Genomic DNA, 65,478 nt, shown 5'->3' on the forward strand with positions numbered 1-65,478 from the left:
GTCCTCGCTCAGTGGGTTAAGGACCCACTGTTGCCACAAGCTGTGTCATCGTTTGTCTATAGGGCTTTGATCCAGCACTGCTGTGGCTGTGGTGTCAGCCCTAGTTGCAGCTCCAGCTGGACTCCTGACCTGGGAACTTCCAAATGCTGCAGGTTTAGCCATTAAAAAAAAAAAATGAAAGAAGCAAAAGAAAAAAAATCCCAATGACTTTTATTGCAGAAATGGGAAAGTTAATTCTCAAATTCATATGGAACTTCAAGAGATGCTAAATTAGCCCCATGAATCTTAAAAAAACAAAGTGGAGTCACACGCCAATTTCACAACTTACAGCAAAGCAACAGAATCTAAACAGTGTGGTACTGGCACAAGAATAGATACAGAGATTAATAAACTTGAGAGTTCAGAAATAAACCTTCACATCTACCTATCTACATATCAATACTTCAAATGATTTTCAACAATGGGAAACACACACACACGCAGTTTTTTCACTAAAAATATTAAAAGAACTGGTATCCTCTTACAACGGAAAGGAGTTGGAGCCTGATTTCATACCACATATAAAAATTAACTCAAAATGGATCAAAGACCTACATATAAAGGCTAAAACGATAAAACCCTCATGACCTGAACCTGCAAGTGGTTTCACGGCTATGTCACCAAAATGACAAACAACCAAAGTTAAAAAAAAAAAATTAAATTAAAAAAAAGAGAAACTGGACTTCATCAAAATTAAACATTTTGGTGCAAAAATACTATGGAAAAAGGGACCAAAAAGGCAACACACGGACGGAATTGCAGAAAATATCTGCCAGCCACACAGACCAGCGCTAAATACAATCTAGACACACCTCCTTCCATTCAGCCAAGAGAACAGCTCACCTGAAAAGTGAGGAAACCACGCACCCGCGGTCAACTCAACGGCGACAAAGGAGGCACGACTATACCATGGAGAAGAGACAGTCCCTTCAATAAGCGGTGCTGGGCAAACAGGACAGCCAGCCGAGAGAAAATGAACTACGAAAGTAAACTCAAAGTGGATTAAAGACCTAAACATAAGGTCAGGTAGAGTCTAAAACTCCTCGAGGAAACAGGTAGAGCCCTCCGACGTCGACTGTAGCAAGGTCTTTGATTCACCTCCCAGAGGGATGAAAAGAAAAGCAAAACCAAACAAGCGGGACCCAATTAAACGTCAAATCTCCTGCACAGCAAATGGAACCACTCAAAAAAAAAAAAACAAACAAACAAAAAAAACAACTCTTTGCAAGTGAAGCAACTGACAAGAGATTAATCTCCAAAACGTACAAACATCTCACAAAGCTTTATGTCAAAAAACATCCAATCAAAATATGGGCAGATCTAAACTGACCTTTCTCCAAAGAAGGCAGGTGGCCAAAAAGTACATGAAAAGATGCTCAACACTGCTCCTCATTAGAGAAATGCAAACCAAAACTACAGTGAGCTATCACCTCACACCTGTCGGAGTGGCCATCAAGAAAAAGTCAGCAACAGAGAGTTCCCATCGTGGCACATCGGAAACGAATCCGACGAGGAACCACGAGGTTTCGTGTTTGATCCACGGCCTCGCTCAGGGGGTTAAGGATCCGGTGTTGCCGTGAGCTGTGGTGTGGTTTGCAGATGTGGCTCAGATCCTGCGTTGCTGTGGCTGTGGCGTAGGCCGGCAGCTGTAGCCCCAATCGGAACCCTAGCCTGGGAACCTCCAATGCTATGGGTGTGGCCCTAAAAAAAAAAAAAAAAGTCAACAATAAATGCTGGAGAGGCTGTGGAGAAAAGGGAACCCTCCTACACTGTTGGTGGAAATATAAACTGGTGCAACCACTATGGAAAACAGTAGGGATTTTCCTTAAACTAGATATAGAGCCACCATACGATCCAGCAAACCCACTCCTTGGGCATCTATCCAGAGAAAACCATAATCTGAAAAGACACAGCCCCCCGCCGCCCCCCGGGTTCACTGCAGCACTATTCACAATAGCCAAGACATGGCAGCAACCTCAATGTCCATCAGCAGAGGAGTGGATCAAGAAGATGTGGTCCATATACACAACGGACTATTACTCAGCCACGAAAAAGAATGAAATAAGTCCATTTGCAGCAACATGGCTAGACCTAGGGATTATCACATTAAGTGACGTCAGACAGAGAAAGATGAATATCATACAATGTCCCTTATAGGTGGAATCGAAAAAAATGACACAAAAGTACTTATTTATAAGACAGAAGCAAACTAGAGATTTCAAAACCAAAGGTGGGGTTACCAAAGGGGAAACCGTAGGGGGAGAGAGGAATTGCACAGATGAGACCCGCATATAAAATAGGTCACTAACAAGGACCTACTGCAGAGCAAGGGAGTTCGACGCAAGTTGGCTCATCACCTGAAGGGGAGGAGGAAGGGATGTATGGGGAACGGACTCACTTTGCCGTAAACCTGAAGCTAGTACGACGCTGAAAATCAACTCTACCCCACAAAATTTGAAACAATAAAATGAGCAAAAAGTTGAGTAGCTATTTTCCAAAGACGATGCACGAATGACCAACGAGCGCAAGAAAAGATGCCCCACGTCTCTAGTCATGAGGCCAGTGCCAGTCAAAACTGCAAGACACTGCTTCACGCCAGTGAGTCTGGCCGTGATTTTTACAACCCCAGACAACAGCAAGTGCTGGCGAGGATGCGGAAAGATTGGTACGTCGCCGGGGAGGATGCAAACGCAGTGCAGCTGCTGTGCTCTCAGCGGGCTAGTTCCACAAAGAGGTAAAGCACTCCTGTGAGGCCCAGCAATTCCACGCGCAGGTGTTACCCCAAAGACGCGCTCACGGCCAGACATGCAGAGCAGCCCCGGCCATGGCACTGGCTTCCAAGAAAAGCAAGCTTTATTGCTAAGTCCACTGACGGGGAGGAGGCCAGCCTCAAATCTCTCTGTTCGATCCAGGGTTTGGAGCAGAAATTAAAGTGTGAGGGAAATTTCTAACTTGGAAGCTGGCTGGCTAGTCTTCAGTCCGTATAAGCTGCTCAGGCTGCTGGAAGCCAGGTTTTCCCGGGTGAAGGAGCCACACTTGGTAAACGGCTCTGATGGCCACATCTCTATTCTTTGAGTTCTGCAGACAAAGTATTTTCAGTTCCAGGGTTACCCTGGAAGTGTGGGTTCCGTCTTGCCCATGTGCATTGCTGTTTCCATAAAATAACTCGATTTGGTTAAAATCAACAGCATATTTAAGGAGACAAAACCAAATTAGCTGATGCTACTTCAGTTCCCCCAGTTTATACATTCCTCAATCTTGAGAGAAACAGGGGAACAACTAGTCTAGCTGCTTTCTGATTAGGAGGGTGGATTTTTTCTTTCTTTCTTTTTTTTTTTTTGGTCTTTTGGGAGCTGAACCCACAGCATATGGAAGTTCCCAGGTGGAATCGGAGCTGTAGCTGCTGAACTACGCCACACCACATCAACGCAGGATCCTTAACCCACCACTGAGTGAGGCCAGGGATCGAACCTGGGTCCTCATGGATATGAGTTGGGTCATTATTGCTGAGCCACAGTGGGAAACTGGAGATGGATTTTTTCATGAGAAGAATAAATTTGAAATTGTGGGAGTCTCGTCTTAGTCTTGGGCAGTCATCAAGGAGTAGGGGAAAGCCTTTTTATTTGTTTACTTATTTTGCTTTTTAGGGCTGCACCCGTGGCATGTGGAGTTTCCCAGGCTAGGGCTCGAATCAGAGCTACAGGGCCGGCCCCCGCCACAGCCACGGCCATGCCAGATCTGAGCTGCATCTGCGACCTACCCCACAGCTCAAGGCAATGCGGGATCTTTAACCCACTGAGCAAGGCCAGGGATTGAACCCGCAACCTCATGGTTCCTAGTTGGATTTGTTTCTACTGTACCACAACAGGAACTCCGGGGAAAGCCTTTTTAAATATAGGAAGTAAGAATGTGTAACCAGAAGAACTGCGCAGGGTCCGTCCCACGTAGGTTGCAGCTGATTCTCAGGGTACTGGTGTTTCCAAGTCTTGCCTGAAGCCAGTCCCTCGCGCGTATGCAGAGCAGGGGTCACCGGTGGGAAAGACTCATCAGCTGGAGGCATTGTACGTGTCGCAGACGCAGGAACACGCAGACTGTGCCTGTTTTCTGGGGTCTAATTAGAAGGCAAGGCTCAGGGCTTATTTCTGGCACAGACAGGCCATTCTATCTGACGCTTTGGATGGTCCTTGGCATCCGTGGATCGTGAAGTCTTGGAGTCACTGGTAGCTTGAGTCCCTCGACGTAGATGAGCAACACGCCTTCCGCTGAAGGCTCAGCTGGAAGCCAGCCCGCGCTGGTCGGCACTGACCGACCTCTGAGTCCCAAGAGTCCGCATGAGCGCCCCACCCGTCTGCTCTCTAGACCCCCTTTCTCAAGAGTGAGGCTTCCAAGGGGACAGGTCTACACTCGGAATGAGTGCTTGGGCCTTTTGGTTTGGGCCACCTGCTCTGTGGCCTGATCAGCCCAACTATTTGCTTTAGCCAGACAGCTACCGGCCTTGCAGGGGCCCAGGCAAGGTGCTTTGGCTACTTCCGGCCGAAGAACTGTCTGATGAGGCCTGTATCTGTTCTGCGTGTTTCGTGTCTTTCCTTCCTGATGTCGGTGGAGACCTCTGGTTCCACGTGGCCCCAGGAGCATGTGTCGCGGAGGAGGCACACAGAGTCACTAGAAACCGCAAGCTTTTTCTTCGCTCCCAAGCGCGGGGCTCTAAAGAGGGCTGAGCTCTGCCTCCTGGGCAGACACACCTGGAGGTGGCCTTCGCCTTCCAGGGCTTCGGAGGGGGTGGTTCCTGTTGCATGCGCAGCCTTGGGGGGCGGGGGGGTCCCTGGTCCATGACTGTTTCTGTATTCGGATGTTCTAAAGGCTCCTCGGTCAGGTCAAGTCTGCTGGAATAACAGACTCCAATTATCTGCAGGGTATGGGGCTCCCTAGGGCCTTCTGCCGTCCAGCCTAGTGGCTCACTGCCACTTCCTGCGGGAACCTCACACAGGAGCTGGCCACGAGGGCCGAGTTGGGGATCCAGATGTGACAAAGCCTCGGGACTCCTAAGAACCCCCACATTGCCGTGTGAGGTGGGTCCCGTGGCCGTAGCTAAAGGTCCGGCAGGAAATTTCTTTGCTTTTTTGATAACTCAAACCCTAGGTATGCTGCAGTGGGGTGAGACATCTGCACTCGCCCTTGGAGACTGTATAGCCTCAGTCGGCCAGAGAGTTTCAAGGGAGGATTTCACTTCATCTGAAACTTCCTTAGTTTCACCAGCAAATAGTCTATCACGGGGAGACCTCTTCATTCAGCTAGAGATCAGCCCTCGGGTGAGACGTCTCTGAAGATGGGGCCGCATTCGTCAATCCTGCGTGCAGACGCTCCAGCGGGGTTGTTTTATTCTAGTCTCTAGAGGGTTCCACGCAAAGGCATACAGTTCCTGGGACTCAGAACTCAGGGGTACGCTGGAAAAGGCATCTTTCAAGTCCACAACTGTAATAAAAATCCTGCAGGTAACGTGGCAAGCCACCACCAGAAGTACCGCCTCTACGGTTTAGCAGGTGGCTCTTAAAGTCTGCACAAAAGGATACTCTCTGGCTTTTTGCGCCGGCAGAACGGGAGGGGTGTGTGGGGACTGACAAAGTCGGAGTAACTGCAGCCAAACGCCCCGCCCGCCGAGCCCTGCCCACAGGGTGGGATTAATTGGCCTCAGGACAGGCGGTTAACGAGGCTCGCCTGCTTCCTTCACGAGCCTCCGAGCCTCCAGAGGAAAGGTGGTCCTTTCCACGGGGAGTCTCGGCACCGGGGCAGAATCTCACTGCCGCTGGGTCCGCCCTCTTGACGCTTCCCGTCGGCCTGACATCCTCTCCTACCTTTCGAGGCGTTTCTTGCGGGACATCCGGCCGGGGCTCAGATCCCCGTTGTAAGAGCACAGCTTGGGGCGCGGGCTCGAACCGGCACGACTTTAACGTCTATTTTTTTTCTGGTGAGAAAGTCGTTGAGGTCTGTAAAGCTTCTCCCCCAAGGGACTTGGACATTCGGGCGTCTTCAGAGATACAAACAGGTCTATTAAACACGGCTTTTCCAGGTATGCAGCTCAGAGACAGAAAGGGGGCCGGGCACACACACACAGCCCCGGGTTGCGCTTGGTCACATCCAGACCTGCGGGAACCTGTCTCAGTGGACGTCGGCCTGCCTGGGGGCAGAGCAGCCCTGGACCAAACTGAGGGCAGGGAAGCGCTCAGGCCCCAAGGAGGAGCCGAAAGCCCTAAGTCAAGGTCGTGGGGCTGTGACTCAGGTAAGACAGGCTTTCCCAAGGGCTGCAGAGGACAGCAGTCCTCTGTCCTCTGAGGCTGCATTTACATATCAGCTGCAAATTCTTATTTTGCGCCGTAACCTGAGAAAAGGCAGTCAAGGTCAAACGTGGCACCTGCTCGCTCTGGATCTGCGAAGGGTTGATGACCACAGGGCAGGGCAGAGCCACCGGCAGGTCAGCCGGGCGTTCCCCACGTGGGCGTCCGGCCTCGGAGGTGAGGCACGCTGACCCTGAACCCGGGCTCGGCTGTTGGCTGGCCAGGCTTCCCGCGCCGCAGAGCTCAAGAGAGTGGACTTCTTGGCCCCCAAGCCCAGAAAAGCCTCGAACAGTTACCTTTACCGCGTGCCTGCGTCTGCTCCCGAGCCGTTAGGAACCGCGCTGTAGGTCAGCCGGCCGTCTCATCCGAGATGAGACTGCGGATGCCGCCGTGCTGGCTGCACCTGGAAAACCCTCGTGCTCACGGGACTGAAGGAACATCACAGGCCTTGCCCGTGTGCGGCTCCGAGCCCACGTCGTCCCTTTGCAAGCAGCACCTGGGCGCCCCAGCCCCTCACCTCCTCTCCCTCTCAGAGCTGGGTCGGAGTGGTTAGCCGGCCCCCCGGGAAGGGATGTGCGGAGAGAGAGGTCGGGGGAGCAATGACCCCAAGTCAAAGGCTTGATCCTACCCAGGTTTCCAATTCAAGAGCCGAGAACGGTCTATGGATTGCAAACGTCTAGAAAATGGCCTTCCCTCACCGCCGTCAAAGAGAGGCACTTCAGACGCAAGAGACGCGAGCGAGGCCGTCTCCCAGTTCCCTTTCTGGAGGAAAAAGCGAGCCGAACAGCGGCGCTCCGCTTCTTGGCCGTAGGAATCCCCAGGAGCCGCGGAGGAGATGGATGGATGGGGCCTGGGAGACGGGCGGACGCGGCGGTGCCTGCGGGAATCCTGCAAACTCTCCACCCGAGACGGTTGCCAAGAGCTGGCTCCTACGAGGCAAGCGTGCCGCCCGGCTACCAGGGAATCCATGCCAGGGCTTCTGAGACCCGAGCCAGTTTGGCCAGAGGCTCCTGATGGTTCCCGGTGTCGAGGGCAGGCTCGTCTATGCAGAGCGGCCTGCGAGGGTCAAACTCCCCCGAGGAGAAGGAGGGGGTGACTCTATCACCCTGAGGAGATCAGAGGAGGAGGCCGAGCTGGGGGTTCAGGCGCACGCAGGCTGAGCTGCCCAGGCCCTCGCTTCCTTCCCGAGCGTGCTAGGGTTTCATCGCCCCGGTAGGTGGCCAAAACTTCCTGCCGCCCCAGCAGACACCAAAGACCAGCTCATCTCGGCGTCCGGGAAACTTCCACGTAGAAGACACTCCGCCCAAGACCTAACGCGTTGGCACCGCCACCGAGGCTTGTTCCTCCGCGGGAAGTTTCCTTTTCACGCACACGGACTTAAAAGCAGTTCCACGCTAGCCCCCTGCTAGTTGGGCTCGTACAGGAGAGGGTACAAGTCGAGACCCTTCCTGCTTTCTGCTTTCTGCTCCCTCATCTCTCCTTTACCGTCTCACCCCCACGAGGCCATCAGGCTGGTTTTAAGAACACACACCTGTATCAGGACCGCCCGGCCATTTCATTGGGAGCAGGTGGAAGCTCCCGACGCCTCTGTAAGGCAGGCTTTCCAGGCCGGGAGCCGTGTCTTCTATCTGCTGACTCAGAGAATCCTCATTAATAGCAGCCTTCGTAAAGCTTTGCTGCAGTCATCCGCGAACCAAGCCCTTGAGCCAGTCGCAACCGACAAGCAGTCAGACACAGACAAACGACAGATCCAAGGCCCGGGACGCCAACGCGGGGTCTGGCCGCTGATCTGATGCTTAGGTTTCCACCTTTCACAGCGTCTCCCCTCGGGGGGACGGCGACCCGCAGTCCCGGGCAGAGGCCGGCGAGCAGGCACAGACGGACTTGAACACGCTTCCTCGCCCCAAAGACCACCCATGTGATGGAGGAGCTGCTGCTTCTCGCCGAAGTGGAAGGAGCCTGGAGCACACGGTGGGGAGGCAGGAATCCCACGGCTGACCCTGGAGATGGATTAGGCTGAGGCGGCCCTTAGGGTCTGCAGTGGGGACACACATGCCACCAGGGGCTGCACTGCCCCGAGCAGGCTGTCCCAAGACCTCAGTCCCTCCGTGGTCACCAAAACGGTTGCTTTTTATTTTATGTATTTATTTTTACGGCCTCACACACAATACATGGAAGTTTCCCGGCCAGGGATTGAATCCGAGCTGCAGCTGCAGCAACGCCAGATCCTTTAACCCACTGCACCGGGCTGAGGATCAGACTTGCACTTCTGCAGCAACCTGAGCTGCTACAGTTAGATTCCTAACCCACTGTGCCACAGCAGCAGCTCCCCAAGTTTGTTACCGAGCAAGGGCTCCCTGCCCAACATGCACAGAAGCCAGGACTATAGCAGTGGCTTTTGAGAAAAGAAAGAGCTTTATCATGAGGTTGCCGAGCAGACAGACTTGAGGGCCTGGCCTTGGTCAAATCCATGGATAAGGAGGAACCTCGGATATAGAGGCCTGAGTGTACGTTACCTGTGGAGGAACCCCCATGCCGTGCAAGGGTCAGCTCTGTACCAGTGAAAAGAGATTGTCATGCTGGATAAGAGAAAAACTGAATGGTTGCTTTCTATAAAAACCAATCTTAGATGTAAATTGGTGCAGCCACTGTAGAGGACAGTATGGACAGTTCCTTTAAAAACTAAAAATAGACCTACGATATAATCCAGCAGTCCCACTCCGGGCATATATCTGGAAAAGATGAAAACTCTAAATTTGAAAAGATGCATGCCCCCTTCACGCACTGTTCACAATCGCCAAGTCATGGAAACGACCCAGTGTCCACTGACAGATGAAAGGATACAGAAGATGTAGTACACACATACAATGGAGTATTACTCAGCCGTGAAAAAGAATGAAATGCTGCCATTTGCAGCACCATGGATGGACCGAGAGATTATCATACTAAGTGAAATAAATCAGAGAAGGACAAGTATCACATGAGATCACTTAATGTAGAATCTTAAAAAAACAATACGGACGAACTTATTTACAAAAGAGAAATAGACTCACAGACATAGAAGACAAACTGAAGGTTCCTAAAGAAGGAAGCCAGGGAAGGCTAGGTCAAGAGCTTGGGGTTAACGGATACACAATATGCATATTGTATAACCGGCAAGGCTCTGTGGTAGAGCACAGGGAACGATGTAATAAAAGAACATGTGTGCGGCGTCCCTAGCGACCTAGCGGTTAAGGATTTGTAGGTGTCACTGTGCTGGCTCAGGTTCGAAACCTGGCCCGGGAACTTCTGCCTGCTGCTGGGCATGCCGAAAAGCAAAAGGAAAAAAAAAGCAAAAAGAAAAAGCATATGTAAAACGGAGTCACTCTGCTGTACACCTGAAACTAACACAACAGTGACAGATGAGCGATATTTTAATAATTCACAAAAGAAACCCACTTTAATATAAAGACATAGGCAGGCGAAAAGTCAAAGGAAGGAAAAAGATACTCTGTGTAAACAAAATCCAAGAGAAAAGGCTGCTGCCACATTGACATCAAAGTAGACGTCGGACAAGGGCTGTTTCCAGGATGCGGAAGATGCTGTGTGAGGACAAAGAAGTCACTTATCCAAGGAGACAGGGTGTGAAGTGCGTACGCCCTCAGGACAGAGCCTCCACACCCACGACCCAGAGCCGCCGGGGCAGAAAGAGGAGACACCGTCAGTCTCCAGGGACACCTCTCTCTCGGGAGGAGACAGTACCAGCAGAGAGAGAGGCCGCAAGGCCAGCGAAGACCTGAGAAGACTGTGATCCAGCTGGACCCAACTGGTATTTGGAAAGACTCCGCTTAACAGTAGCAGCATTCAGAGCGCCTGCTGTGGCTCAGCGGGTTAAGAAGCTGACGAGCATCCGCGAGGATGGGGGTTCAGACCCTGCCTTGCTCAGCGGGTTAAGGAGCTGGCATTGCCGTGAGCTGTGGTCTAGGCCGGCAGCTGCAGCTCCGATTCCACCCCTAGCCTGGGAACTTCCATAGGCTGTGGGTGTGGCCCTAAAAAGATAAAACAAATAAACAAACCCCCAAAAACAATAGCAGAATACATGTGCTTCTCAGGGACACACAAAAAGTTTAAATAATTGAATTATCCAAAGTATTTCTTATGTCAGAACAGAATTAAACTTGAAATCATTATCAGAAAGGTCACTGGGAAATCCATATATTTGAACATTGAGCCACAAACTTGTAAACAACCCATGAGTCAAAAAAAAAAAAACAAAAAACAAAACAAAAAAAACCCACAAGGGAAAGTGCAAAATATTTTTACTTGAATTAAAAAAGTAATCAGGAATTCCCGTCGTGGCGCAGTGGTTAACAAATCCGACGAGGAACCATGACGTTGCAGGTTCGGTCCCTGCCCTTGCTCAGTGGGTTAACGATCCGGTGTTGCCGTGAGCTGTGGTGTAGGTCGCAGACGCGGCTCAGATCCCGCGTTGCTGTGGCTACAGCTCCGATTCAGCCCCTAGCCAGGGAACCTCCATATGCCGCGGGAGCGGCCCAAGAAACGGCAAAAAGACCAAAAAAAAAAAAAAAGTAATCAATGATCTGAATTTCGACCTTAAGGAACTAGAAAAAAATGAAATTAAACCCAGAGTGACTCCAAGGAAAATAAAGATAACAGCAAAAATGAATGAAATCCAGAAAATGTTAGAGCAAAAAATCAATTAAGTCAAATGCTGTTTCAGCGGGCAAGAAAATCAATAAAATATCCAAGGGGAAGAAAAGACACAAATCACACACACCAGGAACGAAAGCGTGCGTATCACCACGAACCCTGCGGACTCTCAAAGGAGATAAAGGAAGAACAGTTCCAGGCGCTTAACTCAAAGGAGTCAGGTAAAACGTACGAATCCCTGAAAGACACAGGGGATGCTTCCAGCATCACTGAGCTGGCCTGTCGGTGCTGAGCGGAGGATGAGAAAACGGGGAAGCAGAGCTGCACCAGCACAGCTTCCTCTGCTAAGCCCGGCCTGCAGCAGAGTCCCCAGGGGCCCTGGGGACGCGAATGAACCCTGAGTCCAGACCAGCCACCCTAGGTGCAGAAGAGAGAGAAATAATTGTTTATTATTGCTGTGGTTTTGCGGGAGTTTTGTTTGCTACGTGTAAAAACAAAACAAAACAAAGGCTAAATAACATATTGAGCTGGGGCAAGTATGGGGCTTGGGTTTGCCAGGCAGAGGCAAGGAAAAAATGAAAGGGCATCTGGAAAGCAATGCATGGCAAAGGCCACCAGCGGTCACAGGACCCAGGCGGGTGGTGGGGCCGGGGCTCTCTCTCCAGCACCGTCCCCACGTCCTGTTGGCGCCCACAGTGCTGGCTGTAAGACATGTACATAATAGAGGGATCATTCCCCCAGATAGAAGTCCCCCCAAACCCTGCTCCCGGCCGCAGCCCCTGGTCTGAATCCTGTACTGGGACGCCCTTCCCGACCGCTGTCCCTGCAGCTCGCCCACGACTGCAGCCATCCGGCCGTGATGCGTGCTTTAAAGAGGTATCCTGTGCCATTTATCGCCCTGAGGGCTTGGGCTTTATCACTTAACCACTCGTCTCACAAGTCTGGCCACGGCCAAGAACACCTACCTCCTCGTTTTAAAAAATTGCTACAATGGATTCGTGATATGAATGCATCACAATTTTTTTCCACCCGAAAGGATGCTTAGTCACACGATGTGTCAGCTCTGAACCTCCTCGCGCAGGAATCCTCGCCTCCTCGCGCATGTGGCCATCGTTTGCGCGGGACGCGTTCCTGGAGGAGGGAGCGCTGCCCGAGGCAGGCAGAAGGGACTGCACGTAACTGCGCTGAATTGCTTCCCAAAGGCGCTGTGCAGAGGCGCGCTCCCAGCGCCAGGGCAGAGGAAACCCAGCGGTGCGCTTTTTGCTGATGCCGCTGTTATTATTTTTTGACATTGGCTGTTAAATATTTTAAAATCTTCCCCATCTGGCAGAAAAAAAAGTTATTTCACTGAGATGTTAATATGCATCTCCCAGGTTGACGGTGACATGAACACTTTTTTCCCGTTGTCTGCTGGCCATTTGGATTTCTTCTGCAGAGATCCTTGGCCCATTTTCCATGTATTTCTTGCCTTTTATTGATCCGTTGGTGCTATTTCTGTTCTGCATTTTGTCGGATTAACGCTGTTAGCGTGTATCTTGAAAATCCCCCACCTGTCCACCGCTTCTCTTTCGACTTTTCTTTCTTGGCATCTTTATCTACGCAGAACTTTTACCTTGTATGTCGTGGAATTTGTTGTCTTTTCATTTCTGGCTTGTTTCGTGTCTTGTTTGGGAAGGCAGAGCCGTTTATTGTTTACGAGGCATTTTCATTTCTGTTTTCCCAGACACGCTGGGCCCCAGGGACTTAGTGAAAGGCAAATTATCTCCACTGCAGAGATAAGAAAAAGGAAGGGCGGGGAGGGTGAGTGACTTATCTCGGGTCACACAGCTCCTCTGGGGGCTTGGAGCCGGAATTGGGATTCTCGTGGGCTGGGGCCAGGGCACCCCTCCCCGCTGCCTGCGTCCATTAGCCACTGCCACCCCCCACCCTCACAGCACTCCTGGCAGGTGGCCTGCATGCCTCTTGCTGGAAAGCTGTCTGTCGCCCCTGCTCCCCCACCAGGGACCAGATCTGCCCCCAGGGCATCCACCTGTCACACCCGGCTGGTGCCACCTGCAAGATCCCCAGGCAGCCCCATTCCCTGTGTCCCAACAAGCCTCCAGCCAGCTGGAAGCAGCCCCCGTGGCCACCAGAGGCAGCACAGCTGCTGGTCAATGCCCACTCCCTTCGCGGGGCTCCTGGGACCTGGTTCCCAACACGTCTGGTCCCTTGGCCTGCTGGGCTTGTCCACAGTGTGCGGGATCAGCAGTGTGAGGGGGCACCCTCAGATGCCATGAGGGGGCAGGATGGAGAGACTTTGAGGGCTTCCAAGGCCGTGGCTTTAGAGCTGGGCTTGGAGGAGTCGTCCCTGTCTTCAGGTCCCTGCCAGGCCAGCCGAGGTCCCGCCGCGTCCCAGGCTTCCGGACTCACCGTCCTCGCAGCTCTTTTGCTCCCTCCTCAGGCTGTGGAGGTGTGCGGGGCGCTCGCCGTGGGTCAGCAGCCAAGCCCTCTTTGCAGTTTTCTCACTGGATCCTCAGCACTGGAGGCAGGTGTGGCTGATCCCAAGGATCAGAGACCTTAAGTCAGTTTCCCCAAATCACGCAGCGGACGAGGCTGCTTCTGCTCCTGAGCCTGTGCCGTACCTGGCGGTTCTGATCCACCGACTTCAGATCGAGACGAAGGAGTCAGTAAAGACAGCTGGTCCCAAAGCTCCGCCGGCAGCAAAGGACCTGCCCCCACCCCCGGAATGTGGCGTTTGAGGCTTAACGTTTTCTACGTGATGCTCACGTACCGGGCGCCACGCCAGGCTCTGGGCATGTTTATGCCATCTAACCCTCTCCCCAGGAGGCGGCTTCTGTCCCCGATCCCCATTTTGCAGATGAGGAAACCAAAGCTCAGAGAGCTGAGGCCCTTGCCCCAGGTCCCAGAGGCAGCAGGTGACAGGCTGGCGGGGGAGCCCTTGCCAGGGACCCCCACGATGCACTAGGCGACCTGGTCTTCCTTGGCAGCAAGGGCATTGGCCTCCCACGGCTGAGACCCCAGGGCTGACCGCTGTCTGACGAGGCTGCCGTGAGGCTGCCGGAAGGGGGCCGACCAGGGAGCCTAGGCTGTCATCACTCCGTCTCGGGGAGAGGGGCTCTGAGAAGGGTTTGCCATCAGCCCAAACATGAGGAAATCCTGAAGCCACCGTCTGGCCCATCATGCTCCTGTACCCACGCCCCCGCCTGTGCTCGTCTCCCTGCCTGGCTCTGGGTCCCGGCATCTCTGGACCCCATACTGGGGACAGCATAGCCCTGCTCTCCTGACCACGCAACCCCAGCCCCAGCCCATGCCCTGGGGTCCAGGCAGTGTCCCCACCAGGGTGTGGAGGGGCCTGAGCCAGGGACCCAGCGTCAGGACCCTGGGTACCCGTTCTGATTGGAGCCCAGGCTGCATCTTCCTCTGGCGTTGCGGCTTAGATAACCTCTAGGGACCCGTTTAGGTAACTGTGGGGTATTTGTTCCAGCTCCGCAGAGCAGAAAGAGCCCACACTCTAGTGGGGCTTAAAGGAGCCCTGGCGACCTGCCCACAAGTGACCTTGGCTCCCCCTTGCTCTCTGCCTGCCTTCACGGTCCTGAAGCCAGAGCGCTCCGCTCCAGGACCTACCACGCTCTTGCTGCATGTGCTCCTGCCTCTGTGGACAGCGGCCACCCCGGGCTCCGTCCGCCTTGTCCCCGAGGTCACAGCCCCTCTCGGGGCTGGGGTGGCCTCAGTCAGGGAGGGTATGGACATCACATCCCCCCGCCCCAGCACCAGCCGCCTGCCTCGCTCCCCGTCACGTCTGTACACGCTCTGCCCTTGGTCCATGCTTGGCAGACGTGGGAGCTCAGGCGGTGCCGGGTGAGTGATTATAAATGAGTAAACGCATCAACAATGATCAGAGCCTGAGGGGGCCCTCGGCACGCAGAAGGCATCCGCTTGGTGCGCACGCCACGTGCCAGCCTGTTCCGGGCCCAGGAAGGAGAAGGTGCAGGACAGTTCCCTGCCTGCGGGGCCCTCCCTGTCCTAAGCGGTGGCGCTATAACGCGGGTGGCAAACCTGACATCGCTCTATGTGACGTATGACGTCTCATCACCCGAGGACCCCCGAGACCCAAGGGCTGCCCGCAACAGCGCAGTGAAGCGGTGGCATCAGAAGGGCTCTCCTGAGGCCCCCTGTCCGTTGGGCCCTTTCTTTCCGCCCGTCTCTAGGCTAAACCCCTGTACACGTCACCCCACTTGATCCTCACCAGCCTCGGGGAGCGGGAATTATTCCACGTTTCGCGTGAGGAAGGGTGGCCCAGACGCCACGTGCTCTGCCCAGGGTCACGCAGGAATAAGCGGCAGAGCTAGATTCGAACCTGAACTCAGTCACTCAGGCCCAGAGCCCGTGTGGTTAACCCCCTGCCTTCGGCGATGGCTGCAGCTCTCAGCAAAGTCCAGGGCAGAGGACACTGGCTGGTGTTTGGAGCCAGCCAGAGCCAGGCTGGGAATCACACTCCCCTCTCCAAGAGGTGTGGGCACAGCCAGGTCCCTGGCCTCTCAGTTTTTTTCATCTATACAACAGGGGAGGGATGCTGGCCAATCCCGGGTCGACAGCAATGCAGACGAAGGGCGTTCGGCTAATGTTTATCGAGCCTTTTCTCTGGGCATGGCCCTGGGGACAGTGCGGAGCATGGCAGGCACGGGCCCTCCCCTTTGAAGCGCACAGCCTCGGGGCCCCCGTCAGAGGTCCAGGCAGAGGACTGGGAAAAGAAACCCCTGTCACCTGAGTATCAGGAGGGCTTCTTGGAGGAGGTGGCATTGCATTGGGCTGGACGTTAGGGCAAGACTTTGCCTTTGGGTCATGGGGGTTAGGCGTCCTCAGTGGTAAGGACAGCACCAAACAGCGGACGTGGCAGGGTTTTCACGCGGCGGAGCAAACAGCTAACAAAGTGAAAAGGCAAACCTAGGAACTGGGAGAAAATATTTGCAAATGATACACTTTTCAGGGGTTAATATCCAGAATGTAAGCTCAACAGCAACAACCAAACATCCATCACAACAGGGACGGGGACCGGAATCGACGCTTCTGCAAAGAGCTGCCGACGGCCAACAGGCCTGTGGAGACGTGCCCGGCGTCGCCCGGTGTCGCCCGTGACAGAGGAGGTCGCATCGAAACCACACGGTGCCACCTCGCACCCTTCAAAGAGCTCCTGTCAAAGAGACAGGCGAGGACAAGCGCGGGCGGGATGTGGGCCAGGGGACCCCTGTTCACTGCCGGAGCTTGGACGGCTCGCGGCCCCAGGGGCTGCCGAGGGGGAGGCAGGGAGCGCGGAGCCAGGTGGGGCCAGGCCACGGGAGCCACGGAAGGCGTCTGAGCCAGGCCAGCCAGGATCACAGCTGGCTTCAGGAGGGTCAGTGACCAAGAGGAGACGCTTTCAGGCATGGAAGCTGCTGTCTTGTCGCTTCAGAAGGGGAACAAGGACGCTGAGAGCTCTGTGATTTTCCAGAAGCTTTGTTACTTCCCTGTGTCTCTGACTTTCTGGTTCCCAGTGGCGAAGACCCACGCACTCCGACCAGAGAGAGGCAGGAACCGCCCACGGCTGCTGGGAGGAGAGAGCCCAAGGGCAGGGGTGCTGGTGCCCAGGGCACCCCTGGGAGGGCGGGTGCGCAGCCCGAAGGGGGACCAGCGTGGAAGCAGGGACTGAGCAGGGGGAGGGGACCGCAGAGAGACAGTCTGGCATCTGTGACGTCCCCGAGCCCCTGCTGGGTCCTGAGAAGGGCCACCCCCTGCCCCAGGTCGGGGCCCCTTCATCAGACCCCGAGGCGCCCCCAGTGGATGGCATCCTGCCCGCAGGAGCCCGTCACGGCCCAGAGCAGCAGCAGCAGCTGCTCCAGGAGGAGCCCACGCTGGGGGCCCCAGAGCCACCCGCCACCAGGGTCCTCCTCGGCTCGTCTCCTAGGCTTATGTGAACGCCACGCAGCCCCTGACAGGGACCCGCTCTCAATGGGGAGGGACCTGGACAGAACCAGGGTCTCAAGGGGACACTGGCTTTTCTAGACGTGTGCTGCCTCCTCTGGCTGCGGGGGGCGGGGGCCAGCCTGCGCCGGCGCTGAGCTGCACCTCGAGGAAGCTCCTGCCTCGGCCAGACTTCTTCTTCTTCTTCTTCTTCTTTTTTGTCTTCTTAGGGCCGCACCCACGGCATTTGGAAATTCCCAGGCTAAGGGTTGAATCGGAACCCCAGCTGCCGGCCTCCACCTCACAGAACGCAGGGTCCGAGCCACGCCTGTGACCTGCACCACAGCTCATGGCAAAGCCGGATCCTCAACCCCCTGAGCGAGGCCAGGGATCGAACCTGCGTCCTCATGGACACTAGTTGGGTTCATTATCACTGAGCCGCAGCGGGAGCTCTGGGACTTCTGAGTCCTTCTTTTAGGCCCATCTGAAAGACCCTGCCCGGTGCCTCTGTCGCCTGTTTGTGGCCTTTCTCAACAAACAGAAGGGGCTCCAGATTTCCTCCAGGCGGCCAGAGAGAGCGCCCGACAAGAATTACGTTGTGGCTTCATCATTTGGACGTTTGCTTTTGGTCGCTTCCCAGAAGCACTGTGATTTGGGGTCTTTTTAGGGGAACCTTTGGACTCCGGAAACATTTTAAATGTTCGATTTCTTTTTACTCTTTACCACGGAAAAAGAGACACACACGTGCCGAGAGAAATACCCTCTTCGATAAGCAGCGGGTCCTGCTGTACAGCACGGGGAACGCTATCCCATCTCTTGGGACAGAGCATATGATGGAAGACAAGGGGAGAAAAAGAATGTCTACTTAAGTCTGGCTGGGTCACTAAGCTGTGCAGCAGAAACGGGCTCAACTCTGTAAATGACAATAAAAAAAACAAATATGCCCTTTGAACCATGCTCATTCCAGTGTAACTTCTAACTCTGCCGCACTAAATGTCTGTCAGTAAGGAAGTGGTTAAGTAATTGCAGGCACACGGTAAGCTTTAAATTAAGTGCAGCTCTTGGAGTTCCCGTCATGGCGCAGTGGTTAATGAATCCGACTAGGAACCATGAGGTTGCGGGTTTGACCCTGCCCTTGCTCAGTGGGTTAATGATCCGGTGTTGCCATGAGCTGTGGTGTGGGTCGCAGATGTGGCTCAGATCCAGCGTTGCTGTGGCTCTGGTGTAGGCTGGCAGCTACAGCTCCGATTCGACCCCTAGCCTGGGAACCTCCATATGCCAAGGGAGAGGCCCAAGAAATGGCAAAAAGACCAAAAAAAAAAAAAAAAAAAAATTAGGTGCAGCTCTCAAAAAGAATTAATTAATTAATTACTATCTGTATGTGACACGGACCTCTGAGTGTGTCCAGGACGGAGCCTGCAATATGGTGCTGCTAGTTTTCTTTGGAATTACAGCTGTACATCCACAGAGACAGGCAGAGATGCGAAATGCAAACATTAGCGAGGATGTGTCTGGGGAGAAAAACCTAGACGACAACTAAGCTGTCCACTGCGAGAGGCAGAATTACCAGAAGATAAATTCCTCCACACGCACTTGCCGAGTAAAGACGTTTAAAATGGTATCAGCATCAAAACTGCCAATGACGCCGAGAAACGGCCTCTCTCTCTCGGGTGTTTGGTGATGGGTGCTTTTGGACGCAGGGGTACCTCATACAGCCGCTCTATAAAGTCATCTCAGCTGCTGTGAAGCTGAATGAGCAGCTGAAATAAAGGAGGCTTTGTGGAGACCGGGCCCCAGTTGGAGAAAGAGCATTGAGGGGGCAGGCCCCGCCCCCAGAGCAAAGCTTCAGTCTTTCCCTCTTTTTCCAGGAACAAGGACCCTGGCGGTGAAGAGGGCGGCGGAACAATTGTGTGGTCGAGTGGCTCATCGTCTCGGAGGAAAATTCCAGCTCACCCGTCCCGTGGCCGCCCGGGGGTGGGGTGGGAGGTGACCCGCGGACTCCCCAGCCTCAGCTGTGGCTCCAACACTCCTCGTGCTCTTTGTCTTTTTAGGGCTGCACCTGCGGCACGTGGAGGCTAGGGGTTGAATCAGAGCTGCAGCTGCTGGTCTACACCGTAGCAAGGCAGGGTCCGCGCCGCATCTGCAATCTACACCACAGCTCATGGCGACGCCAGATCCTCAACCCACTGAGCAAAGCCAGAGTTCAAACCCACGTCCTCATGAATGCCAGTCGGGTGGTGACGGCTGAGCCACGACGGGAGCTCCCCCCAGGTCAGGGGTGGGGGTGGGGTGGGGGCAGGAGGCGGCAGAGACCAGGCCCTGCCCAGCTTCCCCTCCCCTCGGCCCGACCCAGGGGCCTATCCCACCCTGTGCCCAGAGGACCCCGGGCAGGTTGCTTCCACCCCTTTAGCTGGCATCCCCTCTGTCCTGCGGGGCAGTAGCAGTTCCTGGGCCAGAGGAAGGGTGGGCTGAGTGGGAGACGGGCCACCCGAGAGCCCGGCACAGAGTCAATGCTGAGACGGGCCGCCAGCGCCTTAGTCCCCTCTTCCCTCTGTGGCATCGCGGCCCCGTTTCCCCCCCGGGGAGACAGAGGCCTGAGGCCGTCTGGCGCCCCCAAGGCTGAGATGAGGGAGGGGGCCGCCCGCTGACCTCCCCGGGCAGGGTCAGCTCCCCTCGGAATGTGGTTCCTTCATTTCCCCACCGGCGGCTCCGGGACGGCTTGCTCATGCCTGCCCCAGCCGCGACAGGAGGGGTCACGGCCCAAGGCCAGGACCCCCAGGACGGTGGGCTTTGTGAGGCCGGGCCCTGCCACGGGTGGGGCTCCAGGGGGCTCGGCAGCCCCTGCGTTGGCGGCTGGCCCATGAGTCCACAGCCCCTCCGGCTCCCTTCCTGTCCGCACGCGGCCCTGGCCTCAGAGCTCTGGAGGCCGTCCAGGGAGGCCTGGGGCTCCCAGATGAGGTGCCCCTTCCTCAGCTCAGAGAGAGCAAGGGACGGCCAAGGTCACGCAGTCAGGTCTGCGAGAGCTTGGGCTGAAAGCCAAGGGCCCGGGCGGGAGGGCTGGGGAGCCCCGGGCTGGGTCGAGGGCCCGTGCCCTCTGCCCTCTGCCCCTGGCAGCTCTCTTGCCCCGGCCCTGCACTGCCGCCTGGTCTCCCAGGCCTGGGCTGGACAGTGGGAACTGCGGCCTGTACCGAGCCGGCCCGCAACCCCGGAGAGGCCTGGCTCGCACCGGCCCTGCACGCCTGAGCCGCTGCAGCGTGGGGGCCGTGGGCACCCCTCTCCCAGCCTGGCTATCTGCTGCCCGGCCCTGCCCCGGCCACACTCACCCCACATCCGCCTCTTCCTCGCTCTCCTTCGCTGCCTCTCTTCGTCCTTCCTGCTCTCTGGCCCCCTGGGCGCTCCGTCCGTCGGCCCTGCTCCGACTCTCACCAGACCCCTACTCACCCAGGCCTGTGATTGGGCCTCTAGCAGGTGCCTCTCATGAGCCGCACCGGCCGCAATCTGGGCCCACGGGCCAAGCGGAGGGAGGGTGGGGGCGGGCCCGGCTTAATAGCCAAAGCCGAAGCACATGGGGGGTGGGGGTAGCGGGTGGTGTTCCGGCTGCCAGCCCAGCACCAGGCAGCGCGGAGCCGGGAGGACCTCCTGCTTCCACGACCTGGAAACCCAGAGCCCGGGGTCCCGGCCACCCAGCGAGCAGCATGGGGCGGGGGGAAAAGTTCCACATTGCAGATGCAAAGAGATGTGAGCCAAAGGGGCCAGAGCGGGGATCCCGCTGGGCGCGGAGGACCCAAACCCGGGCCCGGGGAGCCAAACCCGAGAGAGACCACAAAGTCTGTGAGTGAGAAGCACCAGTTTAATATTAAAATCTTTCTCTTAAAAAAAAGTACACAGAGAGGCAAATTTGATGGCGTACAAAATAGCACTTCTGTTGTATAAATGTGAGTTATGTGAGTCCTAAGAATACTTGTAAACCTAGGTGATTACGTCTTTGGTACCGTAGTGAGAGCCCACACCCTCTCCCGGACCAGGCTTCAGGGCTGCCAACCAGCAGAGGGGGCTGGTGTCCAGAGGCGCTGGGCCTCCCCTCACCCGCATCCGGCCCTCCCCTGCCCCCGGCCTTGGCCACAGCGCCCACTCCCCCTGGGCAGACAAAGCCCCTCCCATGCTTCCGGCCTCAGGATGGGGCAGCTGGCGGGTGGGAAGGCAACCCCACCTCTCGCGCCCCTTTCTCAGGTCCCCCATCCAAGGCTTCTTGCCTTTTCTCGGTCCTTTAGGTCCAGGGCACAGACCTGGACGGCAGGTGCTGGGCTGGTGGGCAGTGCCCGACGGTCTGATTTGCTGACTCTGCCTCCTTGCCCGGCAGAGCTCCAGAGGCCATGTGGGCGCTGCGAGGGCCCCCGTGGTCTCCCCGTGTTCCTGGGGCAGCTGCCGGAGGCGTTCCAGGACGCCGGCTGTCACAGAGTCAAGGCCCGAGCAGCTGGCCTTTTGGGACTTGCCAGGGGCCTGGAGAAGGGTCACAGTTCCTGAATGCTCGGAGTGTGATGTGGGGTCTGGAGTCTCCCCAGACCCCGGCTGACCCCTGGGAGACAGGTTTGGGGTGTTTGGTCTTGCTTCACCTGGGCAAGTGTACAAGCCCTGGAATGTTCTCGAATGTTCGTGCTGGCAGGGCCCCAGACGTCAGCAAGTCCAACCAGTTCATTCTTCAACGGAGAAAACAGGCCCAGAGAGGGCAGGGCTTCCTCCAAGGCGGCAGGCGGGCCCGGTCCACACTGGCCCACGTACCAGCCCACGCGTGTGGGTGTCTCTTGCAGACCCCATCACAGACGCGTGCCTGTGTGGCCCTGGAGACTCCGGGAGGGGGGAGGAAGACTGGCAGTGACGAGGACCAAGACCCCTGGGCTCAGGGGCCTGGCAGACGCGGACACAGGCACCGTCTGAGGGGAGGCGCCCCTCGAGCGCCCGGGGCAGGGTCCTGTACTCGGCTCGAGCCCGGGGGTTAAGCAAGCACGGAAGGCCCCAGTCCAGCTCGGGCCCGGAAAGCACTGAGGGAGGTGGCTTCTGCCTAAGGCAACGCTGTCCAAGGCCAGGCCCCAGAGAGGCCGGGGTCCCCGCCCAGCTCCTGGCAGATAAAAGTGCGAGGCTTGGGGGCAGCTGGCAGCTCACCTCATGAACCGAGCGTCTCCCCGGGGAGCCCAGCCTCCGCACCTGGCAGCCGGGGAGCGAGGGTTGCACCGTGCTTGCCCGGCCACCTCTCCCATCTTACAGATGAGAACACCGAGTCCCCCGGGAGCGTCCTGGCTCAGAGTCACACGGGCTCCCCAGAGGCAGAGGACTGGCCACGGCCCCTCCTGCTCTGCTGCCTCCTAAGCCAGCCCCGGGGTTGGGGTGCGACGAGCAAAAGCTTTCAGGAGGGGACAGCTGGTGGGGGGGGCAGGCCAGGCCGGGAGGCATGGGGTGCTGGGCGGCAGAGGGGGGCTTTGGACAGGGCGGGGGACCGGCCCCTAGAGGAAGCTGTCCTCCGCCTCGGCCCGGGGCCCGGGGCAGCCTGCCTCCAGCGGCCGCTCTGGTTCTGGCTCCAGCTCCCCCCGGGGTTCAAGCTGCGGCTCTGGCTCTGGCTCCTCTTGGGGCTCCAGGGGGCTGTCACAGGAGATGGTGGAGGCGGTGTTGACTTCATTCAGGGTGGAGCTAGAGGGGAGGCCAGCGAGGAAGTGAGCAGCTGCCCGTGCGCGAGGCCCAGTGGAGTGAGAAGAGCACCGACGCCGAGCTTTCGGCCTGTGCCCCCCTCGCGCCGCACACCTCGCACACCTGTGCTCCCTGGGGCCTCCTGAACGCTCTGCAAGGCAGGCACCCTGAGGCCAGTCCCAGCCGGGCACTGCTGGGAGAGCACAGGAGCGGGCACCCCAGGGCACAGCCAGGGGCCCCAGAGCTCATGGCTCGCCCGTCGGTGTCTCCAGCCCCTGTGCGCCCGGAGGTACCGTGGCCTCATTTAATCCCCACAGCAACCCCCGACCAGAAGCATCCCTAACCCTCTTCACTCTACACATGAGACTGAGGCTCAGAAAGGAGAAGCCGCGTGGCTGGGGGTGCAGGACAGCGGCAGCTTTCACAGCCCCAAGGCCGCTGGGACTCTGGGCTGAGCGCAGGACCCTGGCTACTCGGAGCCCTGAATATTCGCTCCTCCTAGAGGGTTCGGGGGCCTTCTAGGTCTTGCGTGCGCTCCCGGCGCAGGTGGAGAGATGTGCTCAGAGACAGAGCGCCTGGCTGGGTCCCACGGCGCTGAGCGGCAGAGCTGGAGCCTGAAGCCAGCCTGGAACCCCTGCCGCTTCACCACAGGGAGGATCTGGTTTGGGGTGTGGGTCTGGCCACACGGGGAACATCAGATCCAAGTGACAGCTGGCCTTCCTCCAAAGCCCCCCGCACTGTAACTTCGCCACGTCCCAAGGCGAAAGAGCACCAATCCCCACCCCCACCAAGTCTGAATTCTGGCCTAAACTCCTGCAGGCCCTCGGCCTCCCTGTGCCAGGCTGCCTCGGTCCTTAGGGTGTGGTCCTGAAGGACAGACCACAGGCCCGGCTGGCGATGCCCCCAGAGGAGCATCAGGGCTGTGACGAAGGGGAGAGCAGGGCTGGGCAGGGCCTGGAGGGGACAGGGCAGAGGGCCCCCGGGGGCTCCTTTACCGGAAGTCCCAGCCTGTTGAGGCTCTCACCAGCCCGCCCGGCCCACCTGAGGTCCTCAAAGGTCAAGGGAGCTCAGCTGCCTCCTCCATCCACCGGCAGGAACAGGTTCTCGCTCCAGGCAACTCACTTCAAGACCCGCCTCGCAGCGCGAGGACACCCGCACACAGACACACAGCACTGCCTCGGGCGGCAGGTGGGAGCGCTACCTGGCCAGGCTGGGGGCGCCCTCCAGCGGGCCCTCGTCGGCCACCTCGGGCTTGGGGTCGGGCAGGGGGATGATGTAGTCGTTGTCACCCTCGTTGGGCTGCACGGCCGTATAGAGGACGGGGCTGCTGTCCAGGGGGGATCGCAGCCCAGGGAAGCCGGGCAGGCGGGCTTGGGACCGGAGCACAGCTGGGTGGTCGCTCCTCAGAAACTCCTCATCCACCTGCTGGTACTTCTGCTCCCGGGGATCAGACCAGAAGTGCCGTTAGGGGTCGTCGCGCACTCAGACCCTGACCCAACCCGCCCCTCTCGTGTAATAAGGCGCCCGGTGCTCCGAGAGGAAGGACGGCCCTAAGCCACGGGGCTGAGGTGCCCTCGTCCCTGGCCTCTCGCAAGGCCGGGGAGCCCCGGGCCACCGGGGAAGGGGCAGCTCTCAGACCAGCACCCAAAACCCTAGCGCCGCCCACCCGCTCCCCCGCCCCCCGTCACAGCAGACAGGTGCGGGCCCTCGGCCTGCCGCGTCCTCCCCTGCTGGGGCCGCGGAACGGGGACACCCCCCCTCCCTCCCACTGGTCCTGGAGCCATAACCGACGCGGCTGGAAGTGGGCTTAGGCGGGACTGAGGGTGAGGGCTGGGTCTGGGCCTGAGGGCACCTGCATCTCCTCACACTAGCTTCGCAGTCGGGCAAGGAGGGTTTTAAGGCCCCGCTGACTCTGACTGCGTTGGATGAGCCTGCGGCGGGGTCCAAGCAGTCCAGGCCTTAGTGCTCATGCAGCCTGGGGCTGCTCGAACTGGTGGAGGAGCCAGGATTTGGGCGGGGTGCCAAGGCAAGAGGAGGAGGCCGGCTGAAGGGGCTGAAGGCTCTGCCTCCACCTCCCATCAGCTTCCACGGAGGCTTTTACTTCAAAAGTCTCTGTGCTGCTCAAGTAAGCTTCCGGCTCCAGCCCACCCGTCATCAGCACCGCCAGGGAGGCCGAGGCCCAGAGAGGTAAAGGACGGTCCCCCAGACACGAGCACGTCTCGCAGGGCCTGGCCCAGGTCTGCTTCTGGACCGGAAGGCTCCATGCCCCACCCGCACCCCGCCTCGACCCACCTTTTTGTAACCCTCGCCCAGGAGTCTCTCGAGAAGCAGCACCAGCTGGGAGAAGGGGGGCCGAATCTCAAACTTCTCTTCCCAGCACTTCTGCATGATCTCATAGCTGGGGAGGGGGCACAGCGGTCAGCGTCGGGGCTCCCGGGACTAGGTGAGGACGGGAGGAGGGCGAGGGGCTCCCTCGGGCAGCCTCCCACCACCCCCGCCCCCGGTCAGTGGCTCCCCGGGCCTGACCACGCCTTGGTGAGCCCGTGACCCAGGTGGGCCCGTGTGATTCCACTTGAGCCCCGGCAGCCAGCTTGGGGCCTCTCGTGGGAACTATGGTGAAAGCGGCTGGGATGGGATCGTTTGGAGGGTGCCAGCCTGAAAGTGAGGCCAGCACGGAGGACGGCAGGGTCCCGGGGGGACAGAGATTGTGGATGCCGTCATGGGAACACCTGGGGCTGGCTAGACCGAGGGTTTTCTAGATCGCTGAACCTAGACGTGAGTGCCCAGCTTCAGCTGGCAGAGGCGGCTGTCCGTCTACTGCTGGCATCAGAACGGCTTCCCAGAGGCGCCACTTACATCTCATCCGAGGCGTGGGCAGGCTGCGCCATGCGGTAGCCCCGCTTGATGGCGTTGTAGAACTGCTCGTTCATGGGCAGCTCTGGGTACGGGGTGCCACCTGTCGGGGAGCAGAGTCAGGAGACACAGGCCCGGGGGTCAGAAAAGTGGCAGGAACCCTCTTCTACGAGACAGGGAAGGGTACGCCAGCCCGGCGTGGGTGCAGGTGCAGTGGCCTTGGCATTGGGAGATGTGGGCCCCCCCACAGGCTCTGGACAGAGCCCGCCTCCCTCCCCAAAATCAGGGATCCAGAGGACGTCACTGTCCAAACCCGCCGAGACTCGGACGGGGTGGCAAAGAGCCCAGAGGAGGCAGGACGCTTGTGAGGGTCACACAGCGACAGAAAGAGGCAGAGCTGGGGCCTGACCCAGGGCCCCGAGCCCGGCCCCCAGCCTGGCCCCGAGCCCGACCAGGACGGAGGAGTGCGCGGCCAGGGGGGGACGGCAGGACGCGCACCCAGGGTGAAGATCTCCCAGAGCAGGATCCCGAAGGACCACACGTCGCTCAGGGTGGTGTAGAGGCTGTTGAAGATGCTCTCGGGGGCCATCCACTTCAGAGGCAGGAAGGTCTGTGGGGGGGGGACACTGAGTGCGGGGGGGGGCGCTGGGGGCCGGGAGGGGAGGGGGGGCCGGGGGCGGGGGCGGCCTGGCAGTCCCCACCCTCAGCGCTCTCTCACTTCCCAGTCCCTGAGGGCCCTCCCAGCTGGTACCCGGGTCCCACGTCCACCCAGTGCTGGCCCGGGGCGCAGGGGGCGGAGCTTGTTCCCCACATGTTGGGGCCAGAGCAGCCCCTGTCTGCGGGGAAGTGCCCAGGGCCTGAGGCTGCTCGCAGAACGGGACCCTTCCCCACCCAGTAGAGACCCTGGGCTGAGTGAGGCGGGGGTGCCTGGCGCTCCCAGCTCTCAGCCCGTGCCTCCGGGGCCCAGCGTGACCCCAGCTCGTGGCAGGTGGGGACATGAACAGAAGGCACGTTTGAAGCACACGCAGCCTGCCTTACTCATCTGTTCTGGCCTGTTGCCTGCGCTCCCTCTGCTCACCTCCGCTGCTGGGGCAGCGCGTCTGGCCTGCTCCCTGCAACCTTCCCAGGACCCCTTACGACGGGGCCCTTGGCCGAGGCCGCAACTGGCAAATCCCAGCCGCCCCGCCACGGCCCTGGCACCTCTGCCCCACCCACCCCACTCCGAGCACAGCTGGGGACGCCCGTCGCCGTCCCTGCACACAGCGCTGGGCGGGCCGACTGTCCCTGCCTACCCGGTCGGGCCACCAGGAGCCCTGCCCTGCGGGCCCACGAGCCGCAGCCACACGGACCGCGCGGACTCACGCTGCCTTTGGAGATGTAGTTGGAGTCCCGCATGATGTCACGGGCCAGGCCGAAGTCGCAGATCTTGACCAGCTTGCCCTCGCAGATGAGCACGTTCCTGGCCGCCAGGTCTCGGTGGACGCACTGGGGAGGAGGGAGACGGGGCTGAGCCTTGGGGCCCGTGGGGGGCAAAGACGCGTCCAGGGCTTCGGGGCTTCGGGCAGGACACAGGTGGCTCAGGTGGGAGCGGCCACGCGGTGCGAGGCAACGGGTTGACCTCACCCCCCGAGGGCCGCCCCACGGGGCTGTGCACTTGGGAGACCCTGGCCGGCTGCGCGAGCCCCCCAGGACCCCACGCCGCTCGCGGTGACCGAACGTACGTTCTTGGAGGCCAGGAACTCCATGCCATTGGCCACCTGGTAGCTGAAGCCCACGAGATCCGTGTAGCTCAGCACCGGGGACTCGTTGATCAGAGTCGGCCGGCAGGTCCTCTCGGGAGCTACAGGCAAGAGCAGAAGGTCACCCGACAGGTCGCCGGCCATCGGCTGTGTCTCCCTGTGGCCCGCGGGACCCTGGTCTCTGGCCCGTGGAGGCTGAATGTCCAGGATTTTCAACTGTCTAACAATTTCCCAGCGTCTGACTTCAGCCCTCCTACCACCTCAGAGCCCTCACGGCCTAGAAGAGCTTCTGCAATTCGCTCTGGGCCACCTCTGCTCTCGGGGTCCTGGACCAGCCCGGGGCCAGCTCTGAGCAGACCACGTCTCCCCGGAAGGCCAGGCGCGCCTCTCACCGTGCCATCTCCCCGCCCTGCAGCCCGGGCGCACCACGCCGGGTCCAGAAGCGGGGGTTCACACGGGGGCTCCATCACACAGCGGCTTTGGGCAGGCGGATGGCCTCCGCTTCTGCCTCTATTAAACGGGCACCGGACCGCCTCCCTGGCGGGTTGTTGTTGCCCAGCTGGGCAGAGGAAAGGCTGCGGAAAGGGGGCAGCCTGCACAGGCACGAGGAGCCCATGACACCCACCCGAGGGGACGCAGTTATCATAAGGAGCCATGTAGCCGGAGGGCTGGATGTCGGCGTACTTGACGTCCCCCCGCATGTCCAGCATGGGCACGTAGTCCACCGACTCGTCCTTGCTCATGTCCATGTAGCCGCCATCGCTCTCCCCGGGCAGGGCCACGTGGCTGGGGGCAGAGGGGCGTCACAGCAGGAGAGGCGCGGGCTCTCCCACTCCTGCCGCTCCTGCTGCTCGGCTCGGCCTCTCTCTCCTTCACGTACGGAGCCCCCACCCCCGTGTGTCACAAGGGGATGCCCATGTGACAAGCCCTTCCAGACAACCTCAGACCCACCCTGAGCTGGGCACGGAGGCTGCCAAGATGACACAGGACCCAGGGCGAGTCCGCAGAGCACTTGTGCCCAGGGCAGGCACGGCACCCCGGACAGGGCTCACAGGACCACCTGTGCCCAGGTGCTTTTCGGGGCCACTCCAGCCCCACCCAGCCAGGATGCCCTGCGCGTGGGCACGGACCGCCTTCGCGCCTCTGCCCGCAGGTCAGCTCCCCAGAGCGTGGCAGGGCTCCCCACACGGGTCCCTTCGGGGAGGAAGGACTGGGAGGAAAGCAGTCAAAACGGGGGAGGACACAAGCCAGTGTCTCTGTGTCCTTCGCGGCTGCCTCAAGTTCCTCTCGGCTCTGGAATGAACATGTGTGGCCTTTGTCATGAGCACGAGAAGGAAGAACTGTTATTTTTGGAAAAGAAGAAGATCGGGTGAGGTGCCCTGAGGCCCTGGAGAGGCTGGTGTGCGGAGCGGGTGGGGAGGCTGCACAAGGGAGGACAGTGCAGGAGCTGGTGTCAGCCTGGGACGGGGCCACGGGCGCTCGGACAGGGTCAGGGGTTGAGGAGCAGCACCGGGCCTGGCACAGTCAGCAGGTGGCAGCCGGTGCCACCATCCCCCTCCTCGGGGTGCACAAGGGCCAGGTCCCCAGCCGGCTGGCGAGCCAGGGAAACCCAGCTGCAGGAGCGACACTGCCCACCCTGGCTTCTGCCTCCCGCCCGGGCCGGGCCGCCCCCTCGGTACCTGGGCAGCGGGAGCCCGACGGGCAGGGCGTTGCTGTAGAGCTCGGCGCTGGGTGGCCGGCGCTTGTCGGAGCAGCGCTGCAGGAAGGTGTGCTTGTTGCGGTGCAGGAAGTCCACCAGGTCGCCGTAGCGGCAGTACTCGGTGATGATGTAGATGGGACCTGCGGAGGGACGGGCTCAGGGACAGGCCCGGGGACGGGCCCTGGAGCCTTCTGGTTTCCCATCACAGCCATCAGGACAGCGGCGGGCTGCAGGCGGGACTGCAGGTGCGGCAGGCTCCAGGCAAAGCTGGATTCTCTTCCTGACCAGGAACAAAGGTGCCCAGTCTCCCTGAGGCTTCCTCGCCCCACTTAATAGGTGCACCCTCCAAGGGGGGCACGGAGGTTTCAGGAGATGAGGCCTTGTCAGCTCAGCTCAGGGTTAGCTGTTTTCGACAACGTGGACTCAGGAGCCCAGGACATAAAGGCAACAAAGCCAACTGTTCATTGACAGGTCACTGTTTAAATTCAAGCACCACACACGGACTTAGAGGCCATCGGTGGCAGCTTGAAGATACTAGTGGAATCAAAAATTTTGAAATGTGTGATTATTGCAAACATAAACTGGCCCACGTACACAGCGTACTTCTGTATTCTGCTCTGGTTTCGCAATACTGAGGAAAATCCCAGATCTTGCAGTAAGCAGCTGCAAATGGTGATAACCCTTTTTTTGTGTGTGTGGCCTAACTTGTAATCAGAGCTTCAAATAAAAACATCTGGCAGGGGGCGTTCCCTAGCTGTGCAGCGGTGAAGGAGCCAGCATTGCTGCTGCAGCGGCTCGGGTCTCTTCTGTGGCGCAGGTTCAATCCCTGGCCCAGGAACTTGCCCACGCCGCTGGAGAGACCTCATTCCACGAGCTGCGTGAAAGCAGCCCCCAGGGAGCACGCTGGGGGGGTCTCCGGGGTGGGGCTGCCGCTCATTTCAGGGTCGCATGAGCTGGTCCTTATCTCAGGCTTTAACATCATTACGAAATGTTTCCACGTCAGAGGCCTCCGTGATTTAGAAACCATTCGGGCCGGGGACCGGAGGAGCGCTCTGGCCGGGAAGGTGACGCGACTCTGTGACCGTCAGGCTCTGTGCGGCGACGGCACTGGACAGGATGGGCACGCCCTCTGGCTGGAGTGTCCTGGGGTCCAGGGACTGGGGGGGGAGGGCTTTGGCCCCTGGCACTCTCCCAGAATCCCCTGGGGCGGGTACCTCCTTTAGTGCAGGCCCCCAGCAGGTTGACCACGTTCAGATGAGGCCCGAGATGACTCATGATCTTCAGCTCCGACATGAGGGCTTGCTTCTCACTGCTGCGCGCTGTGGCTGCAGGACAGAGGGGGGCCTCAGGCCGGGGCCGTCGCCGAGGCCTGTGGAGGCCCCACCAAGGCCTCTGGCCCTTCTGCCCTGGTCTGCGCTGACCCACATACAGACCCAGGCAGCCACGGGGGCGAGGATCCCCGCCCAGAAGAAGGGGGGGGGATGGGGGGAGGGGAGGAGGCCCCCAGAGGAGGAGAAATTTCCCAAAGCAGAATCCCCAGTGCTGCCAGCTGAGGCGGGACTGCCCTTCTCCCGCCCGGAGAATCAGAATGAGGCCTGCTGGGGGCAGGGGGGCAGGGCTCCCAGGACTCACATTTCAGCATCTTGACGGCCACTTTCATGGTAGCCTGAGAATGGCTCAGGCCGTGAGCCGTGGCCTCCACCACCTGACCAAAGGCCCCAGAGCCCAGGGTGCGTCCTGGGAAAAGACCATTTCTCAGCGCCGGGCCCACAAGGAGGTGCATGCCCACGCCCCCAGAGGTCAGCCACCCACCCTGTGCCCAAGCTGCTTCTCCCGTGCCCCTGCTAAAATCACAGTGCGCCACAGCCCCGCCTGGTCTCACCTCCGTCCTGCCTGGTCTCATCTCCGTCCTGCCTGGTCTCACCTCGGCCCTGCCTGGTCTCACCTCCGTCCTGCCTGGTCTCATCTCCGTCCTGCCTGGTCTCACCTTGGTCCTGCCTGCTTTCCTGCCCATCTTTAGCCTCTGGAAGCCGTGCTCCCTCCCCAAAGGGAACACGGCTCTTCTGCACCCCCTCAGCCTCTCTGGCTGGACGACGCACCAGCCTGGCACTCAGCCCGCCTTCAACCAATACTCACCCCCCCACCAAGGGGTCCCATCTCACTCCTCACAGGCCGTAGGACCTCAGGGCTGGGGGCCCTTGGGGATCTTCTTGACCCCGCCAGAGGGGCCCTGAGGCCAGAGATGCCAGAGCCACCAGCCTGAGGTCTCCAAGCCAGTCGTGCCGAGGCTGGGCCTGGACCTCAGATAGTGCCCGCCCCCCGCCCCAAGTGCCCAGACGGCCGCTCGAGGTCCTGGACTGACCAAGCACGAGCTGGTCCCGTGGCAGCTCCCAGGTGGAGTCGTACGGCAGCTGCATGGGGTCCACGTAAATGTACTCGTGGCCGTCAGAGCTCACGGATTCGATCACTTTCCACCGGATCTCGTAGCGCGGCTTCTGCAGGACGAGACCAGGCATGGGTCATCGGAGGGGGGCCGGGCCTTGAGGCCCACGAGGCCCAGCGCCTTAGGAAACAGATGGGGCGAGAGACCCCGAAGCCCAGAAGGGTTGGGGCGTAGCCAGGGTCACACAGCAAGTCATCCGGGCTTCCCTGGGCTCCAGGGGGAGGGCGCCCGGGGGAGGCGGCTGAGGAGCAGCCGACAGCGGAGGGCAGGCGCATCAGAGCCTCCTCACTGGCTTCTCCCAGAACCGCCACCGCTCCTCAGACGAGAGCAGAGGAGCAGGCAGCCCTGGAAGGTGACTCGAGGGAGGGGACGCTCTGCCGGGGGCGGCCGGCCCGGCCCCAAGCGGGAGTCTCGGAAAGACGGAACCTCGGAATGTTGAAACCACGGGATGCTGGAATCACAGGGCTGCAGTCTTAGACGCACAGAACTGTGGCCGAGCTGCAGCCCGAACCCGGGAACTGCAGGACACTGGGGTCATGGAAGGATAAACTCTCAGAGCTGACTCTCAGCACTGCTGACGAACGGGATTAGAATTCCCGTCCGTGGAATCCTGGGTGGTTTTAGGGCTGCGAGCTGGAGAGGCCAGGCGGCCCACCGGGAAGGTCCCAGGCCCTGCGGCTGGGATGGGTGGGGGCGACGCCTGGCGGGGCCCGGGGTGGGGGCTGGGATGACGGCAGAGACAGGAGGCCCCGGGACGGCCAGGACCCGGCTCGCGGGGCCCGGGGTGCTGGGGCCGGAGGCAGCTCGGACCCCGGCCTCACTTTGTACCCTTTCCACCTGAGCTCCGCACTCACGGCCAGACCTACCGCCCTCGAGGGTGGCAGAGGGCGTCCGCGTGAAGACGGCGGCGTGGCAGGCCGCCCCCAGGAGGCAGGGCGCTTACCTTCTGCCAGAGCATGACGAGGATAATGAGGGAGATGACGGTGAGGACCACCAGCGCCAGGACCGCGGAGACCACCACCACCTGGAAGGGCAGGGCTGGGGCGGGCGCGAGAGCTGCTGAGCGGCAAACGGGCCCCTGCCGCTCCCCCCGCCCCAGTCCATCTCTGGCACCACAGAGCCCTCCCCGCCCGGCCCGCCGGAAGGGAAGCAGCCCCAGCCGCCTCGGCCTGCGAGGTCAGACCCTCAGGCGCTCCCGTAAACACCCCAGGCGGTGCCCTGACTACCCCGCATCGCTCCCGGCCTCCCATCCTTCAGCCCTTTGCCAGGGTCCGTGCGGCCTCCCTGCCGTGGCTGCAAGCTGGATGTGAGCGCCTGACAGCTGGGCTGGGCGCACGTCTCCCCTGAATCCATGTCCTCATCAGCGCTGTCGCAGCCAGGACAGAGCCCGACCGAGGGGCCCACGGGCCCGAGAGCTGAGCGCTCGGGCTGATGCTTCCCAACTGCAGAAGGCGGCCTCTTTCCTCCCCCACTCCACCCAGCATGTCCATCGGGGGGTGCGGTGGTGATGGCAGTTGTAAAGCACCCCCCCCACCCTGGGAACTCGGGTAGCCACAAAGGGCCCGCTCAAGCCTGAGTCTCCTGTCCCCCCAAGGCCTCAGCCTCTCTGCCGCCCAGCGACCCCCTCCTTCCCAATCCGCCGCATCCACCCCGGCCAGACTCTCATGGCCCCTGCCCTGCCCCTCCAGCCACCCACGTAGTGCCCCGGAAACTCATCCCTCCTCCCTGTCCCCCAGCTGCCCTCCTCTGCTCCCTAGAGAGCCCCTCCCTCCTCCTCAGGGACTCAGACCAGCCTCGCTCCTCTCCTCCCTCTCCCACCAGGTCACACGTCCTGGGAAGGAAGCCCGCATCTCCCAGGGAGCCATCTCCGAGTAAAAAGGGGAGCCTTCAGCCACGGCAGTTCCCCGGGCGCTGGTGCATGGCTCCCCCTCAGGTGGTGCACCAAAGCTTTACTTCTTCCAGCTCGAAGCTGGTCGGCAGGTGCCCGCTTTCAGGTACACATGTGGGCGCACGGGTGAGATAAGGCATTTTAGCCCCCAGGCATCCCACCGGAGAGCGGGGGAGGCAGGTCTGTATAGAGGCACGCCTGCCTGCACAAGCCCACGGACCTGCGTGCAGGCATAAAAATGTCCAAACACCTCGAGCAACCCTCATGGCTCCCCTTGCCCTGGCTCCCGCCTCTCCTACAGCCCCTCCCGTCTGCCTCTTGCCCAAGCCCCGAAATACACCCACACTCTGTTCTCCAGCCAGGCTGAATGGCTTGCACGTCTCTGAACGCACGCTGCCTCTGGGCTTGCGCACCGGCTGTTCCCTCCGAGCAGAGCCCCCGCCCCCGCCCCCACCGGGCTAACTCCTGGTGATCTCACGCTGACCTAAAGCTTCCTCTCACCAGGACGCGTTCCCAGATCCCACAGCCGGGGCTGAAACCCCTCCTCCCTCTAGGCTTCCCCCCGGGTGCCCACCCCCACAGGGAGGTTGCCCAGTTCCCTGTCTGCCTCCTCCCCGGACTGCGGGCACTAGGGGACGGGCAGGGCTGGGCTTCCCCAGTGAGAAGCTGGGACTCTGCGACCATTTACTGAACGGGGCAACAGGTGACTACATGAAGCCCGTGCATGTGTGGGACCGCCAGGCAGCCCACGCAACGCAGGGCTGTTGATACGGACAAGAATCACGCATGGACGTGAGCCTGCGCGTGGGCTCAGCAAGCACCCGAGGTCGGGGACTGGGGTGTGTGCTCTTTCGGAGCGGCGTTCTGTCTCCCCAGGCTTTCGGGATGCTGCCAGTGTGCACGATGCACTGTTTGCACACCTGCACGCCCACAGACACACACCCATGGGTTTATACACCTGCCCGGGGACTGGGCGTGGCCCTGGAGGTGGTTTACAAACACACGCTTGGTGCGTTTACACACATAAACATGCTCGTGTACACGCCTACAGACACGCTCTAGTTTCACGCAGGTACGTGGGGACCGGGCCTTCTTCCCCCTGTTTTGCAAATCTATAGACAGAGGGTTTGCACCCGTGCCCAATGATCAGGCGGCTCACGGACACAGCGTACCACACACGGACAGTGTGTGCACACGACAGGTAAGAAGAAAGTCCCGGGTCATTTGCACACGCTTGTGGATGTACACACATGCCGCTCCTGCGCTGCTGTGTGAGTGCGCGGGGCGCCCCGTCCCGCGATGCTCCCGCGGGCTACGGTTGTGCTGGCTCGGCCGCTGTGGGCACACTGGCCAGCTAGAGGCAGGGTGAGGGGCGCCAGGGCCATGGAGGAGGCGGACTCACAATGCGGCACCACGGTGACCTCCTGCGCGTCGTGGCCCAGCAGGTTGTGCAGCGTGCAGCGCACGGAGAGTGGCTGATCCACGCGGCGCAGGCGCAGTGTGCTCACCACCTCGAACTCCTGCTCCTGGGGCCAGTAGGTCACGTTGGTCTCCAGCTGGCTCTCCTCCTCAGAGCTGTTCCCCAGCGGCGTGGGTGGCAGCTCGCGCGGACACCTGCCGGAGAGCCAGCGGGGTCAGCTGCTAGGCCCTTCCTTCCCTCTGCAGACAGGAACACCCAAGCCCAAAGCAGGGAGCGCCCCGGGGTGGTGGTGGGAGGAGGCTGGGCCAGGCCAGTTCTATTCGCAAGGCCTCGTCCTAAGCCAGTTCCTCCTGTGATCCCGCCACCGACCAGCAGGGGCGCTCCCGCCCCAGAATTGAGAAACTTGGATGGCAAAACCCCGGCTTTCATTTCATCCCCCAGGGTCAAAGTAAGGAAAAACAGCACTCCAGGCCATGCAGGGCGTCTCCGTGGAGCCCGGAACCGTGTTCTCCGAGGAAGGCGCTGGACCACATGACATCACGGCCTCCGTGCCGCCAGCCGTGGGTACCCTGGGAGATGGAGGCCCGGGCCCGCTCACCTTTTGAGGTCGCTGCAGGTGGACCAGGTGAGGTGTGGCTGGGGCATGCCTCGGCCACGACAGCGGACTGTCTGCTCGCCACTGGCGGGGTGGCTCTCGCTCAGCTCCAGCACACGGACGGGCACTGCATGGGGAGGTCAGAACAGAGTCAGCAAGACAGGCCCGCGGAGGGGCTCGCTGGGGGGAGCAGCCGCAGGGTGCAGGTGACGCGAAATACCAGGAATCCCCGCCCAAAACTGGCAGATCCCCCTTCTGGGTACTTCAAAGGGAGGGCCTCGGTGGGGTGCCGGTCCGTCTCTAACGCCTCTCTGAGATGTGCTAATCTTCCCTTTCAACAAAGAGAGCAAGCCTCAGGATCAGAGGCCTGGGCAGGCACGAGCATGGAACTGGAATTTCCTACCATTGTTTTATTTTCTCAGAGTTTACCGTAGTGGCTGCTTCATATTTATGACATGTGAGGCCCATTTTCCATCTAGGATGGAGAGGTTCAGTTTTCACTCAAAATGCATTTATTTTTAGGAAGTCAATGCACAAAACATGGAGTCATTATCTCTTGTGTCACGTCTCTGCTCAAGACCCCATAAGGCCTCTCCATGTCAGTCGCAGTGGAAGCCCAAGTCCAGTCCGGGCCCAGGAGGGCCTGTGCGATCTGCCCTCCCCGCCACCTGCCCCGGCTCAGCTCTGACCTCCCCTCTGACCAGGCTCCCGCGCCCCGTCTGGCCACACGGGCCTCTCTGCAGCCCTCCCGCCTTTGCACCCTTTTCCCAAACAGCCACTTGGCTGAGGCCCTCGCCCGCTTCATGTCCTCATGCCCAGCTTTACCCGGCCTTTTTTTTCCCCAGTTCACAGCACTTGCGACCTTCTAACCTCGTAGGGGGTCTGCTGCTTTATCCCCCTCCTGCTGGATGTTTATCTTCCCCCCACAGGGATGCAAGATGCACAGTGGCCTCGAGAACCTTGAATGGGAGTTCCCATCGTGGCTCAGTGGTTAATGAACCTGACTAGCATCCATGAGGATGCAGGTTCAATCCCTGGCCTCACTCTGTGGGTTAAGGATCCGGCGTCGCTGTGAGCAGTGGTGTAGGTTGCAGCCATGGCTCGGATCCCATGTTGCTGTGCCTGTGGCGTGGGCCAGCGGCTACGGCTTTGATTCAACCCCTTGCCTGGGAACAGCCATATGCCACAGGTGCGGCCCTAAAAAAGAGACGAAAAAGAATGTTGAATGGACGGGCATTTTTAGTTGCTCAATAACTATCTAGTAAGTAGGAGAGTCTGGTTTATGAGAAGGAGAAACCACGGCACTGGGACGTGAACGCCTAAGGTTTTGGAAACGCCCGTCTAGCCCGATGGCCTCCCGTAAAGCTGGGGAAGAGAGGGCATGGGCACAGAGCAGAGGTCGGTGTCAGAGCCTGGCCGAAACCCCGCCTCCCGCATCCTGGGCCTCCGCCACCCTCTCTGTGCCTCCTCTGGGTGGGTGGGCAGGGAAGGAAGGGAGAGAGAATGGCGGTGGGAGGGGCAGGGAAGGGAGCTGCATGGGGGCTGCTCACCATTGACCTGCAGCTGGAAGGAGATCTGGGCCTCGGCGTCCTCGTGGAAGGCGCGCATGGTGTAGCGGCCAGCCTCGGCCACCTTCACCCGCACCAGTGTCAGTTCTGACACATACCTGGGGAGGACAGGCCAGGAGACCCCGCCGTCAGAGCTGGGAGAACCCAGGCAGCCCCCGCCTTTCTTGCAGAGACCGGAAAACCAGGGCCCAGGGAGAGAAGGGGACAGCCAGGCTCAGAGGGGGTCAGGAGCAGTGCCACAGACAGTAGGAGCGTGAACCCCCACCCAGAGGCAGCTCCGGGGAGCCAGGAGAGAGGCTTGGGGGGGTGGGGGGGACAGGAGGCGCCATATCCATCGACCTCCATGTCTCGTCCCTTTCTGAAGGCCTGACCCTGCTTTATCCTAGCGGACAGCACCTCGTGTCAGCTGGTCTCCAGCCTCAGGGTGACCATTCGGGCACAGATGGCAGTGACCGGCCTGGCACCCTCTTCCCCAGTCATCCCGCCTTTTCCTCCATGGCTGCTTCCTGTTGGCACCACCCCTCACGAGGGCTACCAAACATCTGCCTGATCATTTGACCAGAGCCCGTTTTCCCCCGCTCGACAGGAAACTCCAGGAAGGGTGGAACTGCCTGTGCTCTCTGCAGCATCCCCAGCGCCCGGCGTGGGCATCTAGTAGGGCGCCCGGCACATAGGAGGCTCTCAGGAAAGATGGGCCTAGGTTTGTCGAGAAGCCGTAGGCTGTGGGCTGCCTGGCGGCCGCTAACCTGTCAACTAGAACATGGGGCGGCTGCTCACCGGGTCTCAGACACATTGCGCGTGGACAGCGCGATCTCGCCCGCGCCGGAGTCACCCAGGGTCCGGTTGTCCTTGAACCATATGACAGTGGGTGGCGGGTAGGCCTCGAACACCACCTGCAGCGTCCGGCTGCGGTGCAGCTCCGCAAATTGCACGGCGTCCAGCTCTCCAATCAGCCGCACGTAGCCGCTCTCTGTAAGGGGCGGCCGTCAGGGGCGGGGCCGCGCGACCGCCAATCGGGAGGCACCTCCGGGGGGCGGGGCTTCTGGAGGCGGGGACTCGCTGCAAAGGAGCCCAGCCTTGGGGTGGGGGCGTCGGGCTTCGAAGCCCGCGTGGGTTCACCTGAGCTGGGGCTCGGGATGCGCCTGGGACCGGCTGGAGCAGGAGACAAACTGGGGGCTGATAGTGGCGTGAGGGGCTGGGTTCGAGACCGGGGCTGGAGGTGCAGTGCTCATTAGGTGTGTTTGTCCCAGGATGGTGCCTGAGGTGGGTTATGGCCTGGCTGGATGTGGGGCAGGGCTGCCTGGCCTGGGACGGCAGCTGAGATTAGAAACGGGGTTGGGGCTGGCGTTCGGGCCATGCGGGACGTCCAGGCTGGGATTAGGACTGGATCGAGGGCCGGTACTGCGCCTGGGCTTGGGTTTCTCCTGGAAATGGGAATTTGGCTGGCACGGAGGCTAGCCTGGGACTGGAACACCGCTAGCAGAACCGGAGGGTTGTGACTGGGTCTGCGTCCAGGTCAGAGTGAGGGCTGGGCCGAGCCCAAGGCACGCACCGACGACTGTGACATTGATGGCCTTTTCGTCTCGATGGTCGCTCACACTCTCCGATACGTTGCAGATGTAGGTCCCCGAGTCCCCCAGCTCGGCACTGGGGATGTGCAGGATAGAACGGATGTGGGGCATCTCAAAGAGGAAGTCCGTCACTGGCTCCACCAGCCGCCCAGTCTGCAGGGACAGGTGGGGGGGTAAAGCCCCAGTCGGGAAAGGCCTGAGAAGCCAGGCTCCACGTTGCCACGTCCCCCCCTGCGCCGCCCGCCGCCAGCCCGGCCCGGCAGTACCTCCAGGCGTGGGTACGTCCACTCGAAGTTGACCACCTCGTTGCCTGTCACGATGCACATGACAGTGATGTTCTCGCCCTGGCGGACCACGGTCTGCACGGCGCCCACCGAGACGTTGATGGACGACACTGGGGAGGAGACGGGGCTTGAGCAGGAGGCACCGGAGACACAGCCCCTGCCCTCTCGAGGCTGACACTCTGGGAGGGATAACCGTTTGGAAAGCCAAGTATTCTCAGGGCATCTGAGTATGGAAGACGTTTATCGAGCGTGCCCAGGGTCTCCCTCTGCCTCTTTATTTCCTCTTCACGATCATCCCCCCAGGTAAGCAGGCAGCAGCGACACCCATTTTACAGGGAAGAAGCAGACTCAGGGAGATTATGTGTCTTGTGCAAAGTCACTCCGATGGGAAGGAGCAGAGCTGGAATTCAGATCCCACGGGCTCTGAAGCCTGTGCCTTGCCCACCACGGGACAGGGCCCAGCTCCACCGGGAACGCTTCCCGTGACCTTGGACACACGCCATCCTCTTTCCGAGCCTCCGTTTTCTCGCCTGTAAAATGGGAGCCATACCTGCCCGCCAAGGCTGCAGCGAGAATCCAGCGGCAAGTGGACTATGACACTGCACCCTGGAGAGCTCTGTGTCTCTGCGAGGGTCACACTTGCCTGTGCGGAGCAGCAGGCCAGGAAGGGGCTCACCCTGGAGGCTGTAGACATAGTAGGCGTCGGAATCCACTTCCCTGTCCCCGATGGTGGTTTTGCAGACGTAGGTCTTGTCCTCAAAGGTCCCAGAGAAGCCACGCTGGTGGTCATAGGAGATGGGCAGCGGGACGTCCACCTTCTTCTCGTGCAGCGTCACCACCAGTCTCGGGTCCGTCACTCGGCATGGAATTGTGGTCTCCGTTATTTCCGTAAGAAAGATGAACAGTTCCTCGGGGTCAACAGGGAGAAAGCCCACGGCAGGATCTGCCAAGGTGGGGCCAGGAGGGTGGGTCAGGGGAGCCGGGTTTCTGGCTATGCCCTGACTTGCTGTGTGACCTGGAGCAGGGCTCTTTCCCTCTCTGGCCCTCGCCTTCCTACTACAGAATAAGGATGCTCTCAGATGTCCCTTCTGGCTTTAGCGTTTGCTAGGGACAGCACCAGCGTGGGAAAGAAGGTAAGTCGCGAGCTGAAGGGCAGCTGGTACCCGGAGACTGGCGAATGGGGAGAGGGGCTGGGGAGGCCAAAAGGGCGCATACGGAGCCAGCTGAGAGCACAGGGTTCTTGGGCTCCAGGATGGGGTAGGCTGGCGGGGGGCACCCAGACCAGGGGTGGGAGTGAACACGCGGCTGCACTGAGCCAGGCTGGATTCCAAGACCCGCCTGCATTTATAGAGGGGCCGTTTCACGGCGTCAGTAAAGCGCTTCCCGCGCATCCCCCAGACGCCGCTGTTGAGAAGAGGCGCGCGGTGTGAGCGCACAGGCCGGGGCCCTCACCTGGCACGAAGATGTACAGCCGTTTCCGCTCGCTGGCCTCCAGCCCGGGGGAGCCTTTGTAGGTACAAAAGTATTCTCCGGTGTCCAGCCCAGTGACATTGGCCAGTGTCAGCACACTGGAGAACATGCCATCCTGGGTTTCGGTCATTTCCTGCGGGGGCTTCTGGGACATGCGTTCCCACACCACTGGCGCTGGCCCCGAGCAGGTGAGCACAAAGGTGCTGGAGAGATTGAGGACCAGCTCTGGCCCCGGGGGCGTGATGACCAGGCCCCAGGAGGTCTGCGGTCCCAGCAGCAGCAGCGGAGGCAGCAGCAGCACCTGGCCTTTGGGAGAGGAGTGGCCAGCGTCAGGGCACGAGAGCGCCAGCACCGCCGCCACCGCTCACCCTGATCAGTAGGGGACACAGCCTGAGCCCAGAGCTCGGAGACCCAGGGACGCCCTCTGGCATCCTGGTCCCAGTGCCTTTCGGCCCTCAGCCGCGAGCCCTCGTGCAGTGCAGCGTTCAGGCTGCAGCACGTTCTCGCAAAGGCATCAGGAAATCCTCGGGAAGCAATTGCCAGGCCTCCAGTTCCTGCACGACTTCCCAGGTCACTTTCTGAGCCTCTTGCCTGCAGCTGCCCCACTACCCAGGCTGTGTCCAGAAACCAGAGATGCCCCTGCTTGGGGAGGTGGTGGCCAGGGAGGTCCAGAGGGGCAGACCTGGGCAGGGAGGGTGTTGGGGCCCCGGGAGGCTGAAGGGGCTGGGGTTGGGGGTATTGAGTGGTTTCCCCGCCCCATGCTGCCCCCCCGCCAAGGATTCTGTAAGCCACGCCCCCTGCCTCAGCAGGCAGGGGACACTGGAGGTGAAAATAAGGAGCAAGCCTCGATGGGAGATGCTCAGCAGCCAGTCAGGCAGCCTTGGGGGCCTCTAGCTGGTCCCCGAGAGCCTGGTAGCAGTGACGGCCCGGGGGTGCCCACCAGGACCGGGACCTCACAGCCAGTGAGGGGTCCAGGCCGGGGTGGGAGTCCCACACGGGAACCAGACAGATAGCAGCAAGTGCTGACAGGGGAGGGGAGACCAGGCTGACTGCGAGGGACTGGGGAGGGGCAGGGGTGAAGAGGGCTGAGCCGAGGGTGGCACCAAGGGTGCCCAGTAAACAGGAGGGCTCTGGGGTTTCCAAGCTGAGGGTGGGCAGGGGAAGGAGGCCTTTGCCAAGACCCCCTGGAGAGGTGGGAAACGGAGGCTCAGGGCAGAGCAGCACCCTGCGTGCCCAGGTCCGGGTGCTGGCATGTGCCACCCCTTCAGCTCCAGGGTCCCACTTAGCGGGTCCCCGGGGCCCTCCATCTGCCCCCAGTCTACCTACCTATGAGGACAGAAGCTGGCATGGCCCTCGGAAGCTGCATGGTGTCCTGCAGAGGGAAACAGAGTCAGGGGCCAGAGGGCCAGAGGTGGCGCCGGGCCTGAATCTGGGTCCTGCGAGTGAGCCCTGGCCTGAGTCTCGCAGCCTCTGGATGCACCGGGCTGAAGACGAAGGTCACCCCCATCCCACGATGAGCCCAGGGGGGCCGCCCTCTCGGGGCGCCAGGGCCCTGCTCTGGCTCTGCTTCTACCTGTCTGATGACCTTGGCTGAGCCCCCGCTTCGCTGTGGGCCTGAGTCTCTGTGTCGTGAGGATGGGGTCTTGGGTGGGATGGTGTCCAGGGCCTGCCAGCTCTAACAGCCTGTCCTTCGAGGGACAGTTCCAATACCAGGCCCTTATCCGCCAGGACAAATATTTGGGAAAGTGTGATGAAAGGCCTGGGGGAGGCGAGGGGAGGGGAGGGGAGCCCGAACCCAGAGAACTCCCACAGCTCCGCAGGCACAGCAGGAAGTGGAGGCGGCTGTGGGAAGGGAAGCGGGGGCGTCAGGGCTGTGGAATGTGGCGGGGGGCAGACCTGGCCCCCTGTACTCAGCCTCCAGCGGCACAGGGAGCCGGGGGAGAGGGGAGGCCTTGCCCCTAGAAGGGCCCCTCCTCCACTTCCCGTGGTTGGATGGGGAGACTGAGGCTCCGAGAGGGAAAGAGGTTTGCCCAGGGCCACACAGCAGTGCTTGTCCTGGAGGGAGACAGAGAGACTCGAATGGGGCAGCCAGAGGGGCAAAGACTCAGACTCCGAGAGAAAGGAAAAGCCCAGAGACGGAGGCAGAAAGAGACGGGAGCAGGGCCCGGAGGGAAACAGGCCCAGCCACGTGGGTCCTAGCTCCCATCCCATCGGCGCCTCCGAGGGTCCCAAGCAGCTGCCAACAGCCAGGCTTGCAAGGGCCTGACGGCAGTGTCAACAGGACGCAGGTCAGAGGTGGGGAAGGGCGAGACCGCGTGGCAAGGTGACAAGGGGACCTGGCGAGGTGGGGCTGCTGCCTTCCCTGAGGGCTGCCCAGCCCGGCGGGCTCCTGAGGTCACGCCCAGCCTGGCCCTGCTCCACTCCCATCTCAGCCGTCAGTTCCCAATCCAGGGCTGGCCTCTGGGTTTGAGTCCCAGCAGGGCCACCTCCTGTGCCTCTGTCTCCAGTTCTCAGAATGGGGGTGACAGTGAGGCTACCGCTTTCAGGGCTGCATCCCAGGCTCTCGGAGCAAATCTGCTCCCCGCCTCCACCCCGCCCCTTCAGGCCAGCGTGCCCGAGGGTCCCCTCCCCTCTCCAGCCCCCTCTGCAGCAGCCCCTGGCCTGTGTCCGCTGCCCAGCCCTCTGCTGGGGGTCAGGCCTCCTCCAGCAGGACGGAGCAGCGCTCAGCAGAGCCGGCAGCCCCTGCAAAGACCTGTCTGCCCCTTGGTGGGTGCCCTCTGGATCCCCCTTCCTGCCAGAGATCTTAGCCAAAGAAAATCATTAGCAGCGGAGGCTGGGGGAGGACCCATTTCAGCCTCCTGGTCGGCCACACTGTTTATTATTCTAAAGGAGGAATTTGGTCGGCTGGCTTGGCTCTGGCAGGCTGTGGGCTGGGCCCCTGGGGTAAGCAACCCCTCCTGCCCCCCACCCTGCACTCCCCCTGCTAGGTCCTGGGCTCAGGGGGCCTAGAGTCCCTGAAGCTTAGAGCTGGGAGGGGTCTTCTTGAACAGGCAGCAGAGGCCCAGAGACGGACAGAGTTACGGCCCAGTCACACAGCAAAAATGCAGACTCAGGCTGTGGGGCGAGGAGAGGCTGTCGGGGAGAGGGGAGCCAGCTCAGGGAGAGGAGCTGTCACCAGGGATCTCGGACCGGCTCCTCTCTGGATGATCGAAGCATTTCGCCTCCCATCGCAAGGGCCTTCAGAGGCACCTCAGTGAGACCAACTGAGGGTCCAGCCCTCTCTGGGCCATACAGGGAGAGGTCGGGGGTTCGTGTCAAAGGGCCATCTCAACTCTAAAGCTGCCGGGAAGGTTCTGGTCACCACAGTTCCCGCTGGGGGAGTCTGGGGCCTCGAGAGGAGGGCTGTACTCCCACGGCCGGAGCAGAGTGAGAAGCTCTAACAACCTGCTCTGTGGGTTGATCCTTTGCCCACGGTCGTGGATTTGCTGTGTGTGCTTCAAACAGACTGTCTCCCTCTCTGTTCTTTGCCCTTCGGGCGACTTCCCAACACATCAGCCAGCGATGTGGACACTCAGGAGGTGGCAGGAGGAAGCGTGGCGTGGACAGCAGACCCATGGACTGGGAAGACCCAGAGTGGGGCCTAAGGCCACGGCCTCCTGGGCTGCCCCGGCTGACTCGCTGGCACACCATTGTCCACCCAATGCCTGGTGGATGCCTGTGCTTCCCAGAGGCCGCTTTGTTTCCAGCCAGGGCCAGCAGGGCCCAGGTGGCTACTGTGGGGTGGTGGGCTGGCCTCTGACACCCCTGTTCTGCAGGGGCGGGGCTGCGCTCGGGAGGAGCCACCTGGGACCAGGTGACGTCACGGTCAGGGCCGAGGCACCTGCCTCCCGACCGCGCTCTCCTGCCGGGGGGGCCCTCGGAGAGGAGAGTGAGGGGACCCATGGGAGAGGAGGGGGGCCAGTTCTCATGACTCCTCCCGCTTCGGTCAGGTCTGGGGGACAGAGGCCCAAAGAAGGGGAAACGGCCCAGCTCCTCGCGCTGAGTCAGAGGGCGCCCCGGTGCAGGAGACGACCCTGAGGGAGCAGAGCCAGGGACCCCGAGTCCAGGCAGAAAGCGCGCTTGAGTCACTCTCGGAGCCCGGCCTCCGCTCCCCGCGTAGAAACCCCGGCTCCTTTCCCACCAGCCTTAATCTAAATAAATCCCATCCAGCTCGGCCACATCCGCTGACAGCAGCTTCCCTCCCCCGGGGTCCCGAGACTCCCACGACACAGGCGGGGGGAGGGGGCCTGCATGGCTGCCAGCGGGGGAGGCTTGCACACGGCGAGCACGTGCACACACAGCACAGGCTCCTGCCTCCGCACTCGCTCACACGCTGCTCTCACACGCCCGTGTGCCATGGCCCCGGTGTGCCTGGCCCTCACGCCGGCCCCAGGCACGGGCACGCCCACAGGACACATGCCTGCCCGCCACCTCTGTGCCCTCCCGTGTGGGCGCGCGTACCCAGCACAAAGCCGGGCACATACGACATGCACAGAGCAGCACGCCCTGCACCCCAAACTCACCGGAACACACACCCACTCGCAAGCCTCAAGCCAGTGTGCGCCGCGTGCCTATCGCACCGGGGGCTCTTCTGAGCACTTGGCATGGATTGATTCAGTTGTTGCTCAGACACGCTGGGCCCCATTTTAGACGGGGACTGAGGCAGCGGTGCCTAAGGACCTTGCCTCGGACACAGAGCAGAGACCGAGCCGAGGTCAGCTGCTCTTCTGTTTACCTGGTTTGGGCAGATGCCAGTGGCCGCTGATGGAAACAGACGGGACTAGTTGATCCAGCCAGGACAGGGCTTGGTGACTAGATGTGGGGGCTGGGGGACAGGTACCCTACAGAAGCCCCGCTCCTATTCTGGCTGGGGTCTGAGGGGCAGGGGTGTGTGTGGGGGGTGGGGGGGCACAAAGTACCTTTTTCCTTTTTCTTTTTTTTTTTTTTTTTTTTTCGGTCTTTTGTCTTTTTAGGGCCGCACCTGCAGCACGTGAAGGTTCCCAGGCTAGGGGTCTAATCGGAGCTGCAGTTCTCAGCCTATACCACAGCCATAGCAACGCAGGATCCCAGCCATGTCTGCGACCTACACCACAGCTCATGGCAACGCCAGATCCTTAACCCACTGAGCGAGGCCAGGGATCAAACCTGTGTCCTCATGGATGCCAGTCAGATTCGTTTCCGCTGCGCCACGACAGAAACTCCCTAGGTGCCATTTTCTGATATGAGAAGGAGGTGGCAGAGAAAGACTGGGAGTAGGCACTGAGCTGGTTTAGGGCTGGCAGGGGCTGTTGGTACCTGAGCGGCTGGAGGGACACTCAGACAGGAGGCGGGGAGTAGGCTGGGCAGAAACAGCACCGAGATGGGGCAGGAGGAAGCCCTGCTCTGGAGGGCAGGGCTTGGGGCCGGCAGGCGGTCTCGGGCCAGGGATGCTCTGAATTAACAAGATGCCAGAGGGAGGAGGAGGCCTGGCCGTGGGGTCGCGGGGTGAGAGTCTTGGAATGTCAGAGCTCTGAGGCCCTCGGGGACCGTCCATCTGAGCCAGCCGCCTTCCTGTGCTGCGCTGTGAGGCTGGGGAGACCGAGGCTCAGTGAAGGACCAGGCCAGGGCCCAGTGTTCTGACCTCAGCAAGCCAGGCTCCGGGCGCCGGCCGGGCTCCGAAGCACAGCTGACCGGGCAGCCCCTGCCTCCAGGCCCAGCTTGGATGCGAGGCTGGCGGCTCAAGGGCCCAGGGATCGCTGCAGCTGCTGCCCCTCCCTCCCCCAGGATAGTCCTGGCCTTGCCACACCTAGATCTTGATGCCAAAGTCGCCCTCCCTGCACCGTCCAGCCAGGCCGGGGCTGGAAACGGCCTCGGAGGAGCTCACTTGTTAAGTGGCTGGCGGAAGGGGGTCACGGACTCCAGTTTCCTGCCCGATGGCCTAGTCCTGTCTCCTCCACACCATGGCCGCTTCCCAGCCCTGCAGGCAAACCTCGGGGGCGGATCCCTGACTGAGAGGAAGGGCTGTGAGTTCAGGCTCAACTCCACCACCCACTCACGTGCCCTGCCCCTCTCCGAGCCTCAGTGTGCTCCTCTGTACCCGCAGGGGCCAGGGCCGTCCTGGGAACCCTTCCAGGGCCGGCATGGGGTGGCTCTTGGACGCTGCTCGGGAAGCAGCTGTGCTGAGCTGGAATGCTGGGGTGGGGGTGGGGTGCTGGGCAGGGGCCCGAGCGAGATGTCGTGACTCAGCTGGAAGAAGGCAGCCAGCTCCAGGCTTGGGGGCGCGTGGGGACGAGGATCTGGAGCCGGGGACTGAGTCCTTCTGCCAGCCGCCGGGAGAGCGTGACGGGGATGGCACGGACTGGACCTGGCCCGGGGTGGCCGCTGTGGCCTTGGCCCACGTGGGCTTAGATGTATATGCCACCTGGCAGCACCAGTCGGGGAGCCCCAGCGGGAGCCAGGCAGGGGGGCAGCATCCCGTGGGTTGGGAGAGAGTCATAGGCGCGTGCGTGTGTGTGTGTGTGTGTGTGTGTGTGTGTGTGTGTAAAGCTGGGAAGGGGCTGAGGCTCAGGGTGCCTGCCCCCCTCCACCCCATGCCCTCTGCTGCTGAAGGTCCAGCCCTTTGCCCGACACACTGAATCTCCACACAGAATCATGTGGAGACCAGAGAGGGTGAGGAACCTGGGCCGAGTCGCACAGCGCCGCAGCTCCATCGCCCAGGCCGGCCTCTGCTGCTCCAAGCCCCAGAGGGCCCACTGTTTGCCAGGAACCTCCATGGTCCCCCCAGCACACACAGTGGCAGAATCAGCTATGTGGGGGCCCCGGCATGGCGCCCAGTGGGTCCCAGTGAGGGGGGACAGGGCCAGCTCCCCGGGCTGCCGCTCTGGTCCCCGCCCTGCCCCCCCAGCACACACTGGGGGCCTCTGGCTCCCCTCCCATCCCACCATCAGCCTGTGCCCTCCTGTGTTCTCACACCCTGAATAACCAGAAGAACTTGCTGAAATGCCCGCTGGGTCCTTCCCTGGCACCTCATGGCCCTCCAGCTGCCGAGGAGCAGGCGGCTTCTTAGCCCAGCCTTCCAGAACCTTCACGCCCTGGCCTGGCCGCCAGGCGGCTGCTCCAAGGAAGGACGGATGGATGGACAGAGGGGGTTGCTGCCTGCCCAGCTCCCCGGGGCCCGACTGAGGCCCCCACCCTCTTGTCACTCGTCTCCCCAGGAGGCCTCCCCGGGGACACAATGGAAAGAAACGACCTACTTTCTGGGAGTTCAAAATAAAACGAAACATCTGTCTGGACCAGAGCCAGGCTGATAAAGACCGGCCCCATCCCCCCGGAGCCCCGCGTCCTGCCGCCACCCCGCCCCCGCCGCCCGCGAGCGCTCGGGGTTGGGGGAGCAGGCCCAGCGCCTTGGAACAGTCCGTGGGAAAGAGCTCAGTGTGTGCCTCACGGCCACTGGGGGCCCAGGGGAGGGGGCCCGGTCCCCGCACAGGCTGGGAACCGCGAGGAGGAGAAGGAGGTCACGGGGGAGGGAGGCCGGGAGCAGATCCCTGCCCACCCGCCTGCGGCAAAAGCGCTTCCGCCTCCGCAGGCGCCTCGCTGGCCTCCCTGCTCGCCCCACGGCCACCCCCAGGCCCTATGGCCTGGCCCAGTGGGTCCCTGGCCTGGAGGCTCTGGATCCCGCTGGGCCTCGAACAGCCCCTTCGAAAGGGAACCAGGTCTGAGAAAGCCTTGGAAGTGGCAGTGAGAGTCGCTCTCCCAGCGCCCGGGCTGAGCCTCCGTGTGAATGACCTCCGAACAAGCCATGCCGTCAGCACTGCTTCTGCCTTTTCCAGATGAGAGCCAGGCAGAGGGGTCACAGCCCTTGCCCAAGGTCACGGAGCTCACCATGGAGGAGCTGCGGGGCTTGATCCTGGGCCAACCGGGCCCGGAGCACGGGCTCAACAGCCACACAACAGCCCCCTGCGGCAGGGCAGGGATGACAACGCGTGGCTGGCACACGGTTCGAGCTTAGCACCTGTCACCAGGCTCGTTCCTCCACCGTCTGTCTTCTGACCCCTCCGACACTCTCCTCAGCTGGGCGAGGCGAGAATGGGCCGGACAAGGCAGGAGACGGACGCCGCCTTTCACGGAGCCCTACAGCCTTGGGGCTGGGGGGGGGCTGTAGGTGCCCCCCCCCACCAACAAAGCAGTTGTCCAGCCTTCAGGAGCTCAGCTCCCAAGATAGGGATCCACTACGTCACCTGGGGCCCATTCCATTCATGGGGTGGAGAGGGGGTACCCATGGCGCGTACGAGTTCCTGAGCCAGGGATCGAACCCGCACCATAGTAGTGAGTGAACCGAGCCACGGCAGCAATGGCAGTGCTGGATCCTTAACCCACTGAACCACCAGGGAACTCCCCACTCCATTCCAGGACAGTTCAGGATCCTCAGAGGTCAGGCTGTTGGCCCATCACACAGTCTGTCTCCCTGTGCCCTCTACCCGTTGGTCCTGCTTCCACACACCAAGGCCAGCGTGCCCCCTCTCACCCCAGGGCATCTTTCTTCCCATTCATTTTTCTGACGCTTCACAACCTGGAAACACACCCCTCACTGACCCAGAGCTGGGCACTCCGCTGCCTGAGATGCTTAGCCTCACAATCCCATGAGGCAGGGACAATCGCTTTTCCCATTTCACAGAGGAGGAAACCAAGTCTCAGAGAGGTGTGGCAGCTTGCCCAAGGTCACACAGCCAACAAGTAGTAAGCCAGTGATAAGCTGAGATGCAAACTCAGGCCCCTCTGACCCCAAACCTGAATTCTTTTATTTTTTATTTTTACTCTTTTGGGGCCAGGCCCACAGCATGCACAAGTTTGGGGGCCAGGGATCAACCTGCACACAGCAGTGACAACGCCGGATCCTGAACCCAGAGAGCCACCAGGAAACTCCCAAACCTGTATTTTTTGGCGTGTGTGTCTTTTCCAGGGCCATTCCCACAGCATATGGAGGTTCCCAGGCTAGGGGTCTAATCGGAACTGTAGGCAACGGCCTACGGAGCCACAGCAAAGCGGGATCCAAGCCGCGTCTGTGACCTACACCACAGCTCACGGAAAGGCCGGATCCTTAACCCACTGAGCAAGGCCAGGGATCGAACCTGCAACCTCATGGTTTCTAGTCAGATTCGTTAACCACTGAGCCACAACGGAAACTCCGCAAACCTGTATTTTTTTGACCGCTATTCTAGACTGCCTCACTTCTGCCCAGAGATGGGTCTGTTCACCGGAACCGGGTCCACATGAAATCCAGGCTCTCAGGGCCAGCAAGAGATCTATCCCAGCTCAGCCGGGAATGCGCGTGTCCACCGAGGGGTAGAATCAGAACCTTCCTGCAGTGTCACTGGGGACCCTGACAGTCAGCATCCAGGCTGGGGACAGCCTGGGTCTGTCAGGGTGGCACCCAAGCAAGTCTCTAGCCCAGCAGGGGTCTGACCCAAAGGAAGCAGACAGCGGCGGCCAGCCCTACCACAGCCTGCTGCGTTCTCGGCCCAAGCCTGGCCCCGCTGGGGCCCCAGCGGCCCCTCCACCGTTCACAGAGGGCCTGGGGGGCCTCTGCAGCTGCAGAGCTCCGGGTCTCCCCCATTCCTCGCCGCCCTCCCTGCAACCCCCGCCCCGACCGCCCCCCAGAGCCTCGTCTCTGGCCGGTGCCATGGCAACGGAGAGCACCAGGCCCTGGCAGCCAGAGGAGCCCCCGAGAGGGGTCCCAGGCTCAGGCTGGGGAGGGGGTGCGGCAGGCGCAAACAAGCAAACCTTCTGTTCCCCTGGCCGCTGCCAGCCCGGATCAGCCCTGGGCCGGGGCGGGGGCCGCACAGAGAGGGATTCTCAGAGCCAAGTGGGCAGGGGGCAGGCAGGCCGCGGCCGCGCGGACTGACCCACCAGCACGCGGCCGCCCCCGGCCGCCTGGAGCCACGTGGGGCAGGGCAGCCAGTTAACGAGAACCTGCCATTAACTGGTGCCAATTAGGCAGCATTGAGATTCCCCTCAGAGCCTGCCTGGGCGGCAGAGCCCGAGGGGAGGAAAGCCCGCGTTTCGTTCCCTCCTTGCTTCCTCGGCATCTCTGCCCTCACCCCCGACTCACCACCTACTGTCCCTCGACTCGTCACCTACTGTCCCTCAGCCTCCCGTCGGGGCTCCTCGCCAAGGCCTTCGAACAAGGTAATGCAAGTAAGACACAGGCCTGGCGCAGCGCCTCCCAAAGTCAGGGGCCACGGGACCCTTCTTCCTTCACCCGCGGGAGAGCAAGTCACTCATTCTCCTTGGCCTCAAGGCCCCGCTCGGCCGGGCTGTCGGCACAGGGCTGCGAGCAGCGAGGTGACGGGGACGCCAGGGAGGGTGGCCGCTCTTGTTGCTAACTGCCAGCGGCTCAGCCCAGGCGGGGGGCCTCCTGGCATATCCTCGAGGACTCAAAGGCCAACCCAGGACCGGGACCCAAGTCCAGTAACTTGCCATCTGCCCCCAGCTCCATCCTGCGCCTTCGCTTAGCCCTTGGTTTGACGTTTCGCAGATGAGGAGACCCAGCTAACGGTTTGGGAATGTCTTCCGGCTCCTCAACTGGGATTTGGCTTTCAGGCCGCGCCCCACAGATGCTTACACAGCACGAGCGATCAAGTGGCCGTGGAGGGCCAGCTCTTCTGCTCCTCAGTCGCCCCCCAATAACCCAGGACTCACAGTGCTGGGGAACTGAGAGAGGTAGGTGATGGTGACCCGTCTCCTGGGGACAGGCTGGTGCCCGATGCCAGCAGGCTGTGCCTGAAGCTTCACGGCACAGCCAAAGCCCCTGGGGACCCAGCCAGGCCAGGGTGGCAGTCCCAACCGGAAGCCACTTAATCCAGGTATAAGTCCCAGATCTGCTGCCTCGTCACTGCGACCTCTCTGGGGTTAACGTTCCTGAGTCCCCGGTTCCTGGAAAAGAGACATCCGTCTCCATTGCTGTGAGTTAGAGCTGATGACGAAGGGCCCCGGCTGGCACAGAGGAGGCGTCCCGTAAATGGTGACTCTCAGGGTTGTGGGACTATTTCAGTGGGGAGGAGTGGCCTTGAGTTGAGTTCTCTGGCGGACCATGCCAGGGAAGGCTATTCACAGAAGCTCTGAATGAGCCGTTCAGGGGGTGCGAGACCTCGAGGCATCTGGGTGAAAGGGCAGGGAGAGATGGCTGAGGCTAGAGGTTGGGGCTCTCTCGCAAAAGGCAGGTGATGGGCAGAGAAGGAGGGCAGAGGACACCTTGGGAAAAGGTGGGGAAAAAGTAGGAAGCCAGCTTGTCAGGGTGTTAGCAGTGCGGGGCCAGCTGCTGGCTGGGCAGTGATAATGCTGCAACTCCAAGCACTTATGGGGTGGGGGGCGCCACAAAGGAGAGTGACAGGAGAAGGCTGGCCTGCACAGTCGGAGGGCTGCATACTTAGAAGCACCCTAAGCATGTGGGAGGGTGTGGATTAGAATCGGGACGCTGGAGGCAATGCGACCAGTGCTGGGGATGAAGCCATCTCAAACCCGGTGGCAGGACCAGCTATGAAATTTGTGGGGCCGAGTGCAAAATACAGACGTAGGAACCCTTGGTAAAAAAACCAGTAAGCGCCCTAGCCCAGGAACTTGCCTAGGAGCAGCCCTAAAACAAAACAAACAAACAACACAACAAAACCATTAAGCGTTTCAAGACAACGTCCTGAGCATGGAGCGCCCTGTGACTGAACGCGCAGGATGCCCATGAGGTTCCCCCTGCTCCCTGGACCAACGGGGAGGCCACGCATCTGTCTGTCTGTCCACCCATCCATCTCTCCATCTATCCATCCATCCGTCTGTCTGTCCGTCCATCCATCTCTCTATCTATCCATCCATCCGTCTGTCTGTCCGTCCATCCATCTCTCCATCTATCCATCCATCCGTCTGTCTGTCCACCCATCCATCTCTCCATCTATCCATCCATCCGTCTGTCTGTCCACCTATCTGTCTATCCACCCATCCATCTCTCCATCTATCCACCCATCTGTCTGTCTGTCTGTCCATCCATCTCTCCATCTATCCATCCATCCGTCTGTCTGTCCGTCCATCCATCTCTCCATCTATCCATTCATCCGTCTGTCTGTCCGTCCATCCATCTCTCCATCTATCCATCCATCCGTCTGTCTGTCCGTCCATCCACGCATCGACCAACCTGTTTATCTGTGTCTCCATGTACTTATATATCACGCTTTCACTGTCCACTCAGCAGACAGGCCTCCGCCTGGGGTTGAGACAGGAGCAGCCCTCAGCCCAGTGAGTCACCATCATGCTCAATGCCCTGGGCGAGGGGTGGCCAGGGCCTAAGGGACAGGTTTGTCAATCTGACCCTGCCCTCTGGGGCTGACCCTGGAACACCCCACCACCACCACCATGCCCACTCAGCTTCGGCCTCAGGCTTGGAGAAGCTGGAAGCGGCGTGTCGTGTCCCTCATGGCTCCGCTTCCCGGGGCAGAAGGTAACCAGGGCAGCAACGAGATGTGAAAGAGCCTGGCAGGCCTCTCGGGGGCTAAGGCAGAGCTGGATGGAACCTCTGGGGTCGCTGAACTGTCCCCTTGCCCCTCACTTTACGTGTAAGGAAATTACGGCCGGGATGGAGCAGCGAGGGGACCAAAGTCCCCGCGAGACCACCCAGGGGGGTTCCCAGCCCTGCTCTGCATGGCCTGCTCCTCTTCAGCCCTAACTGCCCTGCGGCTCCCCCCAGGGGAGCGGGAGCCTGGGCGCTGGACCACAGAGGTGGGTGGTGCGCGTCCAGCGTCTGCAAGAGGAAGGCCCGGGCCTTCGGCCCAGGTCCCCGGCTCTGTGCTGCTGGCAAGGATCTGGATGACCCAGGGCACAGCCCTGCTTGGCACCTCGGCCTCCTGCCCGTCAAGAAGGAAGCTGAACCCAGTGGCACCCAAATCCTTTTCATCTCCGACCTTCAGAAGCTGTCTAAGCCCCTGGGCAGCTGCTCCCACCTCCCAAGGGACAAGTCTTTCCATCCCAGGGCGGAGAAGCTGGTGCCTCTGGCAAACGAAGGGGTTCGGGCACCTGAGGCGTGAAATAGCCCTGAGCCCAAGTGCGGGCAGGGCAGACAACACACTTTGATTTCCAGCTTCTGGCACGAGGCTGGGGGCAGGGCGCCCAGCGAGCATCCGAGAATGGCGGGGCCTGGGTTCACGGCCGGAGGACGGGAAGGTCTTTTTCCGGAAGGTTCAGGGCCTAACGTCTCGGGGGAGGAGGGGCTGGAGGTGGGGTGGGCTTTGGCACTGGAAGCAGGAAGTGTGTGAATTCCACACTCGCCCCGTTAGAGACGGCCTCTGCTCCTTGGGCTCTGGACCCCATCTCTCGTCTGTCTACCACAGGCCAAAGCCCCGCTTTGTCCTGAAATCAAAGCGTCTGAGGTTCAAAAATCAGCAAAGGGTCAGGGCATCCACACACACCCCGCTCACAGGCAACCCTCCGCTCCTTCTCCATCAGCATCCCAGGAAAATGGGCTTCTGGGCGCTGGGGAAATACATCCTCCAGCCTCCCGGGAAACGGAGCGCGTCAGTGGCCGCTCCGACGGGCAGAAGCTTCCTCCTCCTCGTTATGGGTCGCTGGTGCCCATTAGCGGTCATGCATCCTGACCACTTTCTGCAACATGTAGAGAAAGGGTAAGAAAACACCCTTTCATTGTGGAGTTAACTACGCGTGATCCCTGCGTACACCGCAGGGCTCGCGCAGCGGCCGCGTGGCTGGAGGCCTGGAGCTGCTCTGGGGCTGGACGGGGCTCAGGGAGCATCGGGTTCAAACTCCGTGTTTCACTGATGGGAAACTGAGGCCCAGAGAGGGACGGACTCCCGCACAGCCACAGAGGCTCGGACGACCGTCCCTGGAGCGCCGAGGGGCACCCCCACCCCATCGTGGGTTCTGGCATCAGAAACCCCGGGGCTAAGTCCGGGGCCCAGTACTTCCTCGCTGCGGGACTCGGGGCAGCTGACGCCACATCGTAACCTCTGGGCGCTGCTGCTTCTGTAAAACGGAGAGTTGCCGTCTGAGCCTCGAGATTGTCGCCGTGATTAAATTAGTTTGGCAAATATTGATCAAGTGCTTGTGAAGGCCCGGCCTGTTGTCAGCGCTGAGCGACACGGCCGCGGACTTGGCGGTGACGGACCCAAACCCAGGGGGACCTGCTCAGAGAGGCTGAAGCCCCGACGCCGGGGATCCCCGTGCGTGGCGGGGGTGGGGGAGGCTGTGGAAGACAGGGGGGAGGATGTGCCCCTTTCCGAGGTCTGCCACCCGCAGGGCCCTGATCTGTGTGCCAGAGTGGGCTGAGGGCTACGTGCAGGAATGCCAGGCCCCCCAATCCTCCCCCCTACACACCACAATGCTTGGTAGCCCATCCCGCACAGAGCGCCCCGACTCCCCTCCTTCAGCCTGAAAGGCAGCTGGTCTCAGGGCCAGCCTGTGCCAGCAGGATGGAGGTGAGCCTTCAGCACGCTTGTGGCAGCCACGGCCCTTCCCCTCCACAAGCAGAGCCCTTCGCGAGCCACAGAGCAGTTTCCTAGCCAGGTGGTCCATGCAGGAGGCGGGGAGGGCGCAGCCGCCCTCCTCCAGCCCCGGGCATCAGGCCTGACCCCGTCAGGTGCAGGGACAGAGCGAAAGGCCTCATCTACGTGCGCTCCCATCCGGCGGCTCACGGGGGAGGGCCCAGCGCCCAGAGCGGCAGAGCACCGGCCCAGGGTCGCACAGCAGCTGGGGCACAGGGGCTGCTGACTGTGCCCGGTCCTCCGAGGCCTGAGCCTGGTGTGGTCTCCCCACCATGCCTGCTGCCTTCCAGATGCGGACGCAGCAAGAAAGAGCCGTGGGGGCCTGAGGTTGGCCCCTTGGGGGTGGGGGTGGGAGTGGAGCCAGGCCCGGGCCGGGTCTCCTGACTCTGAGTCCTCCGTGCTTCCCGCTGCCCCACATCTGTGGGCAATTAGAGCCCCAGCTCCTCTTCCCGCAGGCAGGCGAGGGAGGGGCTCGCGGTCGGAGGAGGGGACGGGACGGGGCCTGAACGGGGCCCTCCTCCCTCGCCACACACCAGGCCCCGGTGGACCCGGAAGCAGGACAGGCCTGAAGCTGCCCCTTCTGGGGAAGAAGGAACAGGCCCTGTGGGGGGATGAGGGCTCGGCCCGGCCGGGTTCCGTGGGAGCAGGGGGTTACGGCCTTGGTCCCCGGCAGACCTCGGCCTAAATGCCACCTCTGCCGGCTGTGCGACCCTGGGAAAGTCGCAGCGCTGCTCTGACTCACTGGCCTCGTGCTCAAGGCAGGGCTCACGACAACACAGACGCCAAAGGCCTGCGAGGGCCCAGGGTCTGTGCCCGGCACAGGGGAGGAGGTGACAACGGGAACCAGCAGGTCCCCAGGGGCCGCAGCCTCAGGGCCCTGCTGCTCAGGGCAGGGGACGACCGCTGGACGTGAGGTGTCACTAGAAGGGCGGTCGCAGAGGCAGGGGACTCCCTCCTGGACATAGAGAAGCATCCGAAGGATCCCCGCGAGGTTCCGGGCAGGCAGCGGAAGGAGGGTGGGGGCACGCGGTCTCCAGCGAGTCCCTCCCCTCATGGCCACCCTTTCCCAGCCCCACTGCCCTCCTAGGGACACGGGGACCAGAACCCGAGACGGGGAAGCCTGGCGCCTGCCGTGTCAACAGACGCGACAGCAAGGCTGCGCAGAAGGGCATGGCAAGCCCTTGGAAGAATGTAAACCCAGAAAGGCTGCCTGGAGGAGGCAGAGGGGGGAGGTCCCTGGAGGAGAAGGGCCGTGGTGACGAAGGGCCTGTCCACAGGCAGGGTCGCGAAAATCCCTCCTGGGATCCTGGGATCCGACTGGCAGGAACACCAAGCCCGAGCCTGGAGGGTGGGGCAGGACGCGTCCTGACTCCCCAGCTCCGCCGCCCACCAGCCACGCCGCACCACTTTGTGGCTGCTCTGAGCCTCAGTCTCCTCCCACGTAAACTGGGTACAAAACCGGACCCTGCCTCTGGAGTTGCTGGTGCGCGTTACACGGGACCGCGCGTGTACACACCACGCGAACAGCAAGTGGCCGTGGTGGCAGCCGCTGTCAGGAGCCGGGGCTTTCTACAGGCACAGAAAAGGAACCAGAGATCAGATTCGGGCTTGGGGGGAGCGGAGAAGGAGGGAGACCACCAGGAGGCCTGAGCAGCTGCCTGGGACTGGAGGAAAGCGCCCCACAGCCGATCCCCCTTTTCCAGAGAGGAACCCCCAGATCCGACGGTCGGATTCCAGACGCCCAGTCTGGGCTGCGGGACGTGACCGCCAGGACGGGCCTGCCGTGGCCCCATCGCCTTCGCACTTTCCCAGCCGCTGGGGGTTTGGAAGGACACTTTAGGAATCTGGAAAATTTGCAAATCCATTTAAATCCTGAGACGTTGCCTGGCGGCTGACTGGCCTAAAGCCAGACAGACTCTCAGGGACAAGGCTTGGGCCTGGGGACAGAGGCTGCGAGTCTGAGGTCCCTGGTCCACGCACCCTGCCAGCCATCTCCCAATTCCTCTCTCACGTCCTTCCCGCTCTCCCTGCCCCTCCCGCAGGCGGTTCTATGCTTTGGAGGCGCCCCTGCCCCACTTAGCACCCAGCAACCTCTGGGGTTTGCTTGGGGCAGGAGGCGTCCACCCCAGAAGCAGCCGGAGCAGGAGGGAGCTCACTCCTCCGGCCCTGAGGTCGTTCACAGCCTCCTGGCCACCTCCCATCTGGTTTTGTTAAAAATATTTTCCATTTTTTGACCTACCCAACAAGGCGCAGTCTGGGACAAGGGGACAGGACCAGGGGCTGGGCTTCTCTCCTCTTTCCGGCACTTACCTTGCTGCTGATGCCTCCTGTGGTGTGGGCAGGGTCCTGGGCTCTGGCTGCCGCCCCCTCCAGGAAGACCTCCACACCGCCTACTCTCTGCTGTTACCAGAAAGACGTTGCTGGACCCGAAATGGGGCAGCAGCGGGCAGGGAGGCCGTGAGGACGGCTGCAGGCTCCCGGAGCCCCGGGAGAACCGAGGGAGTCGGGGGCTGCAGGGGTGAGGAGTGGCCTCACTCCGAAAGCATCCTTCTGGAGCAGCCGGGCTGCCAGGAAGGGCCGCCCTGGTCTGGCTGCTGCCTGGTGGCGCTGGTCAGGGGGGCCCGGCTCCCTCCTCCTAGTCCCTCCTCCTCTCGGGCTCCAAGTGGCTCACAAAACGGTCCTGGGTCCCAGACGGGGTGGGCAGGGACTGCGGGCTGCTGGCTGCCCCGGGAGCTCACACCACTGTGGGCTTGGCTGCCCCCCCACCTTGGGGGAAAGGCTGCAGGGCGGCCTCTGATTGGCTCAGCTGGGAGAAGGGGGCCGGAGCGGGGAGGGTGGACGCGTGCGTCTGTTTTCAATTTTCAGCCCCCTCTCTTCTCCCCCAAGTTTCTTGTTTTTCTTCCTCTTTCCCTCTGCTGCTCCCTCCCGTAGCCTGCTCGCTCAGGATGTGAGGGGATGTTTAGAAATTCCGCAGCCCACGCCAGCCAGCGGCTGAGTCACTTTTATTAAAGAGTGGCTGGCCCCACTCGCCTGCTGCCTGTCTCGGTGGCAGCCTCCCTTCGCCGTGGCGCCTGGGGGCGGGTCCCTGCTCTGTGCCTGGGCTCTCCCGTCTGCAAAGGGAGCCCCGATAACCTACCCGGTTGACTCAGTCCCCATCGGTTCACCTGGGTGCACTTCCTGTGCTTCAGCCCCGCGCAGGGGTGGGCGGCCATCCTCGTTAGGGCGGGGGGCTGAGAGTGGAGAGTGCACGAGAGAGGGCGCTCGCCGAGGCCGGAGGGAATTGGAATGGGCTTCGCAGGAAAGGGGGACCTAGACGAGGCAGAAAGCCCTTCTGAGGCCACCGGTCCCTCCTCAGAGGAAGAAGTCGAGACCCAGGCGTGAACAGCACAGAGAGGGAGAGCGACCCGCCTAAGGACACCCAGCAGGCTTCCGATTCCAGGCACCTTCCTCCATCATCCCCAAACCCTGGAGTACCAGAAAGGGTTGATCCCTCATGGTCTAGACCAGGAACTACAGCCCGGAAGTGAGTGTCCCAAAGTCACAGCTACGGCGGAGCCGAGCCGGGTCTCACGCGCGACGTGATGGAGCAGAAACAGGCCATCTGAGGCCGACAGCTGGCCCCCTGCAGTGTCACCAGGCGCCCCCACCCACCTTCTTCCTGGGTCCCTCTCGCGCATTTCCGCGTCCGGCTACCTGCCCTTTCCGTGCTCCCGGCCCCTCTGCTCCTCCACGCCGAGATCCGCCAGGGTGCCTCCAGGAACCCCGGGCCTTTCACCCTCACTCCTTGAACTCTCACTTCTCAGGTCAAAACACGTCTCTAGGCACAGACTCCTGGCCTAAGGGCATCATTTGCGAACAGCTTAGAGAGGAGTTCCTGTCGAGGCCTCAGTGGAAACGAATCTGACTAGTACCCATGAGGATGTGGGTTCGATCCCTGGCCTTGCTCAGTGGGTTAAGGATCCACCGTTGCCGTGAGCGGCGGTGTAGGTCGCAGACACGGCTCGGATCCCGCGTTGCTGTGGCTGTGGTGTAGGCCCGCAGCTACAGCTCTGATTCGATCCCTAGCCCGGGAACCTCCATATGCTGCAGGTGGGGCCCTAAGACAAAGTAAATAAATAAATAAATAGGCTTAGAGAGTCGAGTGAAGTCACCCCCCCATCCCACTACTGTGCACACGGGGAAACGGAGCCCCAGGGAGGGAAGAGAGGCGTCCGGGCACCCAGGTAGAGCCTGACTCTGCCCAGGGCTCCTTCCCTGCCGCCCTCTGTCTCCCCCCCACTCCCGGGGCTCCCAGGGTCCTGTTCCGGGGGGAAGGGGTACCTGAGGTAGGGTTTCACCGTAACCTCTCCTGCGGCCATTCCTGGCTGTGGCCCGTGGGGGTCGCCCAGCAAAGCATCTGGGCTGGGCCACACTGGGGAGACGGGCTCAGTCTGGCTCCAGGCCGCGGGGTGGGGGCCACAAGGGCCTCCCCAGAGAAGGGGCCTGGCCTAGGTCGCTGGCAACGTGGTCCTGGGGGATGTGGAGGACGCCAAGGGCCACAGGGTCCAGCGAGAATGGGAGGCATTTCCACCCGAGAGCGCTCGGGTATTGGGGTCTCAGGCCCGGCTGCAGCCTGCACGGCTCTGGGTGGGCACCTCGCCTTCCCTGAGCCCAGGTCCCCTGGGTGGTCTCAGCGGGCGGGGGTGGGGGTGGGGGCGCTCCACCCGCAAGTTTCTTAGCGTTGGACTCTAGCTGGGGGAGGAGGCCAGTGGGCCCCAGGGCAAGGGGACAGCTGGGGGCCAGAGATGCAGCACAGAGGGGAGGGGGCGGCTGCTGGTGGTTCCCCGGGGAAGCTGGCGGCCGCTGGTTTCCGGCCAGCCCGGCCGTCCGGCTGGCCCATCTGGAATCACTTAGCCCCTACCACCGTTAACCCTTGGCAGGCACCAGGGCTGCTATGCCTCCTCATAGCCGAGATGGGGCTGGGGGATTCGGAACCACCTGGAACACCTCAGGGCACTCGCTGAGGGCTGGACAGCCGCGGAAGAAGGGTCATGACGGACAGGGCAGGCTCTCCAGAGGGAGTGAGAGAGCTGGGTTCGAATCCCCGTTTCTCCAGTTCCAAGCTCTAAGATCTGGGGCAAATTGCTTAAGCTTCTGAGCCTTAGTTTCCTCCTCTGGAAAATGGACCTGATTCAAGGAATGGCTCTGAAGACTGTCGTCACTTGTAAGAAACGGCAAGGGCTACCTAGGGCGGGTCTGAGGCGTTCCCAGACGGGTGCGTCTCCCTCCCTCCGGCTGCAGCCCAGCCCCGTGTCCCCTGTGCTGGCTCTCCCTTCTCAGGGCCCCCCTTTGCCCTGGGAGCTCTGAAGGAGTGGCCAGTGGCCAGCGTGGGGCCGTCGGGCTGGGCGGTCAGCACCTGCCCAGATGCCTGGTCCAGCTGCACACAGGTGTCTTGGGGAGGCCGGGCTGAGAGGGTGCCGTGCGGGGAGTCCTGCCTGAGCTGGACTGGGACCGGGGCAGAGGGAGAGGGGAGCTGGGGGTCCTGGGGTCCAGCACGTCCCCTCCCCACTGCATGGTGGCAGAATCGGGATTAAATGTCTGAGCTCTGATCCGGGCAGTTCCTACCCAGAGCCCCGCCACGCCGTAGCTGCGTGACCCTGGCCACTTGTATGTGTGACCTCAGAGAGCCTCGGTGCTCTGAGTGGGAAGTGGGGAGTGCGTGCTCGCCTCACAGGTGTGGCGGGGCCGTCGGGATGCTCAGAAGGCGCTTTGTGCAAGGGGCAAAGTTCCACAAAGCCGCCTGCGTGTCAGGTGTGGCTGGGCGCTGCTGTCCCTGGAGTCCCCCTGCCAGGGCTGCAGGGACGCGGGAGCAGCGGCTCAGCATCCAGCAGGATGCCCGAGGCACAGAGATGGAGAGACCGGGAGGGCCACCCCAGCTCTGGCCTAGACCCTCGGGGCCCACGTGCTCCTCCGAAGGAGGACTGGGCTGAACAGACCCCCCCCCTGCTCAGCCCCCCACCCACACTCTTTAGAGCCGGAAGCCCAAGCTCTCCCTCCACGGGGCAGGGGCGGGGGGGCCCGGAAAGGCCCCCGAGTGGGAGAATTCCCAGCAGGCCGGCTCAGTGCTCGCCAGGGTGGGCCCGCGGCCACCACCTCTGGCTCTCCCACGCTCCTGGGGCTGGGGTGGGGACACGGCACACATGTCCCAGGCGTCGGCACGGTCCTCTTGCATGGCGGGCCTGGGGAGTCCTAGCAGTGCGTCCTAGCAGTGAGACAGACACAAGGGCCGCGGGGACGGGGCTGGGGTCAGCAGAGGCAGACAGGGCCTGGGAGCAGGAGTCCTGGCCCCCAGCTCGGCGTCTCTCCACAGGCACACCTGAGCAGGTAGGTCCTGGTTCCTGTGAGTAGGGGAGCGGAAGGGCGCCCGCTGGAAAGCACGCCTTCCCCCTGGATCGGCAGCCCGTGCAGGGACTGCCAGGGGGGCAGAGGCACCAGAGGGGCTTCAGGCCATGGCCCACCCTGGATTCCTAAGACTGCTCTTGCTGGGCCGGACTGTCACCACCAAGGCCTGACAGGGGCCCCAAAGACAAGGGCTTCAAGACCTGCCCACCTCAGCCTCACCCCAGCCTGCAGCTGGCTGGCCTTGGTCTCAGGGCCCCAGCGAACAAAGCTGTGTCCTTCTGATGCAGGTGGCTGAAGGCCCCTCAGAACCGCAGGGCCCTCAGCAGCCACGCATCTCCCCGTCTCTGGATAAACGGGGTCCCAGAGATGGCCAGAACCCTTTTGAGGACACACAGCGGGTCTGGAAGGGGGCCTGCATCCAGGCCCTTCTGTTTCTCCCACCGCTTATTTATGGGACAGCAGTTACCTGAGCACCTACTATGTGCCCTGTCCTCATAGAGCCCATAAGCAAACACCAAGGAAACCGCAAATGAATAATACGAAAATTGTGGCCAAGGTCATGAAAGAGACGGAGAATAACAGGAGGGTGGGAGGCGGTTCTCATTTAGGGAGATTAAGGCTTCCCTGAGGAAGAAACATTTCAGCTGAGATCTGAGGTTACGAGGCCACATACACTGCAGGGACAGGAACAGTGTTCTGGGCAGAAGGAACAGCATGTGCAAAAGCTTGGAGGCCAGAAATAATTTGACATGTTTGAACAGGAAGAAAAGAACAGCTGAGGAACAGGCTAGAGAGGCCTCGGAGGCCCAGCAGGAGTCTGGCTTTTGTCCTGAGGGTTGGGGGAGTGACGCTGTCACGGGGGTGCCCTCTGGGAGGTGGGCTCGCGGGGGCAGGGGCAGAGCCCGGGGCGCAGGACCAGTGGGGAGGCTCTCGTGGTTGCCTGTGGGCTACGCAGCCTCGCCCTGACTCCCCCCATCTGAAAGGCGCAGGGACGCGCTGCCCTGGGGTGGAAACTTCTGGGCCCCAGTCGTGCTGGACCAGTGACTCACAGCAAGACCTTCCTTCCCCTCCCTGGCGCTCTGTGCACCTCCTCTGAGCGATGGGCCAGACACAGCACTCCGGCAGAGGAGGACGTCCTGCCCCCGGGCCTCTGGCTCTAGCGTCCCCTCTGCTCCCTAAGCGGCTGGCCGCCCCCCTCCCCGCCTCCGCTTCTCCACTGAGAGGAGAGTCAGCACAGGACTGAGCCAAGGCCGAGAGCGCACTAGTAGTACCTCAGGACGCCGGCAGGTGGCGCCCCCAGCCGCTGGCGGGGCTGGAGGAGGCCCGGCGGTGATGGGGGCGCGGGGAGGGGGAGGAGGCGAGGGGGAAGGGCCCGGAGGAGCACACACACCCCTGAACCTCACATCTGCCCCCTGCAGGTGGGCAGGGGTTACCGTTCCTGCTTCCAGCTCAGGCCCTGCTCAGCAAGGGCGAGGTCCTTGGCCAAGGTCACACAGCGAGTCCAGGGCTGCCAAGGCCTGGGGGGCAGTCTGGTAAGCCTGGGGCTGGCCCTGGGGCCCAGCACCGTCTCTTAAGCAAATCATTTCCAACAGAAAGCTCAGCCCAGAACCTCTTCTCTTTCAGGGCCATAAACTTGACTTAAAAACCAAGTTATCACCAAGATCTTTATGAGGCCGCCCTCCCTGCGCTCCGCCCCGGACCGGACTGCCCTGGCGGGTGTGGGAGAGCGGCCCAGAGCGAGGACTTGCCGGGGAACGAGGCCACCCCCGCCCCGAGCCAGCGGGAAGGAGGGCGCCAAGACGCGGCTGCTCGCAGACAGGAGGGGCTGCGACCCGCTCAGTGGCGGGGCCTGTCACCCACACGTGGTCCCGGCGCCACAGCTGGACAGCTGTCAGAGGCAGCCAGTCGCCAGTGGGCACACAGGGTGCCTGAGGCCCAGGGAGGCCAGGGCTCAAGATCACATGACGCAGAGACCAAGGGGGGGGGACGGCGGCAATTTCAGACGCGGCTACAGTGTCCTGAGGGGGCACAGCTGGAGGGAACACGGCAAGGGCAGCTCAGGCCTCTGACAGAGGGGTCCGCCTAGGGGTGAGGGGACAGGGGACACTCCCCTGCAGGAGGAAGCCAGAGGAGGAAGAGGAACAGGTGTTTGTTTAAGCAAAACCCTGGGGTTGGGGGGAGGGGCGTGCACTGTCCTCCCAGGAGGCTCAGCCGGATGGGAAAGAAAAACCTCCAGGCAGGCCGCAGACCTGCTGTGTGGCCGCAGGCAGGTGACCTCACTTCTCTGAGCTCTAGCTGCTTCATCTGCAAAACGGGGTAGCAGTGTCACAGTGACCCCACCTCGCCCGGCTGTGTGAGGATGCAAGGAGGTTAACACACGTTTTTATTTTATTTTGGGTCTTTTTTTTTTTGTCTTGTTGCCTTTTCCAGCGCCACTCCTACGGCATATGGAGGTTCCCAGGCTAGGGGTCTAATCAAAACTGTAGCCGCCAGCCCACGCCAGAACCACAGCAACGCCGGAACCGAGCTGCGTCTGCAACCTACACCACAGCTCATGGCAACACCAGATCCTTCACCCACTGAGCAAGGACAGGGATCGAACCCGCAACCTCATGCTTCCTAGTTGGATTCGTTAACCACTGCACCATGACGGGACCTCCTGTTACCGTTTTTACATCAGGCTGATGCCTGGCCCCTCGTAACTGCTCAGCAGCAGTGGTGCTGTCATCGTTACCGCAATCCCAGCCCTGGCAAAAGAGCAAAGCCTGCAGCCGCTGCGAGGTGCAGTGGAAGGACCCAAGGCCAGGCGCCTGGAGACCTGCGTCTGGTTCTAGCACCGCGCCGACCTGCCACGGGACTCGGACAAGCCAGCATCCCTACTTTGTTGAAGCTCCTGGGCCTCAGTTTCCCCGTCTGTAAAATGACCGGGTGGATAGGCTCTAAGGGCTTTCATGGTCAGGTGCTCCAGAAGCTGTGATGCTCTCCTGCCCGTGGGCTCTTTGGCGGCTCAGCGGGGCTGGCCGAGGACTCCTCGAGCACCCCAGCTGGGCAGCAAGGAAGGCCAGTGGGGTCAGGGGACCCAGCTTCTGTGCCCAGCCCTGCACTCACGTGCCCTTGGCCAGGCATCGAGACCCCGCCGCACCTCCTTAGCCAGCAATGGAGCCAAGTGTCCTACCTTTCCCGGTCCCCGGGGCTCAGGACGGAGCAAGCCCAGGGCAGGGGTGGGTAGAGCTGCCCCAGGAGGCGGCTATGGGGTGGCAGTCACCTTTTGTCTCCACCCTGGGACAGTACGGCACTGAGGGGACCGCGGAGCAGCTGCAGTGGACTCCCCAGGCCTCAGGCCTCTGTGCTCTGCTCTGCCCTGGGCAGGGCACTTGTCCTCGCCTTGTCCAGAAGGTCCCCCATCTCTCAGCTACCACCCAAGTCCGGAACCCAGGCTTCAGGCCTCCTGGACCCCTGCCCAGCTTCCCTGCAGCCCTGGGGCTCCCTGAAGCCCTTGGCTCCCTGCCTCTCCTGTGGCTCAGTCTCCCCACCAGCAAAACCCTTGATAAAACCTCCCAGCCCCCACCAGGTCTGTCCCATCGGGCCTTGCTCTCCCTCCACGCCCACCTCCTGCCCCAGCTTGGGTCCCCACCCTGTCACCGAGCTCCAAACTGGTCTCTTGGTCCTGGGAGACCACGTGGCCCCTCCGTTCACCCTGTCCCTCTGCCCCCAGTGCCCTTCCCTGCTCCCCAGGGCTGTGACTCAAATGTCATTTCCTCTTGCAAGTCTTCCGGGCTCCTCCCTTGGGGAAAGCTCTCTGGACTCCGGCCGGGCCGCGGGGAGATGTGATTTTACCCCGTTCGTGATGACTCCCTCTGTCCCTGTCCCGCTCTGCAAGCAGCCCGAGAGCAGCGCCGCAGCCCGCAGCTGACGCAGGGTCGGCGCAAAGGCGGGGGGGGGTTAGGACACAGGGGCCCACGAGTCCCCCCACCTCGTCCCAAACGTCAAACCTTCCACTGCGCTCTGCCGTGGCACCTTCTCGGGGTCAGAAGACACCCGCTCCCCCTGCCCCTGGGACAGGGATCCTTTTGGCAGCAGCCCTGAGCGGGGACCTCCCGCAGTCACTTGCAGGCCCCCTGTGACGCTGAGCTCCGTCTTTCGCGACAGCCCGTTCATGACACGGCCCCTTAGAGAGCACCTGGCTATGGTGGGTTGCCATCCACGTCCACGCCTGCGGCCGGCCCTCTCCGGCCTCGGGTCCCCCTGTCCCCTCCCCACACACAGGCCTTCGCGCCCCGCTCCAGGGCTTGCCTCCTCCGGGCTGAGCAGTGCTAGTGACACAGAGGAAAGCCCAGTCCGCCGGGGTCTCTCCTTCCTTCTCTGCGGACCCTCGAGA

General features: G+C 61.3%; 1 protein-coding gene across 5 annotated transcripts; it reads right to left on the minus strand.

The window, feature by feature from the left end:
* Nucleotides 1-20,788: 20,788 nt before the first annotated feature.
* Nucleotides 20,789-57,465, minus strand: PDGFRB (platelet derived growth factor receptor beta). Of its 5 annotated transcripts, none has more exons than XM_021085013.2 (23): nucleotides 57,030-57,465; nucleotides 41,494-41,539; nucleotides 40,150-40,473; nucleotides 39,374-39,640; nucleotides 38,680-38,807; nucleotides 38,395-38,566; nucleotides 37,620-37,812; nucleotides 36,825-36,940; nucleotides 35,278-35,401; nucleotides 34,662-34,873; nucleotides 32,315-32,409; nucleotides 31,291-31,423; nucleotides 30,561-30,665; nucleotides 30,143-30,253; nucleotides 28,909-29,068; nucleotides 27,855-28,015; nucleotides 27,212-27,330; nucleotides 26,853-26,975; nucleotides 25,989-26,100; nucleotides 25,494-25,593; nucleotides 24,930-25,035; nucleotides 23,839-24,071; nucleotides 20,789-22,640 (listed from the first exon to the last, which is right to left on the minus strand). In XM_021085013.2, exons 2-23 carry the CDS (start codon nucleotides 41,531-41,533, stop codon nucleotides 22,457-22,459), a joined length of 3,318 nt encoding a protein of 1,105 aa, XP_020940672.2. In that variant the 5' UTR covers nucleotides 41,534-41,539; nucleotides 57,030-57,465; the 3' UTR covers nucleotides 20,789-22,456. The 5 variants fall into 5 exon arrangements, 4 of the variants coding, with proteins under 4 accessions (XP_020940672.2, XP_084871209.1, XP_020940673.2 ...); XM_085015083.1 differs by lacking the exon at nucleotides 57,030-57,465 and adding an exon at nucleotides 50,294-50,707 and having other exon boundaries at nucleotides 41,494-41,603; XM_021085014.2 differs by lacking the exon at nucleotides 57,030-57,465 and adding an exon at nucleotides 41,741-41,878.
* Between the last annotated feature and the right edge of the window lie 8,013 nt (nucleotides 57,466-65,478).

This window comes from Sus scrofa, chromosome 2 (assembly GCF_054392235.1).
Source record: "Sus scrofa isolate SSC_HxYL_T2T_F1_AM1 chromosome 2, Sscrofa_HxYL_maternal_Yorkshire_Landrace_v2.0, whole genome shotgun sequence".
In the NCBI taxonomy this organism is placed as follows: Eukaryota; Metazoa; Chordata; class Mammalia; order Artiodactyla; family Suidae; genus Sus; species Sus scrofa.

Coding starts and splice junctions, on each gene's coding strand:
- PDGFRB (XM_021085013.2), bottom strand. CDS start 41,533: ATGCAGCTTCCGAGGGCCATGCCAGCTTCTGTCCTCATAG. Junction 28,016..28,908: donor GTCGGGCTCCCGCTGCCCAG/GTACCGAGGGGG, acceptor CTCTGCCCCCAG/CCACGTGGCCCTGCCCGGGG. Junction 25,594..25,988: donor CTGGGAGATCTTCACCCTGG/GTGCGCGTCCTG, acceptor GCTCCCCGACAG/GTGGCACCCCGTACCCAGAG.